The following is a 72,089-nucleotide window of genomic DNA, read 5'->3' on the forward strand; positions in this document are numbered from 1 at the left end:
AAATCCTCTCTCACAGACCCCCCCCCCCTCCTAAAAAAAGCAAAGAATATGAGAATGAGTATTTATGAAGAGTTTGTTCGCAAAACCGATAAGTCCGTTTTTGAAGATTTTGAAGTACAGTCTCTCTCATAAAGTACAATATGATATCTTTTAAATTATATACTGGTCAGTCCATAAAATCGAACATTTTTGAAGTTGTGGTCAAAAGAAGCAAACAATTTCGTATTATTCTCTTTATTTTTCTTGACCCTTAATCGCAAATATCTCCATTTAGCAAATATGGACTTATCGTATTTTGCAAACAAACTCTTCAAATAATGAAATACACTCACAGTATCTATTATTCAACATCATACAAATACCCCTTGAGGATGCACACGGCTGTGTGTTTGTTTTGAGACAGAATATGGTTACCATTTCATCAGTTTTCATTTAATATTATTATTTTTTATCGCTAAGGAATGAACTGTGAAATGTGGTATTCTCAAATTATCAGAAAGTCATCATCATGGATTCTGCCTTCTTTTCTTTTTTTTAAATAATTTTTTCCAAATGCCGGCTTGTGTCGCTAGTGATAATGACAAAGGTGGGATTAATTTCTGCCCCCTTCTCCTAATACTTTTTTGTATGAATTAATAGGTGATTATTCAACGTGTACCTTTCATTGTACTTGATACACTGCATTCCTTTTCTGTGCTGGTCTAGGCTGGCGGTTGGTGTGGACACTGAAAAGAGAGACAAGCAAAAAGTTCAACACGAATGTTAATATCACCTAAAGTAGACGATTGGGTCTGAATATTTGAACTTGGGTCTGAGTATTTAAAACCATCTAACTTGATGATAAATATTTGAATTCCATAAGCTTTTGCCCTCAACATTTTTATGTGGGAGGGGTGGAACGTATTAGCATGTATAGGATCTACCATGGCAACAATGCATTATATCGTATCGAAATGAAAAAAAAAAAATGTTTTAAAGAATATGTACAGCTGACTAAAATTGCACAAAGAATTAAAAAGAAAATAAATCAGGCCTCCATAGTTAGCAGGTAAAGAGTACCATTAAATATTACCTTATTTTTTAGGTTAATTTTAAGTGAGTAAATTCCTGTATGTATGAAAACACCACAATCACATTCTTCATCCTTTCAAGAAATAACAAACAAGATCTAAGACTACTTATGTTTAACCAAAGATGTAGACCAAACATTCCATTTTATCCCTACTTTTCTTGCCAAAGTAATGCTGTTAATGTCATTATTAGAACATATTGTGTGCCATCAGTTCATGTAGCCACTAAAGACTAAATGGAATTCATCAGTATCAAGCTTTATTGTCATTTGCTTGAAGTCGAGTCTACTGTTTACTATAAAGCTGTTACTTTACAAAACTGAATTTGAGGTAGAAGACCTCAAGTCGAATGTCGATGATCATAACAGTATATTGGGGTCCACTTCCTTTGCGCATAGGTAAATTTCTTTTGACAGTCACTACTTGATCTACTAGACCACTAGTAGTAGTACAAGTATCCTACATTTACATAGTCCTTTAATAGTAGAACCACAACCACACCAATGAGCCACGTTTTGCCAAGCCCACCGACAGGAAAGGCTGTCATACTCATAGATCTATGTTTGCTCTTTATTTTCGTAGCTTGCTGTGTTTTTTGTTTATTTGTTTTTTACTCATCGTTTTCTTAAATCTTAGTGAAAACTATAATTGAAAGTACTGGACCCTACTACTAGCATAGCGTACTGTCGTCCACTATGTACAGCCCAATCGCCGTACTTCGCACGGCGTCTGGTCGGGCTGGATCAAACTTAGACCTGACAAAAACAAAATAAAACTTACCGGTGTTACCGCTGATTTTCTTTGTGGTAGCATTAACTGGTCAGGAGAATATCCATTCCATGACTACAAAACAGAACAACTGGCATGACTTCATAGTTCACACTGCAGCAAAGCTTGCCTGCCAGTCAACCAGTACTCTGCTACAGCACTGCTGCAGCTGTTGTCGCAAGCGGCCCGGCATCAGCGGCGGCACTACACTCACTGCCGCGGCTGAAATGGATCTGCAGCACGTAGCCGTATGTCTTGCAAATAGAGTTAATATGCAGTGTAGCGTGTGTTGTGATGGCCACGATGTTGATACGTTGTTTTGCCGTGCTGACTGTAGCGCGCATGGCCCTGATTTTATACAGCAAAGCGCAGTATGATGACATACGTTCTTTTGCCGTGCTGACTGTAGCGCGCATGGCCCTGATTTTATACAGCAAAGCGCTGTATGATGACATACGTTCTTTTGGCGTCGCAATTTCCTTCTTTTTTCTTGAGAAACCACCATGAAAAAACAGTGTATGTAAAGATACGTTCATTTGCCGTAACAGCGAAAATGCTTTCTTTGTCATTTCTATACGTATCTCAGCTTACGTTGTTTTGCCTAGCTGGAAACGGCAACGTTGTGAAAAAGGTGTGTGAGATACGCTTTTTATCTCTGAAATGGTAAACATTTGAGAATTGAGACATTCACCATTAAAAAGAGCACATTTTATTTAGGAGCCATATGCTCATAACTCAAAATGCCCAAATTTTGAGTTACGTTCCTTTGCCTTATCACGGCCGGACTGTGATCATAACTTATGAAAACTATTCATTTTATACCATAGGTACGGGCAGAGGGAGCAAGCCACTTTCAACGTACCATTCGTCTGAAATGTATTCATTAAAATCTTAAACGTGATCGCATTGTTCGAGCAATACAATTTGTTCTTATGTTTCATAGCATAAAAGCATAGAAGAAAAGGAAAAATGTAAGGTTTACTAAATGCATGTTTCAGGGTGCACACTCGAGAACGCGAAGCTACCATCTATACACTAAGTTTACTCATAAGGAAATATTAGTGTCTAGATATAATAATGTACATAGTGTATTATTCGCCCGGTTATGGGTGAAAATTTAGCATTTTCAGTTATGAAATTAACAACTTTTAGACGAGAAAAGTGTCTTTATACAGGGCTCGACACTAACGGTGGCCCGGTGGCCCAGGGCCACCAAAAACGCACGTCGGGCCACCAAAATTTCAGAAATGAAGAATTTGATGGCCTGATCGGGCCACCAAAAAGGGTCGGATGTTTGCCTTTGGGCCACCAAAAATAAAAGTTAGCGTGGAGCCCTGCTTTATAGTTTATTGTTCATGTCGGTTTTTCAATAATTGATCAATTATTTGTTACAGGGGAATTGGGGTGGGGGCAAAAAATTCGTTTTGACCCCTGATACACACTTCTATGAAATACTCCGAAAATTGTCAGTACCCAAATGTGTCGAGTCTTAATCTGTGGGTAGGAACCGAGCGGGGGAACATAAATCAAAGAGGATGAGGTAACTTTTGAATATATTTGATTTCAAGTAACATATATCAAACATTGCTTTTTGATGAATTCTTCTGAAATTTGTCAATCCCCCAAGTTTGCTAAGTGTATGGTTGGAGACCTTACGGGGAGGGTGTGGGAGGGGTATCAACCTCCCACGCGCGGGGATTTTTCATTTTCAGAATTGAAATTCAACAATCCATTGCATAATGAATGAAATATTTGGACAGTTTTCTGTTACAAAAAGAAGAAAATTTCCCTCATTTCGAGAATTGTAGGGTGACGTTTGCCCCCTTGTCCTCCGGGATTGATGCTCCTGCATACGAGGAAGCTGTAGCATTTTTAGAATTCAAATGAAAATAGATCATAAAGACATGTGGAATTTGGGGAAGCTATCAATCCCCCTAGACTTTTAATGTGCTAATAACAGGGCTGCCAACATTGGAAACTAGTTGAGAGTGAGACTCCCATAGGCCAATGCTATAATTTAGGAGTCAAAATGAGTGAGACAGCATGCAAATGAAATAAAGTTTTAGACTCAGTAATTTAGAGTGAGAAAGGACCAAAATGAGTGAGTCTCACTCTCAATGAGTGAGAGTTGGCAGCCCTGTAATAATATGAAGGGAAACCAAGCGGGCTAAGGGTTAATTGAAAGGAGATTTATTATCCCCTCCCACACGACGGGACTTTTGCCTTTTTTTTAAAGTAAAGTGACAGGTCTGGTGCACACTTGCAATAAACCTTTTATAAATCTATCAATTTAAAGGTGCATTAAGTCCATGGAAAATAGACCAAACGGAAGAGGGTGTGGAAAGGGGTATCCCATTTCCACGCGAGAGAGAATTTTCATGTTTACAATTGAAATTCAGCAACCTGGTGCACCCTTTGGGTGAAATATTTGGACAGATCTATATCAATAAAGCAAGAAAATCTTCTCATCTCGGGAACTATTAATGGGGGGGGGGGTGCACAATTATAATATGCTTGTCCCTCCAAAAATTTTATGAAACTTTATAAGGCTCGCACTTGGGCTCGCATTTTCAATTTGGATTGGTCAGAAATAAAGTGCAGTACATAGACCTTACATCCTTGCAGCACACGTACACATACACGCAAACGTATGCGTGCTCCGTACATCCGTACGATATGTACTGTACGGTTGATAAATAGTAAACACTGTAAAATAGATATGCTGCCAGAGCCCGGGGTGCGATTTTTTCCCCTTCGAATTTCTTGTCCCTGGTGCTAAATAAAAACTAAAATAATAAACAGATTAAAAAAAAAAAAACCCGAATGATTATTTAGCGTCCGGCGTCTAGGTCGCTCGCAGGCTGATTTTTTTTTCAAGGGCCTGAAGGGGGGTGCGTTCGCACCCAACGCACCCCCCCCCCCCCCCCCCCCCCCGTGACGCCCATGCAAGAACGAGGAGTAATTATTTAAAGGTAAATAGTACCATAGGCATATGATAGGGACAGTGTGTGTGTATGTGTGTGTGTGTGTGTGTTTAATTCACTTCCTCTGATTGTCAAAAAAGGAATCCAACTCTAAACTTGGTGTATTTCATTATTCTTAAAGATAATAAAAAGTTGTGGTACCTCAAAAGTGTCCTTGAATTTCCTTGTCTTAGTTTGTGTTTCAGGTTAAAGTACCTTTCATATAACTAACACTGTGAGACTTACTCGCCCCAAAGTGCTCTCATGTCTTAGTAATCATGCAATTAACTGCGATCAGCAGCCCCATACGCATAGCGACCAGTAGTCTGGGCTCCGTCCCCTTTTCCTTGGTGCCAAGAGAGGGCGCAAACTTTCTGATTGCGATATTCGAGAGACTGCGCGCCCAACCAGTTCTCGGGTATCGCAGTTCTCGGCGTATCGCAATCCTCGGGTGTCACGCCCTCATACGGCTTGACGTGTACACGATCACTGCTACGAGTAAAAAGCGTCCAGAAGCTAGACTAAGCGACCAGCAGTCCCATACGCATAGCGTGATCGGGCTTCGCATTGTAGCATTCAGGATCATGACAGATTTAGTATCGCAGGGTAAATGTCAACTTAAAATCCCATAAATTCTTCAATTTGAAGACTTACCAATTAACTTGAAGTATTGAAAACAGGCTTCGGGCAACGTTTCAAGGTTCTGCCTATAGTCCCTTTCTGTTCAAATTGATGACTGAATGTGACTAGGTCGACAGGACCTTAGGAGAGCTACATACAGTACACTGAATACTACAGCCAGTGCATGCGAACACATCACATGCACACAAATTTCAAATCCATGAACGGATAAGATGTTTGTGTGCGCATGCGCTGGCCATGGTATCCAGTGTATGTAGCTCTCCCAAGGTCCTCTCGACCGAGTCACATTCAGTCATCAATTCGAACAGAAAGGGACTATTGGCAGAACCAAACGTTGTTCGAAGCCTGTTTTCAATACTTCAACTTAATTGGTAAGTCTTCAAATCGAAGAAATGTTTGGATTTTAAGTTGACATTTACCCGCAATACTAATTCTGTCATGATCCTGAATGCTACAATGCGAAGCCCCATTACGCTATGCGTATGGGGCTGCTGGTCGCAGTTAGCTATGCGTACAATGGGCTGCACGCTGCTGGTCGCAGTCAGTGGTTTCGTACAATATTTATCGACGCTGTACAGCGTCGGCTCTGGTACGAAACCATTATTGCATGATTACTAAGACATGAGAGCACTTTGGGGCGAGTAATTCTCACAGACAACGTACTTTAACCTGAAACACAAACCAAGACAAGGAAATTCAGGGAAGCTTTTGAGGTACCAAAACTTTTTATTATCTTTAATATAAACAATATAAACAGTTCAACGCAAACTGAATCCTAGCACGGCCATACCTTTTTTAGATGCGTTAAACTCAAAGAGAAGAAAATGTAATAATTCTCAGTTTGTTTAGAGGAACTTGCAAGTGAAAATCTAAGAAAGCCTACGTCAGACCGAATCAAAGTGCTCTAGAAAAAACAACAACAACAAGAAACAAAAACAGATCTGCAAGAAAATAATTTCTTGTTTCTTTTTTTATCCAACATTTAATAAATGTATTGAAGTAGTGGTCTTCATAAATATTAAAACCAGAAAATGACTAGGTTTTCCCTTTTCATCTGTTTTGAGTCCTCATTTTTGATAATCAGGACGTGCGATTTTTTTTTGTTTTGTTTTGTGATGCGTGATGCACGGTCATATGATGTGACTATAGCAATATTTTGAGTAAATTTTATACAACAGGTAACCTATAAATCCAGTTGCACTATTTCAAACCCCCAATAAGCAATGTCCGCATACGATGGTAAAGGACGGGAAGGAAGCAGGGAGATTTGTTAAATTACAGTCCCATCCTTGTTCTGCTTTAATAGGGTTCCATTGGTAAATGTTCTTCCCCCATATCATTTTGAATAGGTAGATTGTTGCCATTGGAGGATCCAGGCGGGGGTGCACCGGGCTCCCCCCCCCCCCAAATATTATATATATATATATATATATATATATATATATATATATATATATATGTTTATCCACACCTGGTTGCCACAGCATTGTTTCTCTTTGAAATTCCTACTGGATATCATGAAATGATGAACTATGGTGAGTTTATTTTATAGTTTCTCAGTATAACCAGTGTTCTTCATTATCAATCATCTGCTATAAGCAGAAAATCAAGTCCTATTTATGTATAGAGAAATTAATTGAATCGTCACATATCATGTTGCAGCCTTTACGCAAAACAACTTTAACACAGAGCGAATATATAAGTCTTACTAAACTAGGTTTTATAAGCATAATGGGAATTTCCTTGGTAATTCCCTCATATAAAGTCATGGCCAGAAAAAACAAGGAACAGAAAAAAACAATGCGATATGGAAATCAATATAACGAAATCATGTTTGTTTGCTTTTCGCGGGAGTGCTGCATAAATATGCGCATATAGCTCTATAGGAAGAAAAAGCGCACCCACTTGTTCACATAAACACGCTTGATTACACACATGAACTTAAAACTATTGTGATTGTCATATATTAAGTGTGTGCAATATGAATTGCAGTACAGACTGACTGTATAGATCAGTAGAACATGAGTGTCTGACGCGATGCAAAACCACGGATAGTAATGCGGAAATTGTGATATCTGCAGCTGCAAAGTGGCTTAATCGGAGTAAGCCACTTTCATCACATCCATCGGTTCGGAGTAAAGCGTTCGTCCTCGGAAAATTTCTACCAAGAATGATTCGACTACTAACATTCGTATTCTTAAGATGGCAATTCTCATACGTCACTGTTAATGCTGCGAATGATATCACCGGTGAGTTGCTTTATGACCTTAAATCAAGATTGCTCCTTGCCTCTTTCTTTCTCGCTCCCTCTCTCCTTTCCATCGGAATCTCGAAAATCAATATAGAAAACAGTGTAAAGACTGCAATAACAATTGTACAATTGTATAATAAACAATGTTCATCTCTCGAAAAGTCAGCCGGATGATCCAATAGAAGGACGACGATATGTAGAGAAAAAGCACCAGATATTATCAATGAAATCCTTTTTTGACTTGAATTACTCCTGGTAGCAATGCAACAACCAAACGCACATAGTCCTGAACTTCGAGAGTAAAAAAGAAATTGTCACAGTTTCTCATCTTGTCATTGTTGTAATCATTATTCAGCTCTCATGATTGTCCTGAATACGTTTTATTGCCTTTTTTTTTTTTTGATGGTGTTGTTATTTCCAATCACAAGCAGTATATAGGCCCTACTGGAAAAGGTCATACACTACTAAATTACATGTAATGAGATAGAATCTAATTTATCAAATTGTATCACGATGATATTTGAACATTTAACCAAATTCCTTGAAACACTTTCATGATATCTTGGTCTAATCCATAACGATCCTCTCTGGTAGAGATAAGGGCAGTTATATACAGTCAGCAAAAAAAGAAAGTAAACACTTTTTGCAGTTAATATTTTTCATAGAAGATTTTGATAAAAATCAATGTGTTGTATACTACATACATCAAAGATTATTGAATTGGCTATCAACCTGGCAGGCTTATACAAAGGGAGATTTTATGCATGAGTGAACACATTTGTTTTTGTCCTCCAAGGCGGAGAAGTAAAAATTGCAGAATTGAACATATAGAAATCCATTTGCAAATGCCCTCCAAGATAGCAAATGATAACAAAAGACCAATTTAACGCAATAAGAGACATGAATGAAACAGCAGAAATGAGTTTCCGTTCCCATGTTTCCCTTTATATTTAAAACAAAAACACAGTAGGGAGACTGAAGGTGGAACATAAGTATTTTCCATCAATTCAAATTTTAAATGACATAGGGAGTAAGCCGTAAAGGTGCTAAAATCGACAGGATTTCTGCATTTTACCTTTCAATTGAGGAATTTAAGAAACAAATTCAAGAACCAAATATCTCAAATTTTCTTAATCTGGAATAACATTTCAAATTTAACGTTCTTCATTATCATAATTTTTCTCTTATATCTTGACTTCGGATTTGACAGAAGATTATTCATTTTCCTCCATTATTTTTTTGACTTTCTTTATCTTTGGAGGGTCACAGAGATATTATGGAGATCATAGGTTGATTTTTGCAAATTAATTTGCATTTCTATTGTGTTGAATCTGTCATTTGTTGTTTGTTATTATATGGAAGAGCGTATACGCTTGAATAACAACTTGTCCATCTTGCAATGTTTACTTTTGTGCCTTGGAAGAAAAAAAAAGAATGTATTCACTCTAGGTAGACTAGGTTGATATCTAGTTAAATTACTTTTAACATGGTATGTAAAACACCATTTTTAGCCAGATAGTCTACGAGAAAGATAAACTTGAAAAATTGTTTACTTTCTTTCTTTTTTTGCTGAGTGCGTAAAGAATGAAGGGATTCCTTTTTCTTCGTATAGGGAGTGCAGCTACAGTTTTTTTTTTCTCATTCGCGGAGTGGTGATTAAAAAAAATCAAGAAAACAAACCAGTAAACCTCTATAGATTACACTTTCTCCTAAAACACATCACATTTTACTCTTATATCTTGATTAAGTTGGCTGTGTTAATGTAAATACAGAAAGTACCTATTGCCTATATGAATACCATCTTTCTACCAACCGTAGTAGCAGTAGTATACGTTCGGTTTATAATGCTTATAGTGGTGATGGCTGTTGATGTACGGAACGTATTATCAGAGGTTCGTGATAGTAATCTATGCGATCGGAGTAGATAAAGTACTGATAATACCACGAATAGTAGTAAGTGTGACAACGCTGAAAAGAAAAAAGAAGATCAAACAAAAATCGTATTTAACAAGTGTTTCCTTCAATCACAGGGTCACTATGGCCACTATACACACCCACTAACCTTAAATCCTGCTAGGTTGGACTGGGCAGAGCTGGGTGTTGATCAATAATTCAAGACACCTTTCAGAATACTTTCCAACTTACTTCCACGATTTGCTAAATGATAGGAGAAAATGTTACTGCGTAGATGTATTTGACAACTATGTTGACAAGGCAGCAATCGGGAAACTGATTAGCTGTGGCTGCTATTGTTAGGGGGAAAAAAACATGAATAGTAGAAACATCACTGTAGGGCCAGCCGACTGTTCTATAATGATTCAATCCCTTGTAGATTTGAGGCTCACAGGTGACATCGAGGGCACGGTGGAGTACAGACGAGGCGAAGGAGGGTGGGAAACCGTGTGTGGAGGCAGCTTGTCGATCTTTGATGTCATCGTCATTTGTAGAGAGTTGGGCTTCACCGGAGCAAACAGAGCCATCAAAGATTCTCCTTTTCCAATCAATGGCACATTTCCACCCGTTTCGGGCCTAGGATGTACTGGAGGTAGGATGCAGTCTTTAAGATACATCGAGATGATGTGTTTGTTCAACCATTATTTGCATTTCCAGGTAAAGGGTGTTTTTGTTTTTTAATAACAACGATCAAGTATATATATATTTTTGTCTTAATGTTCTGTACATGGGCAATTTAGGAACGTCATATTAATGTAGATACAGGACCTATAACCACCTATACTATAATACCTATCATCAAATCTTGGTGTGCAGATTAATCTTAATATCGAAGGATATTAGAATGTACATGGGATTTTTCTTCACCCTGCCATTACCCTTGCTATTAAGCCCAATTATTTGACTCTTTGCAGGACTTGTCGGGAGGGGGGGGGGGATTACATGCCCCCAAGTATGTTTTTTTTAATTAATTGATGTATCATCGTATTGGCAAATAGGTAGACTAACTCATACTCTACATGACCGTACATTTAATTTTCTGAAGGTTACCCATGGATGGCGCTATTTACCAAAATATATAGAAATAGACAGGAAATAGGCTAAAAACATGATTTTTCTATATTGTATCTTAATCCCCATTATATTTGTTATGGTTGAAATTTTTCAAGGTCACCATTTTTGTAACAACGTAAAGAAACACAATATGAGACCTGTGATGAAATGTTTGGGATGGGTACATGTATAGTTATCACATTTTATCATTAGCACATTAGTGGAATTTTAAGTTTGCAGATTGACGATATGATGAAATAAAGATATGACAGGTATAACTTTGATGAAGGAATCAAAATGACACAAAATGTATTTGAAGGGCAATATTATTAGAAAACGCTATTGTTTTCAATTTTTCTATTATATCTATTGTTTTGTGCCTTTGTCCAAAAAACACCAAAGTATATAATAAGAAAAAAATAATTTCCAGTAAGCATAATAACTTCACAATTTGCTTCTTCAACAAATTTCAGCCAAGAAACACCCAATTCATACACTGTTATACTGTTAAATGAAATTGGAACAGAAAAAAAGATGCAAAGTCTAACATGGTTGTCAGTTTATGGTTACCATGACAACCAGCAATATTCATTCATTCATTCATTCATTCTAAATTGAATAAAGCTAAATTAAATAAAGCTAAATAAAGCTAAATTAAATAAAGCTAAATTCTATATTACAATATTCGCAATAAGATTTTCGGAATAGTCACGAAATGTGGTTGAAATTAGATTAAGGGCGAAAGAGTGGCAAATGGAAATCATTTTTTGTTTCATTTGCCACTTGGGGGGGGGGGGGGGTGGGCACAATATGCACCCCCCCCCCCCGTTTGTTTGTTTGTTTGTTTTTAGGCTTAAAGGGATTGTATAGTTTCGGTTGAGATGAGGCTTCAGGTTTCGATTTTTTGTTTGTTAGATAATGAGAAACCTTATGTAAACATGAAAGAGCATTTTATTCTGAGAGGGATTCAAAGTTAATTAGATGATTTTTTTTAATGGCTGAGGTATCCAAAACAAAGGGACCCTCAGAAAAGGTGGAACCCACCCTTTATTAGGATAGTTTTGTTTTAATTTATTTTTGGACGTGGCAGCCATCTGAAAACCGATTTTCTCTTTAATAGAATCGTATGCTCTGTAACATTTCATAAGTGGTTTCTTAAACATTAAAAGCTCAGTCACAGTACAGTACACATCTCGACGAATACTTGACCACCCCTTCAGACTACTATTCACAGTGACAGAAACAAAAAAAAAGTCTAATCATCTAAGTCTACATGTTTTAAACTGATTCACTGCAAGGAAATGAAATAGACATTCAAACTTTTGCTGTGTTTTGGTACAAAAGTGCGAAACAGTTTGAATATTTTACCTTACTTTGCTTCTGTAATCGTTATCTCTTTTGCTGTGCTAGAACTGGCACTGGCTCACACCAAAATATTGCTTGTCTTATTTTCTCCATTTATTTCTTGTTCGTTTATTTTCTGCATTAAAGACGAGACTGATATAAACAAATGCAGCATCACCACATCATGCTCAACTGGGAAAGCTGGAGCGGCAGTTTGCTATGGTAACGACAGTAATGAATACTAATTGTTATTATGGTAATTTATAGTGAGCATCTCTTTTTTTTATGTTTCACCGAGTGACGTGCCTTTTTTGTGTGTGTTTAGTATTGGGTCGTTACTGCTGCTTGGATGTTTGCATGATTTCGTATGATTTGTTTTTCTTTCGGAACTTGCACACGTCAATATGTTTCATCAAATAATAGTTAAGTTATATTTTTTCTTGTCTATGGTTATTTATCTTGTCAAATTTTATTTTACATATGGCTGATTATGATTTTAATGTTATCTCCCCGCCAGTTTTCATTTGTTTGAAATTATATGCTATAGTTGAATGCTTTTAGTTATCCCATATTTAGCTTTGCAATCCATTTAGCAATAGAGGACCTGGTCTAGCAATTTGCCAAAAGGCGTACTGAGGAGTTAATGTTCGGCATGGATATAATAATAGGCATGGTGATCTGACCAATGGGCGCAATTGAACTTTCTGTAATTACTTAACACTCCTTTAGAACGCGTATTGTCATAATAATTTTCACGTAGAAATCTTGCCATGAGGAATTGCAGGAATAGCTTTCAGTGGTATTCTACCTCAAATCTTTCTTATCAATTTCTCTCAACGTCCGAACTGACACTGCACTAAAACCAAGGGAGTAACTACAAGGGATGTTATGCTGGTAGTAACACTGGAAACCGCGTGCTCCCTGGCAACCCCTGTCCAGATGGGACCTCCACTAATCCGTGTAGCATTTCCGACATGACCATCGAGATCTGCATTGCGATGTGTCGGGCTGTCAGCGACACTGAATACGCTTATGCTGGAGTTGAATTCGGCAGGGAGTGTTACTGTGGACAGGCAGGTGTTAACTACAGTGGAGTCGATGGGAGGAAGTCGGATTCAGAATGTCAATTTAAATGCTCAGGTGATGAGTACCAGAGCTGTGTAGGACAAGGAAACATTGCTGTGTTTGACAGTGAGTTTGTGTCCCCTCTGATGCTTTGTCACAGATTAAAAAAATAACTGGATAAATAAAGTGTCACTGACGAATGAAAACCGCTAAATTATCGTCTTAGTGATCCATTACGTCTGAAAGTTGTTAATATGTATACCAAAATTATAATATTGTTTACTTCTGTATCGTTATAATACTTTGATTAATGTTTGTGTGTCTTTGGTCATGCTTTTCTGAAAGGTTGGTTTGTTGATTTTGTTTTGCCATGTTCTCATTTTGTTCTCTTCAATCTTTAAAAGCAGATGTCACTGTCTTAACTGTTTCCTTTAAAAAAATGAAAGATAAGCTTACTTCTTTGTGTTAAAACCATGACAGTTTCCTTTCCAAGCAACACAACGGCCGTGCAAAGTGACACAACCACCGTGCCAAGCGACATGACTACCGTGCCAAGCGACACGACCACCAGCAAGGGTCCAATTACGTCTACTTTGATGACATCTTCTTCATCTTCAATAACTAAATTGATCTCCTCTCCTTCTGATTCATCTTCCATTGGTAAGACCATGGCTGGCATTTTAATATTCCTTTTAGCTTGCCTTTATCTACTGAACGCGCTGCATATAGTATGTTTTGAAGGAGTATACAGTATACTGAAAATCACGATTTCTGAAATTCCATTTTTTTTTTGTGCTTAATCCGTTTACTGCCGATTTTACCAGATGTCATGTGTATAAAGTGTCTTGGGTTATCAGAATTTAGTATGGAAGAGGTTAAAGTGACAACAGCCGTTTAGATAAGTGTTATTATTTATTTTGTTATTACATTTCTATAACCTGGAACCAAAGTAATAATGTCTATGATTGTTTGTTTTAAAAGAATCCAATTTTTAATTCTAATCCTAAAAGCTGGAAGTGTTCTATCGATATGTTTGTTTGTTTTTTTCGCAATTCTGAACATGGCCACAAATTGATTACATTTATTTTGAATAATGAATACTAATGATATCTTGACGCTATTACAATATCTTTTGGAACAGTTCTGTACGCAGGAGCAGGAGGAGGGGCCGGAGCAGCACTAGTCCTTGTCCTTATCATTGTCATCATTGTGGTAAAGTTCAGGTAATTAATGTTCATTACATGAATGTTGTTGTCTCATTGTTCTTGTACATGACCCATTGTCGTCTTCTAGTATTTTAGCGTAGCATGTATTTCACAGAGGGAAAAACAAAGTTAGATATCGGTGTTAATGTTGGTGCCAAAGTTGAAAGATGCATTACGTTGCTTTTAATTTGCATTTGGATTTGGGAAAAGGGATCATGATCATGACACTCACAGGTGTTCATTTTCAAAACCTCACGTGGAAAATTAAGATTTTTTTTAAACAAAATGGAAAGGATTTCTCTACAAGAAAATAGTTTAAGGTCTTATGACGCTTTAGGATTATTTTGTTTTGTTTCGTTTCGGGGTTTTTTTCCCCTTACAACCTCCAAATTCAGCTAAAGAAAGAGTAACTGTCAGGAAACACCGACATTAATGTACCCTAGCTGAACCAAAACGCGTTTTTCAGCCAGTGGAAATCGATCCTTTTGGTTGTTTGTAGGGCTAGATGGTTATAACTGTGTACATATTTTGGTAAGGATGCGATATCGTTTAATAGGAATTGTCAACGCTTTCAATTAAACAGATTGGCAAGAAGATACAATATCATTTGGCATAAGTTAATGCGAGTATAACATCTATTATGATTATAAAGAAAGAAATATGATGTTCATTTGTTGGAGTTTATTTGTGAATATTTTCAGTCACATTTTATTCCATACACATTTTGTAGGAAACCAAAGCCACCTCAGCGAAACCAGCCACATTCATCACCCGCAGATTGTGATGGAGACACCATGTACGAAGATATGAGCGCAAATCCAAAATCTACACATAGCTACGCTACACGAATCGACATTACGGACAAAAGTTTAACTGCTGCTTATGATAACACCTTGCCCGAGTCAAATATGCATGGAGAAAACCAGAAATGCAAAGCCCTTCCCTTATACGCTATGCCAGACAAAACTAACAGGAAGAATACATCAGGTCACGTGATTGAGGTGGAGCATGATTTCGGTGGGATGTACGCAGTCGTGAACAAACAGCGACCCGAGCCTGAAGGTAGTGAATCCATTGACGCCGATGACATACGTGCCATGTACTCAATGCCGAACAAATCGCAGAAAAATCGCAACACGTCTCACGGATGGAAAGAGCCTGCAGCGCCGCAAGACGATGTGCATGCCATTCACGAACTGTATGCAATGCCGAACAAGCGACGCGACGACGATGGCACGGTTATGCTTGAAAATGAACTGTACCGGGAAATGTAGATAACACAGTAAAGGTTGACGTGCACGTCATACAAAAATTTTATGAGAATAACTGTAAGAATATGGTACTTTTGACCACAACTATACAGTTCATGAAATATATTATTATTATATTAAAATAATTATACTGTATAATTTATGACCAACATAGCATAGCAGAAGGATGACCAATAGCTTAAAGGACAAGTTCACCTTCATAGACATGTGGGTTGAGTGAATGCAGCAACATTAGTAGAACACATCAGTGAGAGTTTGAGCAAAATTGGACAATCCGTTATAAAGTTATGAATTTTTGAAGTTTTTGCTCAGTCCCGGCTGGATGAAAAGACTACTATAGCTTGTGATGTCACATGAGTACAACGATATAAAGAAAGAATAAAGAAAATTCAACATATTTCCATTTTTCTCGCATAACAAAAGAACACTCGACTTCTCTCTTTCAGAAGGCAGGGAGAATGATATTACCCTTAACATACGTCAGTAGCAAGTCGAAGAAATGTGCACTTTATTCAAAAAGTAAAGTTTTGTGAAATTCTCTTTTTATTTTCCTTATATAGTTGTACGCATGTGCCATCATACATTGTAGTAGTCTTCTCTTCCAGCAGTGACTGCGCAGATACTTAGAATATTCGTAACTTTTGAACGGATTGTCCAATTTTCCTCAAACTTTCACTGATGTGTTCCACTAATATTGCTGTATTCTCTCAGTCCTTATGTATACGAAGGTGGACTTGTCCTTTAAAGTGTTCTGTGATATACTCTATGCCCCCCCCCCCCCCCCAAAAAAGACATCGGAATCCTCCGATATGATAACTGAAAGAATATTTAAATCAATCCGAATACAATTCCAGGGTCTGAAACTATAACTTATTGACCACGTCTTAGAAAACCCCATCCGATTTGCTTCAGTGGTCAAAGAGGTGTTTTGCAGAGCATGTCAGGAATCCCTACCTCCAAGTTCTGATCATTGTATTCACACATTATAATATGCACTTCCCAGAACATCCAAGTACTAAACTTCGAAGAATCAGGCCCATGATCGGCCTTGAAGAAGTTCACATTTCTCTGATCCCTTAAAAGGACTGTACATGACTGTTTGAGGTGGGGATTCATGTTTTGCACATTTGTAAGTGAGATAATGAGAAAGCTCTCATGAAACATGAAAGAACATGTAATTTTAAGAAGGATTTAACGTTTATTTGATGAAAATTGTTTTTTAAATGGCTGAGATAAAAAAAGTGATAATGATAAAACTGAGGCGACAGTCCACGCCTTCTATAAGGATCTCCATGTTTCACCTTTCTTTGGGATGTCTCAGCCATTTCAAAACCGATTTTCATCAAATAAACTTTTGATACCCTTTAGAATTGCATGCTCTTTGACATTTCATTCAAAGCTAAATCCTCACCTCAACCAGAACTGTACTCACCCTCTAACCAAATTAAATGATTTTGTTTTCTTCTGAAAAGTAGAGTAAAGATGTTATATCTTAAGACCCTAAAGTACATTCAGACAGTCTAATCATATTTGAAGATATCAATACGATAATAAGATTGTATTTTTTTTTAGGGGGCGCACCGTACAGGACGCTATATTAACCCGAGTCTCGCAACAATTAAGACACACATGCACACACACACACACACACATACTCACACACACACACACACACACACACACACACACACACACTCACACACACAAACACACACACACACACACTTGTGTATACATAACACTTTTAGTGACCAAAATACGTCCTTGCGTGTTTATAATCTATTATCAGACTTATAAATCTCTGAGCAATTGAAAATGGCACCATCTTTTCTGACAGATGTTAAACGTTTCACTCTTAAAGAATATGTGATTCTGTTCTATTATAATCTAAACATCCCAAGAACGGAAAGTAATAATTTACAGTTAAATAGTGCCATGTAGGGGCAGTGTGTGTGTGTGTGTGTGTGTGTGTTTAATTTACTTCCACTGATTGTCAAAAAAGGAATCCACTTCTAAACGTGATGTATTTCATTATTCTTAATACATGTATAAACAATTATTTGTAGACGTAAGGTATACAGTGTGTATTTTGACTTGTATGTGTGCATATGTGTGAATTTGTCATCAATTCGTTTGTTTATTTGATTCAACGTAAACTGAACCCTAGCACGGCCATGCCGCTTAGATGGGTTCTACTCAAGGAGAAGAAAGTATAATAATTCTCAGTTTGTTTAGAGGAACTTGCAAGTGAGAATCTGAGAAAGCCTACGTCAGACCGAATCAAAGTGCTCTAGAAAAAAAAAAAACTGCAAGAAAATAATTTCCCCTTCCTTTCATTATCCCACATTTAAGTATGGAAGAGTTTAGTGCTCTTCAAAATATAAAAACCGGAAAATGACTAGGTTTTCCCTTTTCATTTGTTTTGAGTCCTGATTTTTGATTATCAGGTCGTGCGATTCTTTTTTTGTATGTTTTGTAATGCGTGATGCACGGTCACATGATTGCAATATTTTGAGAATGAAAAAAAAGTGTATACAACTGGTAACCTCTAAATCCACAGTTGCACTAATTTCAGACCCCCAATAAGCAATGTCCGCATACGATGGTAACAGACGGGAAGGAAGCAGGGAGATTTGTTAAGAGACAGTCCCGTCCCTGTTCTTCTTTGATAGGGGCCCTGTGGTATACATGTTCTTTCCCCATATCATTTTGAATAGGTAGATTGTTGCCAATGGAGGATCCAGGCGGGGGCGCACCGGGATATATATATATATATATATATATATATATATATATATATATATACACAAAGGTGTTTGTTTGTTAAAAGAAAAGAAAAAATTGTGGTTGGGGTGCGCCCCCCCCCCCCCCCGTATTTTTTAAAGGCGCCCCCTCTTTACGGAATTTCTGGATCTGCCCCTGGTTTATCACCTCTTTTGAATTCATACTGGACGTCATGAAATTATGAACTATGGTGCGTTTCTTTCATAGCCTCTTCAGTATAGACACTGTTCTTCATTATCAATCATCTGCTATTAGCAGATAATCAAGTCCTAATCATGTGTAGGGAAATGACTTGAATCGTCACATATCAAGTTGCAGCCTTTACACAAAACAACTTTAACACAAAGCGAATGCACAAGTCTTACTAAATTAGGCTTTATAAGCATAATTGGGATGTCCTAGGCAATTCCCTCATATTTATAAAGTCAGGCCAAAAAAAAAAAAAATGACAGTGCGATACGGAAATCAATATAAAGGAATCATGTTTGTTTGCTTTTGCGGGAGTGCTGCAGAATTACGCACCCACTTGTTCACCTAAGCACGCTTGATGACACACGACAATGAACTAAGAATGTGATCGTCATTTATTGTGTGCAATATGAATTGCAGTACAGTCTGTACAGAACAGTGAAACATGAGTGGCTGACGTGATGCAAATCCACAGATATCAATACAGAAGTTTTGATATTCGTAGCTGCAAAGTGTCTTAATTGGAGTATAGACGCAATCTGTTGGAGTCACATCTATCTGTTCAGAGTAGAGCTTTCGTCCTCGGAAAAGGCAACCAAGAATGATTCGACTACTGACATTTGCACTCTTAAATTGGCACTTCTCACACGTCACTATTAGCGCTGTGAATGATATTACAGGTGAGTTACTTTCATGACCTTTAATTAAGATCAAAGGCACTGTACAGTACTAGTTGAGGTGGGGATTCATGTTTTGAACATTCCTAAGTGAGATAATGAGAAACCTCTTATGAAAAATGAAAGAGCATGTAATTTTAAGAAGGATCCAATGTTTATTTGATTGAAATTTGTTTTCAAAGGGCTGAGATATCCCCCAAAAAAGTGAAATAATAAAAGGCGACAGGCCACGCTTTTCATTAGTATCTCTTTGTTTTACCTTATTTTTGGATAGCTCAGCTATTTCAAAACCGATTTTCATCAAATAAACTTTCGATACCCTTTAGAATTGCATGGTCTTTGACATCTCATAATCAGTGGTTTCTGAATATCTCCCAAAACGTTACAAGCTAAATCCTCACCTCATCCAGAACTGTACACACACTTTAATTGCTCCTAGCCTCTTTCTTTCTCGCTTCCTCTCTCCCTTCTATCTACTTCAGCGCTTATGTTCGTTGTTGTGTTGATGGTTGTGTTGTCTTGCTTTAGTGTTTGCACACCCAATGAGGCATTATCTGCTATATTTCATATCCTACTATGTCGAAAATCAATATAATAAACATTGTACAGACTGTAGTAACAATTGTAATAAACGATGTTCCTCTCTTAAAATGTCAGTCAGTTGATCCAATAGAAGGACGACGATTTGTAGAGAAAAAGCACCAGGTTTTATCAATGGAATCCTATGTTGACTTGAAATAACTCAAATAATTCGATGGCAGTGCCTTTTTCCCTGGCAGCAGTGCAACAAGCGAAATTCGATATACAAGTCAAATTCAAACGCACAGATTCCTGACCTTGGAGAGTCAAAATGGTCACAGTTTCTCATCTTGTCCTTGCTGTTATCATTATTCAGCTCTCATGTCCTCATGAACACGTTTTATTGCGTTTCCTCGGGTGATGTTGTTTCCAATCTCACTGCATTATATAGGCCCTACTGGAATATGTCATAAATTACTAGATTACATCTAATGAGATGAAATCTAATTAATCCGATTTGTATCATAATGGCATTTTCCAAATTACAAGTTTATTTGAAGCTCTTTCGTGATTTTTTTTGGTCATATTCATATTCATAATTCACTTTTGTCTTATATATCTAAAATATTAGAAAAGAAAATATATTCTCGAGTTATAGATTTTTTAAATAGAAATGACATTTTGTCAATATAACAATTTGGATTTCGCAAGAAACATAGCACAGCACATGCAATATTATCTTTCACTGAAAAAGTATCTCGAGCAATTGATAAGTTTCAACATACTGCAGGAATCTTCCTGGACCTCTCCAAGGCCTTCGACACGATTAACCACGACATTCTTCTTTATAAACCTAATCATTATGGTATACGTGGGAAGGTCTTGGAGTGGTTCAGAAGCTATTTGAAAGACAGAAAACAATTTGTATAAACAATGAAAAATCTTCTTTGCGCTCAGTTGATTGTGGAGTTCCACAGGGAAGTATACTAGGGCCGTTACTCTTTATTATCTACATCAATGATTTTCCAAAATCTTCAAATGTTCTTTCTTTTATATTATTTGCAGATGATTCTAATCTTTTCTTTTCTCATTTTAATCCTCATACATTAGTTGATGTCATGAATATAGAATTGAACAAGATAATGCAATGGCTAAGAGCAAATAGATTATCGCTTAATTTGCAGAAAACAAATGTGATGTTGTTTAGTAATACCCCTAATAAATTGCCACATGATATAATTTTTGAAAATGAAGTGATAAAACAGGTCTATTCTGTTAGATTTCTTGGTGTAACTGTAGACAGTAAGCTTTCTTGGAAACAGCATATAGATTGTATATGCCGCACTATTTCCAGTAACATAGGTGTAATTAATAAAGTAAAGTTTTGTTTTTCTGTTAAAAAGTTGCTAATGTTATATTCAACGTTAATTTTACCTTATCTAACGTATGGAATTATGTTATGGGGAAATACACATTCAACTTATTTGGATATATTATCTTTGTTACAAAAAAAAAAAAGCACTTCGAGTGATATGTAATACCTCCAAATATTCCCATACTGACGGATTATTGGTGGAGAATAAGGTTTTGAAAGTAAGGGATTTGTATTATCATTACCTTGGTCAATTTATGTACAGTTTGTATAATAATTCACTTCCTTCAGTTTTTGAAAATATGTTTAATACGAATACACATATTCATAAATACCCCACTCGTCAAACAGATGAATATCATTTGCCCCTTACCCGAACTCTATTTACAAAATCCACGTTTATCTACAGTGGCCCAAAATTTTGGAATTCCCTTGAGAAAAATATAAAAGATTCCATTAGTTTGAAATCATTCTCTAGTAATTTAAAAAAAAAAAATATTTGATTAGCTTATATGTACCCCATGACTAGTTTGACTGTTTGGAATTGTTGTTCTTTTTTCTTCACCCTGTATCGAGAATGTTGACCTGCCCTTCGCTCTCTCTACTCCCCCTCTCCCCCTCCCGCCCTCTCTTTCCCTACTCTCTTCTGTGTGTGCACAATGTATGTGGATGCATACAAGTGTACATGTGTGTGTACGTGCGTGTGTACGTGCGTGTGTGCGCGTATGTGTATGTGGGTACGTGTGTGTGCTTGTGGGTACGTGTATGTGTATGTGTATGCGTATGTGTATGTGTAAGTCTATGTCTATGTCTATGTCTATGTGTATTCATGTGAAAGCGTATACTTCATGTAACCATCCAATTCGATTGAATGAAAACTGTATACTTTCAATGATTAGCTTGTACGGTACATGTATCGTTGTATTGTGTTATAAAGGCATATATAATTAATGTATTGTAGTAATGTAACGTAAGTGAGGGGACTGTAATCTACAAGTTCGCTTTTTAGCAGCCCCTCAATTTCCATTTCCATGAAGTTCTTTTAAGAACCAATATGTATTATTATGTTCCAATATATGTAATCATGTCAAAGTGTATTACCTGTGTTTGATTGGAAATGAAAATAAAAAAAAAACATGCATGTGAACATGCATGTGTGTGAAAATGAAAATGAAAAATGAGGCTCTCTGGTAGAGATAAGGCGAGTTATATACGAATGAAGAGGGGGTTTTCTAATATTTTTTTTTTTTTCGTGTAGGGAGTGCAGATACAATTTTTTTTTCGATTTTGATTGTACTCTTTCTCTATCTCCATTCAATTCAATTCAATTCAATTCATTTATTTTTCATTCTTCTTTTGTCAACAAAACATAACGCATAATACATTTGGAATTACATCATAAGCATAAACATTCGACTTTGTAAAAGATAAATGATACAAATAAACAAAAGAATGCATACTGGCAAAAAAGTACAAAGTTATGCTTCAGTTGAGGAAAAAGAAAGAACTGAGAGGTCCACTAAAAAGCAAGCTTGTATGTTGTGAACCACTCAAAAAATGAACAAACTTATGAATTACTTATTTACAAATACTTATCACAGTTACAATTTACGACAGAACGGAACAAGAGAGGAGAAATACAAAAGACATGACACGACTTGACAAAAAAGACGGAAAGAATGGGGAGAGAGAAAGGAAAAGAAAAAAAAGAGAAAGAGAATAAGAGAATGAGAGAATGCCTACACGCTGAACTAGGGAAATGGAACAGGGGGTGATTGAGAATGTGCTTCAGAGGGCTGGTAATGCACGCAGCTGTGCAGGGGAGTGGTGTTAAAAAAGGAAGAAAACAAACCAGTAAACCTTTATGATTACACTCTCCCCTATCAAAAAACAAAACAAAACAAAAACAAACAAACAAACAAACAAAACTAGCAAATCTCCCTTTCCCTTATATCTTAAGTATGTTGGTTATGTTCATGTAAATATAAAGTATCTATTTATTATAAATAGCATCTTTAAACCAACCGTGGCAGTACGTTTTTTTGTCCCCGCCGAACGAGTTCGAGCAGGGGACTATGAAACGGGCTCCGTACGTGTGTGTGTCCGTGTGTCCGTGTGTCCGTCCGTCCGTCCGTCCGTGTGTCCGTCCGTGTGTGCGTCCGTGTGTGATCAAAATCTTCAATTTGCTACTTCTCTGTCATTTATGAGGCAATTTTGATTCTGTTTGCTTTATATGATAGCACTACATGGGAGCTTTGAAACTTCTACACAGAATTTCAGTCGTGACCTTTGACCTTGACCTTTGACCTATATTGTACATTTTGCTACAAAATGCTACTCCTTCGCCATTTCTAACCCGATTTCGATTCCGTTTGCTTTATGTGATGGCACTAGGTGAGGGCTTCAAAACTTCTACACAGAATTTTGACCTTTGACTTCTTTGACCTTTGACCTTGATTTTTGACCTATATTGTACATTTTGCTACAAAATGCTACTCCTTCGCCATTTCTTACCCGATTTCAATTCCGTTTGCTTTATGTGATGGCACTAGGAGAAGGCTTCAAAACTTCTACACAGAATTTTGACTTTTGACTTCTTTGACCTTTGACCTTGATTTTTCACCCATATTGTACATTGGCTACAAAATGCTACTTCTTAGCCATTTCTAACCCGATTTCGATACTGTTTGCTTTATGTGATGGCACTAGGAGAGGGCTTCAAAACTTCTTCACAGAATTTTGACCTTTGACTTCTTTGACCTGTGACCTTGATTTTTGACCTCTATTGTACATTTTGCTACAAAATGCTACTCCTTCGCCATTTCTTACTCGATTTCGATTCTGTTTGCTTTATGTGATGGCACTAGGTGAGGGCTTCAAAACTTCTACACAGAATTTTGACCTTTGACCTTAATTTTTGACCTACATTTTCTTGTACATTTTGCTACAAAATGCTACCTTTGCCATTTCTAACCCAATTCGATTCCGTTTGCTTTATGTGATGGCACTAGGTGAGCGCTTCAAAACTTCTACACAGAATTTTGACCTTTGACTTCTTTGACCTTGATTTTTGACCTATATTGTACATTTTGCTACAAAATGCTACTTCCGGCGGGGACATATATTACGCACTGCGTAATTTCTACTTTTCCTTGTTTTAATGCTGATGGTATAAGTGATTGCTGATATACGCCACGTATTGCTAGGGACAGTAATCTATGCGATCGGGATAGATAAAGTACTGATAATACCACGAATAGTAGTAACTGTGACAATGCTGGAAAGAAAAAAAAAGATTAAAAAAATCTTATTTAATAAGTGTTTCCTCCAATCGTAGGGTCACTTTGGCCACTATACACACCCACTAACCTTAAATCCCGTTAGGTTGGACTGGGAAGAGCTGGGTGTTGATCAATAATTCAAGACACCTTTGAGAATACTTTCCAACTTACTTCCACGACTTGCTAAATGATAGGAGAGTACGTTATTGCGTATGTATCTGACAACTATGTTGACAGGGCAGTATTCGGGAAACTGTTTAGCTATGCCTGTTAGTGTTAGGAAAACTTCCATAAATAGCAAAAACATCACGGTAGAGCCAGCCGACTGTTCTATAACGATTCAATCCCTTGTAGATTTGAGGCTCACAGGTGACATCGAGGGCACGGTGGAGTACAGACGAGGCGAAGGAGGGTGGGAAACTGTGTGTGGAGGCAGCATATCCATCCACGACGTCATCGTCATTTGTAGAGAGTTGGGCTTCACTGGAGCAAACAGAGCCATCAAAGATTCTCCTTTTCCAATCAATGGCACATTTCCACCCGTTTCGGGCCTAGGATGTACTGGAGGTAGGATGCAGTCTTTAAGATACATCGAGATGATGTGTTTGTTCAACCATTATTTGCATTTCCAGGTAAAGGGTGTTTTTGTTTTTTAATAACAACGATCAAATATTTTTTTTGTCTCAATGTTCTGTACATGGGCAATTTAGGAACGTCATATTAATGTAGATACAGGACCTATAACCACCTATACTATAATACCTATCATCAAATCTTGGTGTGCAGATTAATCTTAATATCGAAGGATATTAGAATGTACATGGGATTTTTCTTCACCCTGCCATTACCCTTGCTATTAAGCCCAATTATTTGACTCTTTGCAGGACTTGTCGGGAGGGGGGGGGGGATTACATGCCCCCAAGTATGTTTTTTTAATTAATTGATGTATCATCGTATTGGCAAATAGGTAGACTAACTCATACTCTACATGACCGTACATTTAATTTTCTGAAGGTTACCCATGGATGGCGCTATTTAGCAAAATACATAATAGACAGGAAATAGGCTAAAAACATGATTTTTCTATATTGTATCTTAATCCCCATTATATTTGTTATGGTTGAAATTTTTCAAGGTCACCATTTTTGTAACAACGTAAAGAAACACAATATGAGACCTGTGATGAAATGTTTGGGATGGGTACATGTATAGTTATCACATTTTATCATTAGCACATTAGTGGAATTTTAAGTTTGCAGATTGACGATATGATGAAATAAAGATAAGACAGGTATAACTTTGATGAAGGAATCAAAATGACACAAAATGTATTTGAAGGGCAATATTATTAGAAAACGCTATTGTTTTCAATTTTTCTATTATATCTATTGTTTTGTGCCTTTGTCACAAAAAACACGAAAGTATATAATAAGAAAAAAATAATTTCCAGTAAGCATAATTACTTCACAATTTGCTTCTTCAACAAATTTCAGCCAAGAAACACCCAATTCATACACTGTTATACTGTTAAATGAAATTGGAACAGAAAAAAAGATGCAAAGTCTAACATGGTTGTCAGTTTATGGTTACCATGACAACCAGCAATATTAAATAAAGCTAAATTCTATATTACAATATTCGCAATAAGATTTTCGGAATAGTCACGAAATGTGGTTGAAATTAGATTAAGGGCGAAAGAGTGGCAAATGGAAATAATTTTTTGTTTCATTTGGCACTTGGGGGGGGGGGGGGTGGGCACAATATGCCCCCCCCCCCCGTTTGTTTGTTTGTTTGTTTTTAGGCTTAAAGGGATTGTATAGTTTCGGTTGAGATGAGGCTTCAGGTTTCGATTTTTTGTTTGTTAGATAATGAGAAACCTTATGTAAACATGAAAGAGCATTTTATTCTGAGAGGGATTCAAAGTTCATTAGATGATTTTTTTTTTTTAATGGCTGAGGTATCCAAAACAAAGGGACCCTCAGAAAAGGTGGAACCCACCCTTTATTAGGATAGTTTTGTTTTAATTTATTTTTGGACGTGGCAGCCATCTGAAAACCGATTTTCTCTTTAATAGAATCGTATGCTCTGTAACATTTCATAAGTGGTTTCTTAAACATTAAAAGCTCAGTCACAGTACAGTACACATCTCGACGAATACTTGACCACCCCTTCAGACTACTATTCACAGTGACAGAAAAAAAAAAAGTCTAATCTTCTAAGTCTACATGTTTTAAACTGATTCACTGCAAGGAAATGAAATAGACATTCAAACTTTTGCTGTGTTTTGGTACAAAAGTGCGAAACAGTTTGAATATTTACCCTTACTTTGCTTCTGTAATCGTTATCTCTTTTGCTGTGCTAGAACTGGCACTGGCTCACACCAAAATATTGCTTGTCTTATTTTCTCCATTTATTTCTTGTTCGTTTATTTTCTGCATTAAAGACGAGACTGATATAAACAAATGCAGCATCACCACATCATGCTCAACTGGGAAAGCTGGAGCGGCAGTTTGCTATGGTAACGACAGTAATGAATACTAATTGTTATTATGGTAATTTATAGTGAGCATCTCTTTTTTTATGTTTCACCGAGTGACGTGCCTTTTTTGTGTGTGTTTAGTATTGGGTCGTTACTGCTGCTTGGATGTTTGCATGATTTCGTATGATTTGTTTTTCTTTCGGAACTTGCACACGTCAATATGTTTCATCAAATAATAGTTAAGTTATATTTTTTCTTGTCTATGGTTATTTATCTTGTCAAATTTTATTTTACATATGGCTAATTATGATTTTAATCTTATCTCCCCGCCAGTTTTCATTTGTTTGAAATTATATGCTATAGTTGAATGCTTTTAGTTATCCCATATTTAGCTTTGCAATCCATTTAGCAATAGAGGACCTGGTCTAGCAATTTGCCAATAGGCGTATACTGAGGAGTTAATGTTCGGCATGGATATAATAATAGGCATGGTGATCTCACCAATGGGCGCAATTGAACTTTCTGTAATTACTTAACACTCCTTTAGAACGCGTATTGTCATAATAATTTTCACGTAGAAATCTTGCCATGAGGAATTGCAGGAATAGCTTTCAGTGGAATTCTACCTCAAATCTTTCTTATCAATTTCTCTCAACGTCCGAACTGACACTGCACTAAAACCAAGGGAGTAACTACAAGGGATGTTATGCTGGTAGTAACACTGGAAACCGCGTGCTCCCTGGCAACCCCTGTCCAGATGGGACCTCCACTAATCCGTGTAGCATTTCCAACATGACCATCGAGATCTGCATTGCGATGTGTCGGGCTGTCAGCGACACTGAATACGCTTATGCTGGAGTTGAATTCGGCAGCGAGTGTTACTGTGGACAGGCAGGTGTTAACTACAGTGGAGTCGATGGGAGGAAGTCGGATTCAGAATGTCAATTTAAATGCTCAGGTGATGAGTACCAGAGCTGTGGAGGACAAGGAAACATTGCTGTGTTTGACAGTGAGTTTGTGTCCCCTCTGATGCTTTGTCACAGATTAAAAAAATAACTGGATAAATAAAGTGTCACTGACGAATGAAAACCGCTAAATTATCGTCTTAGTGATCCATTACGTCTGAAAGTTGTTAATATGTATGCCAAAATTATAATATTGTTTACTTCTGTATCGTTATAATACTTTGATTAATGTTTGTGTGTCTTTGGTCATGCTTTTCTGAAAGGTTGGTTTGTTGATTTTGTTTTGCCATGTTCTCATTTTGTTCTCTTCAATCTTTAAAAGCAGATGTCACTGTCTTAACTGTTTCCTTAAAAAAATGAAAGATAAGCTTACTTCTTTGTGTTAAAACCATGACAGTTTCCTTTCCAAGCAACACAACGGCCGTGCAAAGTGACACAACCACCGTGCCAAGCGACATGACTACCGTGCCAAGCGACACGACCACCAGCAAGGGTCCAATTACGTCTACTTTGATGACATCTTCTTCATCTTCAATAACTAAATTGATCTCCTCTCCTTCTGATTCATCTTCCATTGGTAAGACCATGGCTGGCATTTTAATATTCCTTTTAGCTTGCCTTTATTTACTGAACGCGCTGCATATAGTATGTTTTGAAGGAGTATACAGTATACTGAAAATCACGATTTCCGAAATTCCATTTTTTGTTGTGCTTAATCCGTTTACTGCCGATTTTACCAGATGTCATGTGTATAAAGTGTCTAGGGTTATCAGAATTTAGTATGGAAGAGATTAAAGTGACAACAGCCGTTTAGATAAGTGTTATTATTTATTTTGTTATTACATTTCTATAACCTGGAACCAAAGTAATAATGTCTATGATTGTTTGTTTTAAAAGAATCCAATGGTTAATTCTAATCCTTAAAGCTGGAAGTGTTCCATCGCAATTCTGAACATGGCCACAAATTGATTACATTTATTTTGAATAATGAATACTAATATCTTGACGCTATTACAATATCTTTTGGAACAGTTCTGTACGCAGGAGCAGGAGGAGGGGCCGGAGCAGCACTAGTCCTTGTCCTTATCATTGTCATCATTGTGGCAAAGTTCAGGTAATTAATGTTCATTACATGAATGTTGTTGTCTCATTGTTCTTGTACATGGCCCATTGTCGTCTTCTAGTATTTTAGCGTAGCATGTATTTCACAGAGGGAAAAACAAAGTTAGATATCGGTGTTAATGTTGGTGCCTAAGTTGGTAGATGCATTACGTTGCTTTTAATTTGCATTTGGATTTGGGAAAAGGGATCATGATCATGACACTCACAGGTGTTCATTTTCAAAACCTCACGTGGAAAATTAAGTTTTTTTTTTTTTAAATGGAAAGAATTTCTCTACAAGAAAATAGTTTAAGGTCTTATGACGCTTTAGGATTATTTTGTTTTGTTTCGTTTCAGGGGTTTTTTCCCCTTACAACCTCCAAATTCAGCTAAAGAAAGAGTAACTGTCAGGAAACACCGACATTAATGTACCCTAGCTGAACCAAAACGCGTTTTTCAGCTAGTGGAAATCGATCCTTTTGGTTGTTTGTAGGGCTAGATGGTTATAACTGTGTACATATTTTGGTAAGGATGCGATATCGTTTAATAGGAATTGTCAACGCTTTCAAGTAAACAGATTGGCAAGAAGATACAATATCATTTGGCATAAGTTAATGCGAGTATAACATCTATTATGATTACAAAGAAAAAAAATATGATGTTCATTTGTTGGAGTTTATTTGTGAATATTTTCAGTCACATTTTATTCCATACACATTTTGTAGGAAACCAAAGCCACCTCAGCGAAACCAGCCACATTCATCACCCGCAGATTGTGATGGAGACACCATGTACGAAGATATGAGCGCAAATCCTAAATCTACACATAGCTACGCTACACGAATCGACATTACGGACAAAAGTTTAACTGCTGCTTATGATAACACCTTGCACGAGTCCAAAATACATGGATTCAATCAGAAATGCAACGCCCTCCCCTTGTACGCTATGCCAGACAAAACTAACAGAAAGAATACAGCAGGTCGCGTGAGTGAGGTGGAGCATGTTTCGCTGGGATGTACGCCGTGGTAAACAAACAGCACCCCGAGCCTGTAGGCAGTGAATCCATTGAAGCCGATGACATACATGCCTTGTACTCAATGCCGAACAAATCGCAGAAAAATCGCAACACGTCTCACGGATGGAAAAAGCCTGTGGCGCCGCAAGACACTGTACAAGCCATACACGAACTGTATGCCATGCCGAACGAGCGACGCGACAACAATGGCACGGTTATGTGCGACAATGAACTGTACCGGGAAATGTAGATGCAACGGTGGACATGATAGAGTTTGACATGCACGTCATACAGATTTTTGATAGGAACAAAATGCATGAATATGGTACTTTTGACCTCTATTATACAGTTCATGTAATAGATTTCAATTATCAAAATATACAGTATATTAATTTATGTCCAACATAGCATAACAAAAGGATGACCAATAGCTTTGAGTGTTTTCTACTATACTCTATGCCCCCCCCCCAAAAAAAAAAACAAAACAAAAACAAAAACAAAAACAAAAACAAACACCGGGAACCTCCCATACGATAACCGAAAGAATACATAAATCAATCCGAATACAATATCAGGGTCTGAAGCTATAACTTATTGACCACGTCTTATTGAAAACCTCATCCGATTGGCTTCGGTGGTCAAATAGGCGTTTTGTAGAGCATACTAGGAATCCCTTCCATCAAAGTTCTGTCCATTGTGTTCACATAATTTCTGTAGTTCCCAAAGCATCCAAATGCTATCAATTGGAAAAATCACCGGCCTTGGAGTGGTTCACATTTCTCTGTGACCCCTTTACCAAAATTGAATGATATTTTCTGCAAAATGGAGCTAAGGTATCATATCTTAAGATCCTAAAGTACATTCAGATAGTCTAATCATATTTGAAGATATCAATGCGAAAATAAGATTGTATTTTTTATTAAACACACTGTACATTACGCCATATTTACCCAAGTCTCGCAGCAATTAGGACACACATGAACACACACGCACACTTGCCTAAAACATAACACTTTTAGTGATCAAAATACGTCGTAGCGTGTTTTCTACTGTTAGACTTCTGATTGTCAAAAAAAGGAATCCATTTCTTAACTTGATGTATTTCATTATTCTTAATATAAACAATGATTTGTAGACGTAAGGTATACAGTGTGTATTTTGACTTGTACAGTGTATGTGTGTATGTGTGTGTGAATTTGTCATCAATTCGTTTATTTATTTGATTCAACGTAAAGTGAACCCTAGCACGGCCATGCCTCTTTTAGATGCGTTCTACTCAAAGAGAAGAACATGTAATAATTCTCAGCTTATTAGAGGAACTTGCAAGTGAGCATCTAAGAAAGTCTACGTCTGACCGAATCAAAGTACTCTAGAAAAAAGAATACAACAAGGATCAAAAACAAAACTTCAGGAAAATGATTTCCCGTTCATTGTATTATCCCACATTTAATAAATGTATTGAAGGAGGGGTCTTCAAAAATATCAAAATCAGAAAATGACTAGGTTTTTCCTTTCCATCTGTTTTGAGTCCTGCTTTTTGATTTTAAGGTCGTGCGATTTTTTTTTTTTTTTTGTGATGCGTGATGCACGGTCTGATGTAATTATAGCAATATTTTGAGTAAATCGTATACAACAGGTGACGGACGGGAAGGAAGTAGGGAGATTTGTTAAGAGACAGTCCCATCCCTGTTCTGCTTTGATAGGGTTCCTATATATGGTAAATGCTCTTCCCCCCATATCATTTTGAATAGGTATATTGTTGCCATTGGAGGATCCAGGCGGGGGCGCACCCCCCTCTCCATATATATATATATAATATATATATATATATATATATATATATATATATATATATATATATGGAGAGTAGGGGGAGGGGGAGCCGGGTGCGCCCCCGCCTGGATATATTTATATATATATGTCTATGTATATATATATATATATATATATATATATATATATATTCTTTTTTTTTGTAAAAAGAAAAGAAAAAAAAATGTTGGTGGGGTGCGTCCCCTCCCTGTATTTTTTAAAGGCCCCCCTCTTTACGGAATTCCTGGATCCGCCCCTGGTTTATCACCACTTTCTACTTGACATCATGAAATTATGAACTATTGTGGGTTTCTTTTATAGTTTCTCAGTATAACTTGTGTTCTTCATTATCAACCATCTGCTAAAAGCAGATAATCAAGTCCTATTCGTTATAATATAGGGACATGATTTGAATCGTCACATATTATGCTGCAGCCTTAACGCAAAACAACTTCAACACAAAGCGAATATATAAGTCTTACTAAATTAGGCTTTGTAAGCATAATGGGAATATTCTAAGCGATTCCCTAATATAAAGTCAGGACCAAAAAGAAAATATGACAGTGCCATGCCGAAATCAATATCAAGGAATCATGTTTGTTTATTTTTGCGGGAGTGCTGCATATGTGACCCTGCATGAAACAAAAAGTCGCCAGACATGGATTTTGAGTTAAGAGTAGATTCTAAAAGATTCTGAGCTTTAAAATGATGTATAACTCAAATCAAACGGACTCTCCTAACCTATCTAAATATTGGAAAGAAAGGACACACTCTGGAAAGTGTAAACTGAGAAAACAGGCTCTGAAGTGCAGAATGTATTCAAGCGCTATTCTTTACCAAGCTACGCTATCTGTGGGACGAATTGAACAAAAAACAGGATGTTGACCGCCGGAGCAATTACAATGAAGAGATTATTAAATTAAGCTGAAATTACCCATGCTCCATTACCACATTGTGTACATGACTAATATCAACTTTCAATGCAGTAGCATTATTCTCTCTAAAGTTATTGGAGTTGAAAGTGAAGTGTATGGACAGGGTTTTTCAGAAATGGGAAGAGGGTTCTATGAGAAACAACGAATCACACTATTATATTCTACCAAAAAGTGTTCGAGAAAAACTGCTGAAAACACAAGTTCCTGTTTGTTTTATGATCCTGTTTGTTCTATGATCCCAAACTGTAATATGATATAGAAAAGGACTTGCTCTTTCAGAAAATATGAAAAACTCAAGATTGGTAAGGTTGATCCATTCCACATATTTTCAGTCCACACACAAAATCACTGTATGGGACTTTTTGTTCGTTTTGTGGTGCACGGTCACATTTATTATGCGCACAGCTCTGGGAGGAAAAAGCGCACCCACTTGTCACATGAGCACGCTTGATTACCCACGTGAACATCGTCATATTATATTAATTGTGTGCAATGTGAATTGCAGTACAGACTGTACAGAACAGTAGAACATGAGTGGCTGACGCGATGCAAATCCACATATATCAATGCGGAAGTTTTGATATTTGCACCTGCAAAGTGTCTTAATCGGAGTATGGACGCAATCTGTTTGAGTCACATCTATCGGTTCAGAGTAGAGCTTTCGTCCTTGGAAAAAAGGCTACCAATAATGATTCGACTTCTGACATTTGCACTCTTCAGTCTGCAATTCTCACACGTCACTGTTAACGCTGTGAATGATATCACCGGTGAGTTGCTCTCATGCTATTTTGTCATGCCTTACTGATCAGTAATTCAGGTGAACTAACTTTGTGTAAGCGTTTTAAGTGAAAGCAGACATACCTCTCCTTCCCCTTTCTCCTTTCAACTATCCTATTTCTACTCATGTCATCCCTTCCTCCTTTTGTATGTGTATTATGTACGAGGGCTGCACGCAGATCAAGCCACGCTTATGCTGTAGCCCTACTGTATTTTTCGTTGTACGCTTGTATTACTGATACTTTTCTGCTGTACATTGTGTAAAGGCAGTGAAGAAAATAAATATTTTGTTAACAACTGATGATTTTGTTTATGCAAGGCTCCAAGAATGTATACGTGTACATGTATGTTCATGTACAATGATTATACAGGAATCAATAAATCAAATCAAATCACATAGCTGGCACCGACAAACCTTGTCATGAATAATAGAAGAGAGAAAATGGATAATGGGCTAGCCATTCTGGGGGTGACCGATTTATCAACAACTGTGGCCATGTTGAAGGTTATGGACTAAAAACGTTTAGAAGAAACCCCAACAACAATCCTGCAGTCTTGCAGACATGACTTGAAAAAATGCAGAAATAAAATCGAACTGAACTGAACTGAAATGAACTGAACTAAACTTTCCAACTTACTCACGCGACTTGCGAAATGATACTGGACTATATAGGTTATAATTACAATTATTGCTAATGCATAGGTGTATGTGATGAATACGTTGGCAGGGCAGTATTCAGGAAACTGTTCAGCTAGCCTAAGGCCTTTTACTGTCAGGAAAATTCCATGAATAGTGAAATAATCCAGGTAGAGCATGACAACTGTTCTATGATTCAATCCCTTGTAGACTTAAGGCTCACAAGTGACATGGAGGGCACGGTGGAGTACAGACGAGGCGAAGGAGGATGGGAAACCGTGTGTGGAGGCAGCCTATCGATCTTTGATGTCATCGTCATTTGTGGAGAATTGGGCTTCGCTGGAGCAAACAGAGCCATCCAAGAATCTCCTTTTCCATTCAATGGCACATTTCCACCCGTTTCGGGCCTGGGATGTAATGGCGGTAAGATGTAGTTTTCACGATAATCGAAACGATGACTATGTTCGCCAGTTATTTTCTTGCGCTGTGGGCATGGTTTTGATATTTTGCGTGTTTGCTTGATTTTGTTTTTGTTTTTTTGTTTTTGTTTGTTTGTTTGTTGTTGTTGTTTGTTCGTTTGTTTGTTGGGGGGAGGCACACCTTACATTTCTGTTACCACTTCCGGGTTTCAAATCCTATATACAATTAAGCACAACAAACATAAAAAAGCCTTCAGCAAAAATGTTCAATATCAGGTTAAAAAGAAGGGGGGGGGGCAAGTTCTTAGACCCTAGATATTCCTATTTATTATGCAAACAGTGAGGGGGGGGGGGGGGGAGGGCAGCCCTGCAGGTTTCGCCGACCCTACTTTTGTTGCAATTATTGGACTCAAGTGCATTACTAAATGTCTTTCATAACAAAGATCAAGTTTCTTGATTTTCCTTGACTGTCCTTGATTTTCGTACCTGGAGCAATTTATAGGGACTTCATATCATTGTAGATAATACACTGTAGAACCTCTAACTATAACTATAGTATACTCTGACGTTTTGGCTACCAGAATTTGTTAACAAACCCTGAAGTGCAGTTTAATATATCCCTATCAGAGTGTCCTGAGATGTTCCATCTCAAAAGAATTCACAGTGATAGAAACATATAAAAGTCTAAACGTCTACATGTTTCGAACTGATTCACTGCAGAGATATGATAGACGATCGAACTCTTGCTGTGTTTTGGTACACAAATTTGCAACAAAATTTGAAAATCCTTTCGTTTTCTTCTGAAATAATTCGCTCTGTTGCCGTGCTCGAACTTACACTAGCTCACACACAAATTTAATGATTTTCTCCTCTCGATATTTATGTTTTTTTCATTAAAGACGAGACTGATATAAACCAATGCAGCATCGAGACATCTACATGTTCAACTGGGAATGCTGGAGCAGCAGTTTGCCTTGGTAACGACAGTAATGAATACTTATTGTTATTATGGTACTTCATATTGAGTGTCCTAGTTTTTTATTTCACTGTTTCATGTGCGAGTTTTATGTTTAGTATTGGGTCGCTTACTGCTGCTTTTCTGTTTGCATGAATTCGGTTTTTTTTTTCTTCTTCAGGTAATTCAATATTCAATATTTCAATATTTTCCGATATTGTTACATAGTATAACTTCTTGTTCATGGTTACTGATCTTGTCGAATTTAATGTCATGTATGGCTGATTCCATTCTTAGTATTTTAAGCTACTTCAGTTTATTTTATTTTAATTTCTTTCATTTTCCGTCCGACATCCAATGTAAAGTAAACAAAACGCAAAGTATGCATTACAGCATAACATTATTTGATCAGTTTAAAAAAAAATCAAAAAGCTATGTAATTAGCTATGTAATCCATTTGGCAATAGCGGACTTGTTCTAGCACTTTGTCATTACCTGAAAAAACTCAATTGGCGTATTGATAATATGTATTGAGGGGCTAATGTTTGGTATTATGCCTGATCTGACAAATGAATGCCAATGAACTTTCTATAAACAATAACCATAAAAACTCCTTTGGAATGTATACTTACATATTTTTCTGCGTAGCAATCTTGTCATTAGTGTGTGGGGGATAACTTTCAGTGGAATTCTTCCTTAAGATTTTCTTTCTTGTCAATTTCTCTCGATGTCCGGACTGACACTGCCCTAAAAACAATTAGGGAGTAACTACAAAGGATGTTATGCTGGTAGGAACCTTGGAATTCGCGTTCTCCCTGGCAACCCCTGTCCAGGTGCGACCTCCACTAATCCGTGTGCCACTTCCGACATGACCATCGAGATCTGCATGGCGATGTGTCGGGCTGTCACCGACGCTGAATACGCTTATGCTGGAGTTGCATTCGGCAGGGAGTGTTACTGTGGACAGGCAGGTGTTGACTACAGTGGAGTCGATGGGAGGAAGTCGGATTCAGAATGTCAATTTCAATGCTCAGGTGATGAGTACCAGAGCTGTGGAGGAGACGGAAACATTGCTGTGTTTGACAGTGAGTATGTGTCCCCTCTGAAGTAAAGGATCAGAAGTAAAGGATGTTGTACCCTAAACAATGTAGTCTAATTGTAATATACTTTCACCTTCGAAGTACGGTATTAGTGATCAAAGATGTATACTCTCGTTTTAGGTATAATCTTACACTCTTTTTCTCTTTACATGATAATGTACAAAAGCGTATAAATAGGTCTCTCTCTCTTGCTCTCTCTCTCATCCTGTCTCTCTGTATATATATATATATATATATATATATATATATATTATATATATATATATGTGTGTGTGTGTGTCTTTGTCTGTGTCTGTGTCGGTGTCCGTGTCTGTGTCTGTGTATATAGTACTACCATCGTATTACCTCATGTATCTTGCGGAATGCATGCGGTGGGAGGGAGATCAAAGGCAAAATGACCGTGATCAAATAATTTTTGAATATCAGAGAACAAAAAATAAGAAGTAGGCATACTCATTTTCAAACCACGTGTCCCTCCTTTTCGCAACAAAAACACTTTCAATCGAACATCTGTATCCTTTTAATATCAGCTGTTAAAGTGCGATATAACTAAAAAAGAATATGTCTAATGGTAGAAGAAACCCCCCATCCCCCTCCCCCCCCCCAAAAAAAAAAAAAAAAAATCTCATTTCACATTAAGAAGGACTCTGTGAGAACCTGCTATATGGAGCGAGGCATCGAGAAGTCTCATATGTCTAATGTCCGGAAAATTGAGAATTGTCTCAGTTGTAATATAAAGTAATTACATTCAAACGTAAAACTAAAATTGTATGTGATATTTTGAACAACAAGGTATACAACTCATTCAATGAAGATGCCATCTTCTGATTCCCTGCTAGTTCTATGCTCCATAATCTTTGACAACACTCACTAAATTCCCTGCTCATATTGAATAGTCCACGGAACGATTTTTTCAATAATTGGTCAAAGAGGTTTCATCTGCTGTCCTGTTCATTTGTTTTGCTCTGTGCAAATTAAACAATGAATAAGAATGTTTTGCACTTCGTGATTATTCAATAAAAAATGCGATGTCTCGAGGAAAGTACAGTTATCTCAACACACCATTGCTTAAATGTCGTTTGTTTGGTTAAGTCAGGGTCCAGTTTCTTTTCCATTCTTTCCATCCCAGTAAATGTGCGCACAAGTTAAGTTAGCAAATTAATAATCATTAACTGCGATGGTACAATCCAACATCGCCAAGGTGATCCGCGAGGGGTTTATCAGGCCTAGACAAAGGGGAGACATCTCAAAAATCATGAAAATTTGGAGTTTATATATAGATTGATAATAATAAACAAACGATACTACAGTCAAAACAGGTGGCAAAAGGACAAAAAATAAAAGGTAGTCTTTGGAAAATGTTGTATTTTAATATCTTTATTATCATGTATTTATTATTTATCTATTGTTTTACGCTTATCATATAGAAAATAAAGGAATTGATAAGAAGACCATTTCAGGGTGATTCATAATAATAACAATGATTATAGACGTAATTTATAAAGCACTTTTTACAAAGATTCGAAGCGCTAAGCGTCTTGCAGTGGAGAGAAATTAGGAAGGAGAAAGTCCGTCATGAAGTACAATGTAGACAGTGGCCATTCAGCGAGTTGCAGCCAAGAAAATCCCCCTTTCCCCCATTATAATTATCGTTAACTGAAAGTTGAACAGAAAAACCTGCAAATTCTGACGGACATGGTTCTCAGTTTACGGTTGCCATGGCAACCACATCGGACATAGTGCATTGGACATAGTGCAACTTTATATGAAAATTAATATTTGCTAAAAAATTGTAGGAAAAGTCAGCAGTAATTTTGTTGAAATTTGGGTAACGGGCGTAGGAGTGGCAGATGAAAATATGGTGGGGGCGCAATGTATTCCCCCCCCCCCCCCCATCCCACCCGCTCCCCCTGGGCTTATAAGCTTGAAACGGCTTACAACTGAATTCTAAAGGACTTTGCTAAACTATCCAAATATTGGAACGAAAACATACACTCTGTAGTAGAAACATGTGTATTGAGAAAATATGTTCTGAAATATAGGGTCTATACAAGTGCTTAATCTTTCTACCATGGTGTGCCCTGTGCTATGTATGGGGGGAAAAGAAACAGGGTGCAAAACTTCGTAGCAACAATAATAACGAGGGATTATTCGACTAAACTGAAATAGATCATGCTCTACTAGCAAATTCTATCCATGACTCTAGGCCCTTCTATAGGCCCATCTTTAAAAATCAGTATAGCCTAAGCATAAGAAATGAAAAGGGGACACTAAGACACACCTACTCATAATTATATTCTACAAAATGACCAAAAAATGGTTTGATTTGATATCGCAACCTTTAAACTATTACATGTAAAACAAGAACTGCTCTTTCAAAAAACATGAAAAAAAAACTCAAGATTGACTTTAGGTTGACCGGTTTCACCTATTTTGTGTCCTCTCTCAAACTCAGTGCATGCGACATTTTTCTGGTTTTGGGATGGAAGGTCGAATTATATTTCATTCTAAAAGTGTGTGTGTATATCAATGTGCTATTTACGCAACAAATATATGAGGAGTTTGTTTGCAAAAACCGATAAGTCCATTTTTTAAGATTTTTAAGTACGGTTTCTGTCATAAAGTGCAAAATAATACCTTTTAAATGATATATTGGTTACTACATAAGGCACATTTTTGAAGTTATGGTCAAAAGAAGCAAAAATTGTCTTATTATTCTCTTTATTTTTCTTGACCTTTAATCGCAAATATCCCCATTTGGCAAATATGGACTTATCGGTTTTTGCAAACAAACGCTTCATATTATATATATAGTGCATGAGGCTGAATGCACTATAACAATATAAGCACCGACAAATTCAGAATTTGGAGGTGCTTGGTACTTGTTATAGTGCAATAAGATGTCATGCACTATGTGTTATATAAAATAGCATACATACCCAGGCGAGATAAATTGAACAAATACGAAAGCCTAGATCATTTAAGACTCTACACGTGTCTAGACAAGCAATAATACCAGTTTCTTTGAACCTGTGTAGACAAAATCCTGAAGATCCAAATTCAACTATAGTCAGAGTCTAGGGTCTACGTGGTTATCTAACGTTTTCTAGGCCCTACGATAGGTTAGGTCAAGGGGCCCTGGCCTAACGTTTTCTACTAGAGCTAGATTTCTACGTCACTTACGAGCGACAGAGCTAACAAATACAGTGTAGGTCTACCATGGATCTAATGTCAGTAACATGTTAGACGCCCTTACTTACTGCACTGTGGGTCCAGGACCAGGACGTACTAGATGATGCTTTGTAGGATTAGGGATCTACTGGATTTAAACACAAGGCTCGTGCCAGGCATCATTGCAGTCACCATTACTGCACATGTAGATTCCGAGAGTGTGTTGTAAATGTCGTAGTAAAAGTTCATAGCGTAGCGTGATCAAAGAGCGCTCAATAGCGTATACCGTACACACGCTGCCCATTTCCACGGCGCACTTCCGCGTAGAATGTACGGAGAAAGCGGCACAAATCTTGGGTTGACTTGCTCAATATCCGTCGGATTGATTCCTTTTTCAGAACAGTAGGAGTCCAAAATTCGTAGGGCGTATTTGATGGCGTCCTTTGTGTCCTTATTATCTAAGATACTGTGTACATAGATCAGTCTCTGTAAAAGTAGCGAACCTGTTCATTTCAGCCTCCATGTTTAAATCTACCGCTGAAAGTCTAGTCCCACACAGATAAGTTGCCGGCATAGCCTAGCCAGCGAGAATTGAGAATAACGATAATATCGAGCAAAGCATATCGCGGTTGTGGCGCAATCGCGTCGATAAGGTGCGGGATTCAGTACTCGATGATTAAAATGAGGGAGCAAAAACCGATATCAAATCGATAGTGGGTTATCGTTGGCAATCGTTATATTTTGCGTGCACTATAACTTTTGTCGTGCACTGCCGGCCTGTATCATAAGTATGTATGCTATTATATATATATATATATATATATATATATATATATATATATATATGGGTCAGAATTTTGAACGATGTACAATTGAGCCAAAACAAGGCAAAATTTAAAAAGTAGGAAATTCTCCAAATTATTCATCTTACCTGAAAGAGTATAACTCAAGCTTTAATATGAACCCAATTATACTAGGATTTTCCCAGAGGAATAAGTTTTTATTCACCGCTGAAGTTTACCATGTCCAGAGCAGCGAACGTCCGTGAGGAATAATACAGCACATACACTTGAATACCATTTAACATAGTTTGCAAAGATCTGATTCAGTTCAAAATCCTAACAAAATATCTTAAGGGACATGTGTACGTGCTTGCAGAATATTAAGCTTGTACTCTTAACCTGTACGTAATGGTAGACAACTGATGATTTAACTAAATTCGTCGTTTCTGTTGAAATATTGCTTTTCTGCTAAACACTTTCTCCACTTTACGCGCATTTTACAGAAACTCAATATTTTGACCTCTTATTTCACTATCTCATACTTCAATCCCCACTCCCAAATAATAACATACCTTTTTAAGATGTATCTGATCTAGGCAGTCTCTATAACCCAACGAACATAGCATAGTTTTCATCACGGAAGTTCGCATGTAGCTCACGGACGTTCGGAACAAACAAGATGCAGCTCTCTTGAGTTGGAAACGCATTCTACTCACAACAAACAGCAATTTCATGTCGAGAACAAACTCCTCTGCAAAATCTTGAACAGATATTACCAATTCTCAATTATATAAGCTTGTTTATCTTCTCATACTGAGGAATCAAAGAAAACAATTTAACGAATTTTCCATCTCTCGTAAATGAACGTACAACCGTACGTGTAATCTCAGTGACGTAGTCCATTCTTGAGAACGAATATATTTTTATTAAAATTTATTTATCATGAAGTAAAGATTCAGGTCCTAAATTTGTTATCTAAGGTCTACAATGCAAAATTTGCTTATAACGAACATGGTCACAGCTAAAATTATGACAAAGAATTAACATAGAAAGACAACAGAAATGTGCTCCGTTATAGAAATACGAAGTTTAGCTGGGGAGGGCAAACGAATACGTTGGGAAGAAATCCCTCTATGTTTGCTCCTTGTGTTACACACAGTTACCGAGGAGAATTTGTATTATTATATTAGTCAGAAATGATAATAGGTTCGATACGGCGAAGTTTCGTCATAACAAGACACAATAAGTCCATATTACTTGGATGGATGTTTGGGACTTCGATATTATACAATATGGTTTGTTACAACAAACATGTTGTAGCGCGTCATTTCGGAGGCTCGTTATTCATACAGTTTGTCAATACGAAAATTGATAGAGTTCGTGTAATTATGAAGCTTTTTTATTCGGTAAATGATAGGAATCTCCGAAGGTTAATCGAAAGGTTTTATTGGAACATGAAAAATCATGTTCGCTTATCCAAATGTGGAGAAACAAGTTAACAACTAAAATCCTCCAAATTTCAAAACCTTATAATAACCATTTTCACCTAAACGAATATCAGGCCCTTTCCAATTTTAGAAGAACGGACCTAAAAATAATGATCCTTAATATTTATTTTTCGGACTAACAAACTTTCGGAATAAGAAAATTTTTAATAACAAACCTCCTTAATTAACTACACATTTTTTTTTTCCATTTTCGGAATAACAAACCTTTGGACATCAGAGTAACGAATCTTAGGAAGAGCGAACGTATCAAAGTGCAACCTTAAACCTGTTCTTAATCATTACTTTTTTTAACATGTGTTTTCAAAGTGAGCACAAAAGCACAAACAAATTGACGATCTCTCTGTCTCTTAAATGTAAAATGAAAAAAAATCTTGGAAAGAATTACAAATGAACATTGCTTTTCATTGATGAGTATAAAACAACACCATGTGATGATAAGCGGAGGATTTGTCTGTTTTCATCAGACAGTAATTGTATACTGCATTATTTTTGTTCGCTTGTGACGGCATTTCGATGAATAAAAAACATAAACAAACAAACAAAAACTTCTCCAGAGGAATTTGGTACAACGGGAGTGCACTGGCAATTCTTTTCTCTGTGTGTTGGAGCTCGATCCCTTCTCTGTTTCTCAGTCACTTGTATTAAACTGCTTCCATGTTCTTTTGAAACTTTTCCATTTTTTATTCAACACATGCCCATTACAGACTTCTTCCGTCATTATCCTGCATGTGATTACGTAGCACTTTTCGGATTTGTTTTGGTTTGTTTTGTTTTGTTTCTGTTTTCTGTTTGGTCGCAGCATGTCCAGGCTATTGAGGGAATGAGAGAAAAATCGTCATGAAGAGAAAAATAAGAATGAATTAAGGCATTTAATATCATGACAATTACAGCGAACGTCCGTTATGGGGGCCAAAATTGGATGTGTTCTGTTTGAGACGGCAGCTACCATACTCAAAAGATAAACACTTGGCGCACCTGTCACTAAAAAGTGGCATTGATCCTCTTTCTCCTACTATGTAATCCATTGACTTATTCTACCAACGAACATCCGTGACCAAAACGTTTTCCTTTTGTCAATTTGTAAATTGAGTGCTGAACATTATTCACTTTTGGGTATGAGCGGCTCGGTGATTTGGTAATATTTTCAACTAACATTAACTTTATATGCAGTGATATATTTGTAATTATCAGCAATTTCCTTTCTCGGACAGAACGTCCGTGAGCGAAACTTTCAGAACCTGTAACAGTACAAATTGTCTCCAGATCCTCATTAGAAAGAAATTTAAATGCACAGAAATGGCAGATTACGCCAAATTCCATTTTCCTACAACTTTTTTTTCAATGTTTAGCTGTTTTTTGTAGGATTAGAGGGAAAACAAGCGTAAAATTGTGAGTAAATTTTCAACTGTTTCTTCATCATGATCACATAACGCCTTAAAAATTCTGAAACTACTACCCTAAACTCATTGTTTACTTTGTGAAACTTTATTTGTGACTATTGGAGCTAAAAGTTTTAAAGAATACAGGACACTTTCGGGACAAGTTATCCCTATCGAAGGGATTGCATACGTCACGGACGTTCGCTGGAATTGTCACGGACGTTCGTTCTACAGATAGGGTCATGTTCCCGGACGGATAACTAATCGGCAGAGAGTACCTAGCTTTCCTAACTCTTTCAAAAATTTGAAAAGGTAATGTCAATGCAAATTATAAGAAATTTGACATCCTTACAACATATGTATTGCTCAGAGGGGGATCAGGAGGTGAATTTTCAGAGAAAATATTAATTATTTGCTTGGTTTTCGGTGAATTGCATGGTCCAAAAACTGCGGACAAGCCTCAGTCCGCTCCAAAAATAACATACAGCTCCTCGGCTAGAGAGCCAAAGGTAAAATGCACCTTCGTCATCAAAGCAAGATGGTGTCCCACTCGAAAACGTTTTAATCATCACGGACGTTCTTTTTTTCGCGGAGGTTCGTCTAAAAATATAATTTCGGTTCCTATTTGACAAAGGATGGACAGAAACTCAAAACAAACATATTATCGTGTGGCTAGATCTTAGTTGATTACGACTCAGAACAATATCACCAATAGCGTTTAATGGGATACGATCTTTATTAGAAATTAGCGGAAGCACGTCCGTGACGAAAACTGAGTATAATTTTGCATAAAAGAATATTACGTCCCGTGTACAGCCAGCAGACGTACAATTTTTGCAGGATATGTTCATTAGGTGGAACACCAAATTTTCGTACACAGTACAGTTGGGACAACAAAGTAGAATTTGCAGCAGCGATAGAAATAAAAGCACCACGGACGTTCGTCTGTTTAGGACTTTGATATTTCAATTGTTCTCTGTGATTTTATACGTGCTCATAAAGTTCTTATAATTTTGTGGTTCATACCCATGATATGTCAGATCCAGAACATGGTCAGATATAAGATGCCACGTACGCTTAAGAATGCACATCATTAGTTTGAAAAACAAGAATTATTGTGAAAATAGCGTTTTTACCGTATTTTTACGCTTTAAGTCCTTGTCAAATGAAAAATATCGGGCAAAAGTCAACCAAACCATATATTTCCTGAAAGGAAATTTACCAATTTTTGGGATGACATGAAAAAATCTGGTTTCTTAGATCATCGTGGCGTGTTCTAGGGGAAAGAATGTCATAAGGTGCAAAAATTGGCAATTGTACATCGTTCAAAATTCTCACCCATTTATATATATATATGTATAGACCCACTACAACAAAAATATCCGAAAGTCGGGGGAGAAAAATCTTCTGAAAATGACATGGCATTATCTCCTTACTCTTCCGCTTTACTTTCGTATATAACATGAGTAATAAAAGTACCCGGCTGCGGATACATTGGTGATTTTATGAAACCATGTCGAGTGGTCTTAGACTAGGAAATCAGCGTTTCGAGAAAACAGTACCGCCTTCAAAGTTTTCTTTACGATGCAATCGTGACCAAGGGGAGGTTAGACAGTTTCCTTCTCTTGACAATAGAAGGTCTGCTTATAGCAGCCTCCCCGATATTTGATTTGATTTGATTTATTTATTCTCTGTATGCCATTTTTTTTCAAATACATCAATTTTCTGCAATTTCATTAACAAAGTACAAAATACCGGTAGTATACTTTATACAATTTTCATCATTTTCATCAATTATGCAATACATCTGTAGTATAATTACATGAGTAACATGTTAATAATTGACATACAGAACGATTGCCAATAATAAGCACAACGCTTGACTGTTTGGCAACCGATAACAAATAACATTATAGTGAAGAAAAACAAGAGGGTCCAACATGATGCTCGTGGAATACGGGTTAGGGAGAGGGAGAGAGAGAGAGAGAGAGAGAGAGAGAGAGAGAAGAAGAAGAAAGGAAGGGGAGGAGATGATAAAAACCTCCGGATACTAGTCTATCGCCAGATCAACTCGACATACCTCTATACCTAGACACATACATACATGCACATACTGTATTTATACTAATAAATTACAGTGATGTATTCACATAATAAGTGTTGCTTTTGTCTTGTAAAAGTTACATTGAATGAGAAAGAGAGAAAAAGAGAAGAAGACAAAAAGCAATCATCTACATACACAGCATAAATTTCTACGTGCCCTTTCAGGGCATGACGTTATAGTGAACCATGATTCGCCCGACATAACATGAATTATGAACAACAGAGAAGGAATGAATCCCAGTGGATCAGAGGAGGACAGTATACTGCAGGTGCATCCGCACGTGCAGAGACTCGGAGAGAAAGAAACATAATAGATACAACAATGAACAAAGAATGAGTCATCAAGTGTTTCTACAGAAGGTATCACCGGTACTGTGAAATCAACATTTTCTTTACTGCTTTTTTAAATGAATGAATAGACTTAATGTTACGTAATTCAAGTGGAAGTCTATTCCAGATATCTGGGCCAGTATGTCTTACTGATTTGTGTGCTAGGAGTGTTTTAGGGTTACTCAAGTGTACATCCATTGCTTGCCTTGTAGGATAAGAATGGATTTCTGAGTTCAGCTGGAACATATCAATAAATGAAGAGGGTAATAAGTCAGTATTAAAGCGGAACATCAAAAGTGCATTTTGTAGAGTGTGGATGTCGTTCACCTTTAAGATCTTAAAGCAGAAGAAAAGGGGATCCGTGTGATCATTATAACCAGCATTTGCACATATACGAATAACTTTCTTTTGCAATTTTAATATAGTATTGTTAGCAGACACCGAGTTTGCCCATATCATATGTGACCCTGCACCTCAAAACAAACAAAAAGTCGCCAGACATGAATTTTTAGTTAAGGCCATATTCTGAAAGAGCAGACTTTAAGCTTTAAAATGATGTATAACTCAAATCAAATGAACTCTCCTAACCTATCTAAATATTGGAAAGAAAGCACAAACTCAGGAAAAGTGTGAACTGAGAAAAGAGGCTCTGAAGTACAGTGTGTATTCGAGCGCTTAATCTTTACCAAGCCGTGCTGGCTGTGCAATGAATGGGACAAAAAACAGGAAGTAAACCACCAGAGTAACAACAATGAAGGGATTATTAGATTAAGCTGAAATTAAATATGCCTCACTAACACATTCTGTCCATAATTGATGCTAACTTTCAAAGCAGTAGCACTATCCTTTCAAAAGTTATTAGAGTTGAAAGTGAAGAGTGTGGACAAGGTTTTTCAGAAATGAAAAAGGGATTCTAAAGACACACCTAATCACACTATTCTACCAAAAATGTTCGAGATAAACTGCTAAAAAAAAAACCACACTTTCCTGCCCGTTTTATGATACCAAATTTTAGTATAATGTAAAAGAAGACCCACTCTTTCAGAAAATATGGAAAAGTCAAGTTCGGCTTGGTTGACCAATTTCACTTATTTTCAGTCCTCACGCCAAATCAGTGTGTGCGACTTTATGTTCGTTTTGAGGTGCACGGTCACATATTACAATAAGAAATGTATGGTAGGATGAGTGCATTATAAAGCATAATCAAGATATCAAAAGATAAACAATGTCTGAGTTTACATAATATTCCAACATTACGAGCAATAGGAGGTGAAATATATTTCACATGATCATTCCAAGTAAGAGTTTCATTAATTACAATTCCAAGAAATTTAGTGGATGTTGTCCTCTCAAGAGGAATGCCATCTATTTTTAGAATACATTCAGTGTCACTACAAATCACTTTCCTTGGATGTTTGAAGTGCATATAATTTGTTTTCTTTAGATTCAAAGATAAGATATTACTTTTGAACCACTGAGACAATTTTGGTAATTCATTATTTAAAGATCTAATAAGACATTGAAAATCTGAATTTGAGAGAAATACATTGGTATCATCAGCAAAAATAACGTACTGTAATAAACTTGATGCATTAGGTAAATCATTAACATATAACAAAAACAATAATGGCCCAAGAATGGACCCTTGTGGTACACCGCATTTGATCAACAATGTATCCGAATTACAGAAATCAAAACATGTGAATTGCTTTCGATCATTTAAATAACTAGCGATCAGTTTCAGAGCAGTTCCTCTTATACCATAAAAATGTAGCTTTGATAGCAAAATAGAATGGTCAAGAGTATCAAATGCCTTGCTTAAGTCCATAAAGACACCAATAACATGCTTTCGGTCAGCTAAGGCATTTGATACTCGATCATACAATTGTGCAAGCGCCAGGTCAGTTGAATGTGATTTTCTGAACCCATACTGATCAGGATTCAAAATATTGTATTTGGTTAGAAAACTGTCCAATCTATTATATATAATTCTTTCAAGTATTTTAGAAAAGGTAGGTCATAAAGAAATGGGTCGGTAATTACTAATATTCGAAGAATCATCTTTTTTATACACAGGAATAACTTTGGCTATCTTGAAAGGAGTAGGAAATACTCCAGATAATAAAGAAAGATTGAAGATATGAGAGAGGGGGATAATAATCGATCCGATGATCTGTTTCAGCAAAACACTGCTGATTTCATCACAACCAGTAGAATGTGTTGATTTCAAAGATGACGTTATATGCATAATTTCTATATAATCAGTAGGCTTTAAAAAAAGTGAATGATTACACGCATTATGAAGATATTGATGAAAATTGGTTCCATGGCTATCAACTTTCTTGGCCTGATTGGGACCAATTTTTACAAAAATATCATTAAAAGCATTAACTATATTTTGTGGAGATTTAACACAATGATCATTAAGATTGAATATTTTGGGAATAATTTTCTGCTTATTATTCCCTAATATTTCTTTCACAATTTTCCATGTGGTAGACATTTTTCCTTGTGCATTCACAAATTGATTTTTATAATACAATCTACGCGACGTTCGTATTATTGTTGTCAGTTTGTTTCTATACCGTTTATATTCATATACATTTTCATCAGAGTGATCATTTAATTGCAACTTATATAATTCATTTCTCTTTGATATCGATTGCAAAATACCTCTTGTAATCCATGGATTTCTTATTTTTTTACTTCCTGTTTGTTTATTTCGCAATGGGATATTCTTATCAAAATGATAATAAAATTTATTCCAAAATAATTCATATACTTTATCCACATCATCACAAGCAAGTACGTCATCCCAGTTTTCTGAAGATAAAGCATCATTCAGGCGGTTAATATTTTGGGTTGTAAACCTACGTAATTTTCCCTTATTTCTTTTCTTGGAATATCTTTGTACATCAAATAAGATACAAAAAATGGGGAGATGATCCGAAATCTCACTATAAAGAATACCGGATTGACTCTGCGCTACATTTGTATTTATGAATATATTATCAATTAAAGATAATGATTGCGCACTAATCCTTGTCGGTTTATCGATAGCACAATGAAAAAAATTAGACTGAAGTATTGTGCAAAGTCTTTGTGAGTTATTGTTTTCAGATAATAAATCAATATTAAAATCACCCATTACACATGCTTTCTTATTACTGGTATTGATTTTAGATAATATAATTTCAAAATCATCAAGAAATAAGTCAACACTTGCATCTGGCGGTCGGTAAATAACTACAACAATTATATTCTTTCCATTTGGTATTTCAATTTCAACAGATAAAATCTCAGCATTAGAGTTTACAAAGGATAAATTATGCCTTACAGTACATGAGTATTTATTTGCAACGTACAGTGCTACGCCGCCTCCACGACGGTTTGCTCTATCAGAGCGAATCAAAGAGTAACCATCAATATCAAATATCGGTGGAGATTTGTCATTCAACCAAGTTTCACTTACACCAATAAATGAGAAATCAAAGTTGAGAGATGACAACAAATTGGTTACATTATCATAATTTTTGGGCAAGCTGCGAGCGTTGATATGTAGAAAACTTAAAACGGAGTTAGATTGGGCATGTTGGCACTGTGAAGCAGTGTACATACGGGTGTTTAATTCTTCGGGCAAAAAATATTTACAGTTTATTACATATGATATATCAGTTTCTTCTTCAAAATTCATTCAAAGTTATTGGTACAATATCCAAACATGATGCAGTGTGAGATACACAAGGCTGAGCGATTGGCATGATTGGCGAGAGAAATGGCATAGAAGCAGAGGAAAGAGAGGGGACGAGCATCATGGGGAAACTTACGGACTACGATTACTACGAATACAAAAACAGTGAACATAAACAGAGAGTACAATAAGCCGATCCTCTCCGATCAGCATTACATTAGTTCATATTTACAGGGAGAGACAGATAGAGAGAGGGGGGGGGGAAGAATAATAGTGAGATGGGGAGAAGGAAGAACATGTGAGAGAAGAATGGCACAATTCAGAGTATGTCAATCTGTCACTTACGAATACTGTGCACTTGCAACTCTCCAAAATCATTGTTAAGAGAACGTGTTATGTAACGGACAGCTCCCTCCATGGATGCACAAACAAAAGAATAAGAACGTGGTCAATGTAGACATTGTAGACTGCACTGCCAAATGAAGCAAAATGGCGTCCTTAAAGGTGCAATAAACAAATCAGAATACATGCGGAAGACCACCAGAATTACGCCACTTTCCTGCGAAGAAACGGAGTTTCGTCCCCTGGGCGTAGAGATGCTGGACTTGTTTCGACCACCTTCTTTTCTCATCTAGGTCAGCCCTGGTGAGGTCGTCCGTGATGTAGAAGTTCTCCTTGTCAAGCTTTTTTCGCGCATTTTTCATGATGTCCACCTTCTCTCTGTAGGACAACACTTTCACCAAAATGTGCCTTGGCTTCTCTCCTCTCTTTCCGTCTCGATGAGCTCGCTCTACCTTGATATCCATCTTGAAATGCTGGTTGATGACTTTCTCGACAATGTCGACGCAGTCTTCGCGCTCATCTCTTGCAGCCTCCTCCATCCCGACGATTCTAAAGTTGTTCCGACGTGAAAATCGCTCGGCCTTGTTTGCTTCAGCGTTGTGGCGTGCAATTTCTCCTCTCATTTTTTCCATGTCACACTCCATTTTTCCTAATTTCTTTTCCAGAGCAACGTTTTTCTTTTCCAGTTCGTCCACACGCTGGCCTTCAAATTCAATGGCTCGCTCTACCCTCTTGATGCTTTCGAGAAGCGAGTCCACTGCCTTTTGAATCATATGTTCAAATTTGAGTGATGCCTCCTTAAAGTACGCAGCAAGCGTTGCCGTGGTGAGCACGGCGTCAGGGGCAGTGGGTTCCGTCCCGGCAGCTGGGGGTGCAGAGGTGGCACGAATGGGTAGGCCCAAGTTGGAGTCTTCCATGTCGCTGTCAGTCTCGTCTTTTTTACTCCTTTTACCAAGTTGCCTCTTGGGTCTGCAGCTCATATTCCTCGTAGGTTGTATGCTGCAGATTCAGATGTAGAAGTTGTCTAGGAGCTCGTCAAGACCCAGCGTCGGGGTCACCAATAAACAGTTGGGGGGGGGGGGGGGGGGGGGGTGCGCCACGGCGTTACGGCCGTCGGGTACTCGTACTGTGCACATTCATTGTATCACTGCGCGCTGCATAGAAAACCGTTACTGACGCGACATACGCGTGTGTAGAAGAAATTAAATAGTTCCTAGAAAAATCATCGTTTTGACAGATATTGCTTCTCTGAATTACTGAATGAAACAGCAGTTTTATTTTGCACTTTTTCTCATCTTGTACTTCTCATACTGCTCTTAGATACGCATGCATTGTGACCGTTTTCATTAATACCCGACCACATTTTGCGGGGTCGCATTGACCCCGCCTTTTTGTGGTCTTTGAGAATTGATCGAAAATTCATCAAACGAAATAACCCCAAACGGGATCAAATTATTTTGAACACGGAAAATCCGACCCCGCTTGATCACGCATTCTTAAGAGTGTATGTGCAGTGTTAAGTCCAAATCTTCGGACAAGTTTCTGTTCTATTGAAAGTTACAACAGGAGGTGGCTCCCTGGTCAGAATCATAGTCTAGAAAACGGCGAATTTCTACATTTCATTCAATCATTTTTGAAATTTCAGCGGATGATACATGATACATAAGGGTACAAGGTTATGCCAAAAACAAAAATCCTATCGTTTTGACCGATTTTGATGATCTGATTTCAAACCCAATATTCTCGGCTCAGTCGTCATCAACTTTAGGATCCTTTTGTCGTGGCGGGTCACATCATGTATGTGTGTGTTTGTGTGTGTGTATGTGTGTGTGTTCTTTTAAGAAAGACATAATCATTCATGCAAGCTTGAAAATGGCAATAGGTTTGTCGAACTGAAATTAGTATTTGTTTTTAATTGTATTTAAAGTTGTATCGTGTAGAAAAGAATGTATTGTAGTAAAAAAATTAGAAAGAATATAGAGTGCTTTAAAATAGTTCTAAGATGTGAGTTAGGAATAGAAACAACCACTGTAAAAATTTGAATCCGTATAATCAATGTTAAGTATTGTTAAATGCACAAAATGTAAAACAGGTGTAGACTAAACCGTCTACAGTTATGGTTAATTGAGAAAAATACCGATTTTCTTTATATTTTAGGCTTTATTGCACACAAACAAAACAAAACAAAACAAACCAATATGGTAGGATGTTTTGTGATATAACAGACCTACACATATGCATAAAATGTGATATCTTGAAAAAAATACAAATCACTGCTCCCAAAGGTAAACAGGACAATTAATAGAAGTAATCTTTGCTTCCTTAATGTCTTATTTAAAACTTGATTGTGTGTAAATCATTTCCAGTTATTTTCCACATAAACCTGGTATTTATGTTGTAAAGACAGTGAAAATGAATACATGTATAGCCTTCAAAGCAACATACACATTAGAGAGAGAGAAAAAAACCCGTCAAACTGCCGCCAGCAAATAAAGGCTGATTGTATGCTTTTCTTTAATTATTTTTTTTTTAAGTTTTAGTGCCAAGTCGAACAACAGATATTGTCTTACCAACGTCTACAGTAAGAAAGAGCGCTACTACGCATTTCTCGTGGACATCTCATCTGACTACCAGGATTACAGGAACTTCCAGGAAGTCAGCTGAGATGTGGACATCTCAATTGACTTCCAGAATTACATCGACATCCTCACCTGAAATCTTACCGATAGGTACCCAGTAACATTTTTCGTTATTGATATGTGTGTATTTTTTTTTTCATATTTGTTAGCATTATTTCATTATCATTGATTATATAACTATGAGTCAGATGGGCATTCCTGCTTAACACCCCCTCCCCTCCACTCTTGGGTAGGGTTGAATAGACATCTAAGGTAGATCTCAGGAAGCCTTCTTCAGAAGTTGACAACCCTTTCCAACATTTACCTTTGCAACAGTACATCCACAATTCTATTTTGTTTTACTAAGTATAAAATGCTGTATTTTGCAATTACATTAAACTACACGGACTTCCAGAAGAACAGCCATTGGGTATAGTGAGTGACCTGCGGTGAAATAAAATGAACTCAAACCCGACTCTCAAACTCAATTTTCTGCAAAAGTAACAGGATAGAGTGTATAGGTATAACTGTAGTCTTGCAAAGAAGCATCTCCTGGACACGTTGGCAGAGCATTATTTGTAAGTTTATCGTTTGGTTCTTCTTTATGTGGTAAAAATCCATGTACAGGAGAATCACCCAAGTAGAGCCAGCCGATTGTGCTTTCATAAATTATCTTGTGACGCTTAAATGTACACAGATAAGCAATCAAGTGCAGAACGAGGCCAGGAAGAACAACCAGTGCTATTTGTTATCAACATCACTAGAACAAGGAAATATACTACAACTAGAGATTATGGGAATACAGAATGAAAACTTGAAGTTTCTCATGCCTGAGATGCCTTGATAATATTATAGCAGAGATGCAATGTCTAACATTTATTTTGATAGGTTCTTGAATAAATATCTTGTTAACAGGTGTGTGCGCTGGAATTGGAGGTGGGATCGGAGCACTGGCTCTTAGCACTGTCCTGACCAGTATCATCATTTTCATCATGAAAAAGTAATAATCGTTTACCAATGATTATGTTCTTTTCTAACAGCATTTCTGGTATGTAAAGTAGTCCGTTCCAACAAAGTCGGGAGAAAACGACCATGTATACTATATATGTGACCCTGCACCACAAAACCAACAAAAAGTCGCCAGACATGGATTTGTAGTGTAGGACAAATTCTTAAAGAGCAGACCCTAAGCTATAAAATGATGTATAACTCAATTTAAATGGACTCCCCAAACTACCTAAATACTGAAAGAAAGCACACACTCTATAAAGGTGTGAATTGAAAAAAGAGGCTCTGAAATATACGGTCTATTCAAGCCCTTAATATTTACCAAACATTGCTAGTTGTGCCATGAAAGAGACAAAGCAAAGCGTGTAAACCATCGGAGCAACAACTATGAAGGGATTATTAGTTTAATCTGAAAGTAAGCATGTAGCACATTCTGCCCATGCTTATTGCGAACATTCAAAGCAGTAGCGTCATTCTTTCAAAAATTATTAGACTTGAAAGTGAAGAGTGTGCAACGGATTTGAAGACATGAAAAGCGGCCTCTAAGTCATGTCTGATCATTCTACTCTTCCCCGAAAAAGGGTTGTAGAAAAACTGCTTAAAACACACTTTCCCATTCGTGTTAAGATACCAAACTGAAAAATGATGTAGAAGAAGGATAGCTCTTTCAGAAAATATTATGAACAACTGAAGATTGACTTGGTTGTACCATTTCACCTTTTTTGACTCCTCACTTAAAATCAAGGGGTGCGACTCTTTGTTTGCTTTGTGGTGCACGGTCACATATATTAGGTTCGTTATACTACCACAAGGGCACCCTCAGTCAGAATATTTTTTTTTTTTATTTCAAGGATGCAAAAGGAATTTCTTACTCATAAACTTTGCCTTCTTTCTTTTCTTTGGGAAAGTTACTAAATGCCAATTTGCCTGATTTTAATTCAAAATGCAAATTTTCGGGGATCCCCTTCATCAGGGATGACAGTGCGAATAAATGAATGAATTGAGGAGCAATATATATATATATATATATATATATATATATATATATATATATAATATATATATGTGTGTGTGTGTGTGTAAAGACTTTGCTTCCAACTTGTTTAAAAGGCGCTGAATCAATTGAAAAATGATGGATTTAGCTCGTATTGGAAGAAAGCTCTTCAAAATATATATATATATATATATATATATATATATATATGTATATATATGTATATATATATATTAAATATAGAAAAAGATATATATAAATGCATATACGTAGGACCCCTAATATAATAGCATAAATGGATATCCACGAAATATTTATTTCGAAACAAAAACAAATTGATTTGTCCGACCACCAAATTTCTCAATTCAAATATTTTAAAGAGGTACACTTTACTTTATAGGAATTTAAAAATATGTGTGTATGAGTGTATGTGTGTGTGTGTGCGCGCGCGCGTTTGTAAGTGATATTTTATGCTAAATAATCGACTTTCTGTCTCTTCTCATACACGCTGTTAGGAAACGACACCCGGGTCTGAAAAACCAGAATGATACATCGTCTACGAATAAACCTGGCGAAGACACTTGGTACGAAAACAACATGAATGAGGAAGAAGTTAATCCGAAGCACAGCTACGCCACACGAATTGACATTGCGGAAAGTAGTTTTACTGCTGACTCTGAAGGCGCCATGACTGCAAACGAAGAGATTCCGTGAGTCCAAGGCCCATAATGTACCGAATTTACAAAAAGGAAGCGATGGCTTCATCATTTTCCTCAGGAAGAAGTGATTATCGTTTACCAATGATTATGTTCTCTTCTAACAGCATTTCTGGTGTGTAAACTAGTCAGTTCCAACAAAGGCGGGAGAAAACGTCAATATATATACCATGTACATGTATACTATAATATGAGAATCATTAGGTTCGTTATATACGACCATAAGGGCACCCTGAGTCATACCCCGTTTACAGTCCCACTTTGTCTAGCACAACCTCTAGAGGTTGCAGCTGTGTTCACGCCAGACGATGGGGACTGTGAACGGTCACGGCGTAAGCGTCTAGCACAAGTCTGGAGTGAGTCTGGCACGAATCTAGCGTGAATGTCGTGCTAGACAGCCTAGCACGAGTCTAGCACAACCTCTAGAGGTTGAATGTGCTGTGTTCACGCCAGACGAGGGGACTGTGAACGGTCTCGGCACAAACACGGCGTGAACATAGTCTGGTTTTCAGACCCTTTGCCATCTGAACTCCTTTTACAAAATGCACCCTCTGCAGATTTTGTTGCCGCCCTTGATGAAGTCACAGTTTTTGTCAAAGGATAAGGCCCACCAGCTTAACCTGCTACTTCTTTTGCTGTTAGAAGCAGTATTCTGAAAAGGAAATTAGTGTGAGAAAACGGTCTGAAAACCAGACTAGCGTAAACACAGCACACACTTCCAGTGACCAGCACTGTTTGTGGTGGAAAAATACCCTTCCACTGATTTCCATAGAAATGTATGCGGACCTCACTCTAGACAACAAGGGGACTCTGAACGGGGGTCTCTCTCTCTCCACCCACTGAGTTTGTATGAAAAATAGCTAGTTTTCATCTAGCATGTCCTCCAGAGGTCCTCCTAGACAGAGGGACTGTGAACGGGGTATAAGATTATACATTTTTGTTTTTTCATTTGAAGGATGCAGAAGGAATTTCTGACTTAAAAACTTTGCCTTCTTTCTTTCCTTTCCAACATGTTTAAAAGGCGCTAAATCCATTGAAAAATGATGGATTAAGCGATTTTTGGAAGGAAGATCTTCAGATATACTGTACGTTGGACCCCTAATATATCATAAATAGATTTCCACGAAATATTTATTTCGAAAAAACAAATTGATTTGTCCGATCACCAAATTTCTAAATTCAAATACCTTAAAGATGTACACTTTCTTATATAGGTCTATAAAAATGTGTGTGTGTGTGTGTGTGTGTGTGTGTGTGTGTGTGTGTGTGTGCGTGCGTTTATAAATGATGTATGCGAAACAATCGACTCTTTGGCTCTTCTTATACACGCTGTTAGGAAACCACACCCGGGTCTGGAAAACCAGAATAATGCATCGTCTACGAATAAACCTGGCGAAGACACTTGGTACGAAAACAACATGAATGAGGAAGAAGCTAATCCGAAGCACAGCTACGCCACACGAATTGACATTGCGGAAAGTAGTTTTACTGCTGACTCTGAAGTCGCCATGACTGTATACGAAGAGATTCCGTGAGTCCACGCCCCAAAATGTATCGAATACAAGGAAGCGATGGCTTTCAAAGACCGAGACAGCCTGAAAATATTCTTTACCGTTCAAAGATAATTATGGAGGCAGAGACCAGACGTCGTGTCTTCGAAGTGTTGGGTTTCAGTGAGAGTACTTTTAAAACTTTACACTGTGTGGTCCTTTAAAGGGACGATACAGTTTCGGTTGAGATGGGGCTTTAAGTTTTCAACGTTTCTTTTTTTTTCCGCCATGACTTTTTTAGATAATGAGAAACCTCTTATGAAATTCGAAAGAGCATATAATTCTAAGATTGATTCAGACATTTTTGATGAAATTTGTTTTAAAATGGCTGAGATATTTAAAACGAAGTAATTCTAATAAAAATATGGGTCCCACCTTTTATTAGGAACGCTTAGTTTCTCTCTGTTTTTGTATATCTCACCCATTTCAAAACCGATTTTCATCAAAATGAAATTTAAATTCCTGTTTGCATCAATGCTCTTTAACGTTTCATTCATAAAGTGGTTTCTAATTATCTCTCAAAAAGTTAAAAGCTGAATCCTAACCTCAACCAATACTACATTATCCCTTTAAAGTTTCAGACTTTGACCAAATTAAGATTAGCCCTACCTTTTCCACTAAAAGCAACAACACCAAAATCAAACAGTGCGCTTGAAGATACTCGAAAGTACTGTTAAGTGTTACATTAATAACTGGTGATAGATAATTAACAAAACTTAATGTATATCTGGAAGTATTTTTAACACGCATGGAAGAAACGTTTTCATAATATGCCTTATTCCTTAACCTAACGCATTGTCTATAAAAGTCATTATTACTCTTGGTAGTAAAGGGTAACATTTGAAATAAACTAAAGAACACTGCAATAACGGTGGAGGATGTACACGTAAACATTGTCATGCAAGCAGTAATTCTTATGAAAGTAGCTTGATAATTGTATGTAACCTTAGTGAACATGACTGCATAGTACTATTATTATAATAAAAAACAATTTAGCAACGAACATGCGCAACCTTACCCTTATTTCATTATCGTATGGTTGCTGCCTTCAGCTTTAACTATTGGAACGGCAATGATGTTCGGTACTCCTTAGAACCGCATTATTCTCTTGGTTTGGTTTCGTTTCATTTTGTGTTTCTGTGCCGGTGCCATGAGCATGTATGATCCGCATTGCAGGAACTCATTTATTATTATCAGTACTATCACACTGACATACAACTACAAAACATTAGTTCATACTGTTAGCATATTTTCATTGAAAAAGAAAAATGATTTATGTACAGATTCGTAGTTTTTGTGTTTAAAGGGTGTGCGCAGTTCTGGTCGAGGTGAGGATTTATAGCTTTTAATGTTTTGCGAGATATTCAGAGACCATTCTGTGAGATGTCAAAGAGTATGCAATTCTAAGGGGTATTAAAAATTTATTTGATGAAAATTGGTTTTGAAATGGCTGAGATATCCAAAAACAAGGTGAAACAAAGAGATCCTAATAAAAGGCGTGGCCTGTCGCCTTTTATTGTTATCACCTTTTTTTTTTTGGATTTCTCAGCCATTTGAAAACGAATCTTCATCAAATAAACGTTGAATCCTTCTTAAAATTACATGCTCTTTCATATTTCATAAGAGGTTTCTCATTATCTCACTTAGGAATCTTCAAAACATAAATCCCCACTTCAACCAGTACTGTACAGTCCCTTTAAGATTTTTTTTTTTCCAGTTTCAGTGAAGTTTTATTTCTCCACTTGCATTAAAACAAATAAGTATGAGAGTAAACTCTACAGTGTTATGTGTATTATCCTATTGTTGGGCGTGGATTGCGTTAAGAGTTTATTAGATGGCGAATATTTTGGAAAGAAATAGAAACGACAGCGCATTGGTTATCAAAGTCGGAGAGGGTTCATAAAACTGATCACATTTTATGCAGGGTAATTTTTGTAACTCGAGTACATACATTGTACCCTTGCTATAATAATCTCCTCAACATTGCCAAGGAATTGTGTGTCTGGTTGTGTGTGAGTTCAGTGTGTGAGCAAGATGTATTGTAAGACAAACCCTTTTTTGTTTCTCCAGCAAAGTATTGATTTGAAGTTTTTCCTTTCCATTACAGTTGGTTTTTTCAACATATTAGATCATACGTGAGATTGTATTTTGTATCGCACCACGATAATACCATGGAATTAACTTTGTCGACGCATTGTTTGGGTAGTGCATTATGACTTCATAATGACGTCTTAAAAACTGCTTACAAAATACCTATCAATCACTTTAATATGATGATATGAAGAGTTTGTTCGCAAAAACCGATAAGTCCATATTTGCCAAATGGAGATATTTGCGATTAAAGATCAAGAAAAATAAAGAGAATAATAAGAAAATTTTTGCTTCTTTTGACCATAACTTCAAAAATATACCTTCACATGTAGTGACCAATATATCATTTATAAAAGGTATTATTTTGCACTTCATGACAGTGACCGTACTTCAAAATCTTCAAAAATGGATTTATCGGTTTTTGCGAACAAACTCTTCAAATATAATTTGAAGAAATTATAAGTAATTTGAAAGGGCTAAACTAAAGCCTTTTTCCTATCTATATGGCTGTATAAGATAGACTTAGACTAGCCTAGCTAGGACTAATAAGTGTCGTTTGTGGGTAATCATAACCTCCCATCATAGTGTTATATAATTAGATTGTTTTTATGATATAGCAATTGCTGTATCAAACCATTATTAAAAATGTGATGTATCTTTTGTTGAGACTGTCTGTTTTAACCGGGTGATCAATTTGATGATTCCCTGAGAGAGACAGAACTATGAATATTTTCTTTAAGATATGATTGTTGACGATCCTAAGAAAAAAATTTTCTACAAACACGTTAAACTCCTGTTATAAAAATCTCAGATGTACGCTGCGCTGTATCTTTTAAGCAATATCGCTTATCTTTTAAATTTGCCATTCTCGGTTTTCAGGGCCATAAATAAAGCAAAAAAAAAATAGCCTTTTAAGCCCTTCTTGCTCATAGATTACTAGGTTTCAATAATTTATCTTTAGATTTAAAAAAAAATGAAACTCCACTTGTATTCTTTTATTTGTTTCTGCAGATTCTTGGGGCAACTATTTAAATCCAATCTTTTTTTTTTTTTTACTAAATGTTACAATGCAAGATAGGCAGGAGAAATCAAGATGTGATTATTAAGGCTAAATGACGATAATTTTAGGGTATGATTTTCTTTTTTCTGCAAAAAAAAAATGCTCTCACGACTTGATGGACTACTACGCGCGCTTGTATATAATTTCGTTATGATTATATTTGATGGAAATGAAAATAAATTTGAATCTTGAATCTTGAATCTTGAGTCCTGAAGAGTATAGACCCTCATATCATATACATAACAAGCAATTTTTCATATGACGCATGAATCACCCCCAATTAGGATTTCCATTTTACTGTTAACTAACCCTTCCCCTGTCATTTTCTAACCCTTGTCAAAAGAGAGAGAGAGAGAGAGAGAGAGAGAGAGAGATAGGAAGGGGGGACAGCAGTCCAATTTTTCCTTCCTCATAATAATCATCTCCGTTGTGGAAACATCTTGTTGAATCTAATATGGTTAGTAGAAGATCAAATCAATAGCAAGGTCTGATCTTGTCACAAGAATAAACATTGACAGTATAACAAAGAGAGAAGTGTTGAACCCACAAACGTAGAAATACATCAACCATCGCGTATAAATGTAGAATGCCCTAAGATTACCTAATTATAATATTTAATATAAACTTGGTTTCTAAACCCATGCATCTAGATTTCATTATGTGTTAACTCTGGAAAATCGTGTACTGCTAAAGAGGCTTTACAAGAGTCTGCACATCACTAAGTGCATTATATCAATAACCGATACTAACCTGAAACTATGAGTATTAGTCCAGGCTAGGCTTCATAGAAAGTGCACCTAACCTTGGTTTTTTTTTAATATATGCAATGCTTTTTTATGGTTTCTTGTCAATTCGAGAGTGCTGATTCCAAATGCGATTGATGCCACTCGCGCAACCTTGAGCATTTTCGGCAAAATGCAAAAATCAAAAATGGCCGCCAGATATGCTAATTTGGCCGTGATAATCACAATAATGTGCATTCTGTGACCAAATATTCCACGAAACTTTGTACATTTCTGTTCCTAGAGCTACTCCATGTTCATTTGCAAGAGAATTTTCATTTCATATAGGTTCATTTGGTATTCAAAGCTCATTTTCAATTCAAAATGGCCGCCATTCCTAAGCTCATGTACAATATGAATGACAAAAAGTATGCATGGAAATATATAACAAATTTACTGTATTTCCAGTTCCGTACCTATGCTGTTATGAGGTGTTGGATGTGCAATGCAAATCTGATGAGTGCCACTAGCAAAACAAGCAAGCAAGCAAACAAACAAAAAGAAAATATATTGTTTGTAGGCTTATACATTCTTCTTGAAACAAAACTTCAAAATGGATGCCACTCATATTCCTCTGTACAATATGAATGGCAAAATGCACATGGCAATAAACAAATTTTCTTTTTTGTTTTCTGTCACGCAGCTACACTGGTTATCAATTTGGGTGCTGATTATAAATCAGAAGGTTGTCACTAACATAACAAATAGCTGTTTTAGTTGTGATGCAAACATCCAAATTTGTATCTCAATCTGGATTTTCCCCTAGGAATTGGGGAAAAACCCACCAAAACTTGAATTGACGCCAACATCAACTTTGATATCTCCCTATCTTAATTATGGGATTCTGGCGTGGGGAAATGCTTCTAAAAATCTTATCGATTTGTTATTTATTGTGCAAAAACGCGCTATTAGAATTGTAAACCACGCTGGATATTTATCGCATACGAATGAACTTTTTATGAGCAATAAAATTTTGAAAATTCCTGAGTTATTTTCTTACAACGTTTGCCTGTTTATGTTTCAATTCTCAACTGGCCAATTACCAGATGCATTTTCCAAAATACAGTTCATGATTATCCAACCCGCCAACGTTATGCGTATCACCTTCCACGTACCCGAACAATTTTTGCGAAAAAAAAAAAAAAAAAACTATCATGTTCACTGGACCTAAGTACTGGAATGAACTCCCTACGGAACTTACAAGCTGCACCACTTTAACCTCATTCAAACGAAAATTAAAACAATATCTTTTGAGCAGCTACGGCATGCATATTGTATAGTACTTGTTGCTCAGTATTTCCTCCCTTGTCTATCTTATTTATCTTCTAGTAGTAGTCCGAAGGGATCCTAACCATGTACATTATTATTCTTCGATCAGTAACTGCCTGTTGCGCTCTCTAAGTTTTTATTGTTACACTCGATTGTTGGAATTCTTGCGCGTGGCAGCTGTCTGTTACCATGGTCACACGGCCTGCATGGTTTAGGACCCCGCTGGAATTTGACACCTGAGCTCCATTGTCCTTGTGTGTATATTTTATATTCATGACAAAATTCTTTTAGCCCACCTTCCATTTATGTATTTATGCCAAACGGTTACGTCATCATCTATACCTCCACACCCACTTAAATCCTTACAATCTTAGTCGTTGTTCTCTCAATGTCCTTACTTGTAGTAGGTTATAGTTGCAACATGTGACCTTTCAGTGTTTTGTTCTGTATTTTATATAGCAACATTTGATTTGATCTTGTTCGTTTTAATCGGATCCCCCAATTATAATATGGTCTAAAAATAGTCCATGGGCCAGGCCAGATATTGGTACCATCTGAGGTGGCAAAACCATTTTGGTGTCATTTTGTTTGTCGGGCATAGATATGCTTATCAAGCTATGATAGCATTTCCAAATGAGTAGCTTAGTCATAGTAAATGAATTTTTAACCAATTTGGTCTCGTTGTTATATCCCTATACTTCTGAATCGAAACTAACCGCTATACAAAGAAGAGCACTGTCTTCTGTATGTTCCATAGAGCTGTAAAATGCAGCTCTATGGTATGTTCACAGGTGTTCTATTGTAAACGCGGTGCGCTTAGTCTTTATTCAAGGCAGCGAAGGGAATATCCAAAGGTTATGATGTCCACAGCGCTTAGTCTTTATTCTAGACGGTGAAGGGAATATCCAAAGCTTATGATACAGTGTATATCCTTTTATCTAAAAACAACAACAACAACAAAAGCAATTCCTCGTGAATTTTACCGTATCTTTTAATTATTTATCATTTTCCGGCGAAAACGCTACGGTGAAAACGCTGATAACACGCCAATGTCGCTTTATTTCCCTCCAACAATATAAGATAATGCAAAAACAATGTACCGGTACACTACGATACATTATAATGAATGATATTGTAAATGAACAGAGTGATTTTTGTTAAAAACTGATGTATTTGTTGATAGGGTAGTATCAAAACAGTATAGATAATCCCTTTTATGAGGAACTTTAGAAATGATAACGGTACATTGGTCTAGATAAAGACTAAGCGCACCGCGTGACAGCTGTGGACATCATAACCCTTTGGATATTCCCTTCGCTGCCTTGAATAAAGACTAAGCGCACCGCGTTTACAACAGAACACCTATGGACATACGGAAGGCAGTGCTCTTCTTTGTATAGCGGTTTAGTTTCGATTCAGAAGTATAGGGATATAAAAACGATACCAAATTGGTTAAAAATTCATTTATTATGACTAAGCTACTCATTTGGAAATGCTATCATAGCTTGATAAGCATATCTATGCCCGACTAACAAACTGACACCAAAAAGGTTGTGCCACCTCAGATGGTACCAACAACCCATTTTTCGGGTCTTGGCCCATGGACTAAAATATCTGTACTTATGCTTCCCCTAATCTGATTTTACCACGGGACCTGCGGCTCTATACAAGCTTGCTTTTACGCAGGCCCCATCATATTTTTCGCATTATGATCTCAGTTTAACTCGCATGTATACAGACCTTGTGCATACCAAGACAAACTTTTGAACATTCCGGTGAAGTTCTATTTTGAATTATGTTCTGCATAGATTTCGTATCAATTTACTTTATATTGTGATATATGTGAGAAATATGAAAATAAATTGAAGTGAAATGAAAATGAAATCAAGATCTTTTATCGGAAATGATTAGATATGAATATTTGATACTTATTTGCCTTTAGATGTTCAACATCATAATATTCACTGTGTTTATTGAATTAAAAGACTAAATCTTAGATGATGACACAAATGGAATTTCGAAATAACTGTTCTGTTCTACATTATCTAAAAGTGATATTCACACATTTTTTAACCCCCTCATCCGAGAAAGAACAAGAGGCAGGGGAAAGTGAAACAAAGGGACCACCTCACTTCCTTTGGTCAAATCTCTGAAATAAAAACAAACCCCTCACAATTTGCCATGTTAACCCAGAATATGATTTGCTTGAAAACACGAATGACCTTCTGTCTTATCTGTATATCGTAGATAAGATTTACCACTAGCTCTGTGATTGCATGATTTTTCCTACTTGCTCAAGGCAAAAGGTAACAGCATGGACAAGTGTGTTTGAAGGATTACAAAGAGTTTGGTAAAGTATTGCTAGTAGTACCACTATATATTTTTTTTTTTATTATAGTAAACAGAAAGTCAGGAAACAGAAAGTCCATCACACCACAGTAGTCCTATTTTGAAATATCCAAGAACGATTTTGTATTTTGTCTAGGAATGCAATCACTTTTTTAATTTTGGAATTGACGCATATGATGCTGCCACTGTAAAAGTGACTCATTTTCTGTCTGGACATGAGTACTTGCTCAAACCATTCCTTTAATGATGAGTTGTGGAATCATGGAATATTTTCCAATGTTAATATAACGCAGAAGATTCATGATGAATATACATGTAATGGGTCCATTTCAGTCAAGGGGATTGTTTTACACGTTTGCCCAAACCTCTGTTGCTGCCCAACCCTCGGTTCCGCGACCACTGCAATCCTGCAATTGCCTTACAAGGGGAAGCGTTTTGTTTGACAAGTTTGTCTGACAAATTTGCTCTCAGCCAATCAGATACAAGGATTTTAGCAGCTTATAACAGCTTGCAAAAAAAAAAAAAATCTAACAAAACGCTTCATGATGAAATGCCCCCCCCCCCCCCCACAACCTGCCATCAATGCGTTTGAAATCCTACAAGCCAACCTACAGATTTCCCTCCTTCGCTTCAAAGCTTTGACCCCAAAACAGGGTGGTGCAGATGCTGGTCTGATGTCATCTCTGATACCTCCCAAGTTACCTACACCACTTATCTTGCCTGGCAACAAAGCCAAAGGGCTTCAAAGGATGGTGAAGCAAGTCTATGATGTCTTCATCCTGTTTCTATGGCCAAAAAAAAAAAAAAAAAAAATCACCCTCTGACCGCTGAGGAAGCACTGAACATAATCAGATGTGTTTGCAATCAAGGCAATTGCAGGACTGATATGCATCTTTAGCCTGAGAATCTTGCAAATTTGGGGCTGATGTCACCTGCTGCCAAATATCCAATTAAAGAGATATTTAAAGAAAATAAAAATGAAGAAAATGTTTGCTCGATAATATCAAGGCGTTACTCCTAAATTATATCATAAAGTAATGGAGGTTATTATCCATTTAAAACTTGCCTAGGTAATTCCCTCATATAAAGTCAGGGTCAAAAAAGAAACAAACAAAACAGTGCGATATTGAAATCAATACAACGAAATTATGTTTGTTTGCATTTTGCGGGAGTGTCGCAAAAATATGCACACACCTCTAGGGGAAAAAAGCGCACCCACTTGTTCACCTATCAAGCACGCTTGACGACACACACTATAAAGCTAAACTATCATATCAATTGTGTTCAATACAAATTGCGTTACAGACTGTACAGAACAGTAGAACATGAGTGACAGACGCGATGCAAATCCACAGGTATTAATGCGGAAGTTATGATATGATATCTGCAGCTGCAAAGTGACTTTATCGTAGCATCGACGCAATCTATTTGACTCACATCCATCGGTTCGGAGTAGAGTTCTCGTCCTTGAAAAGAGGCACCAAGAATGATTCGACTACTGACATTTGCACTCTTAAGTTGGCAATTCTCATACGTCACTGTTAATACTGTGAATATCACCGGTGAGTTGGATTCATGACGTTTAATCAAGATCAATCGTTCCTTGCCTTTTTTCTCCCTCTTTTTTGTTGTTGTTTTATTCATGCTATTTGCTCTTTCATTGAGGGATTACCTGCTTTATTGTGCTATATCATTTCGAAATTATAACGCCATAATAAATACACAAGCACCGTTCATCTCTCTCTGTCGAAAAAAAATCAAGCCTGTTGATGTGAGGGAAAACACAAATTTCTGTAGAACAAAATGTGTTACATTTTATTAATGAAATGCTATGTTGAATTGAAAGAACATGAAGCATGTAATAGCAGTGCAGTTTTCCCTGGCAGCAGTGCCACACACGACCAACGTTCGGTAACATTTCAAATTCAAACCAACAAAGTCCTGAATTTGGAGGGTTGAGACTAATGACCGCTGCTTCTCATCTCGTCATTATTGTAATAACGCTCCTCTGAACGCATTTTATTGCGTTCCTTTCGGTGATGTTGTCGTTTCCCTGGCCACCACAAGCAGTACACTGTAATATATCATGAACTACGAGATTGCATCTAATAACAATTTCAGATAAGATGAAATCTAATATTACTCAAATCTGATTTATGATGATGTTTGTACTCCCCAAATTCCTTACCACCCTTTCTTCATCTACAAAGATAAGGCGAGTTATAAGATTGAAATGATTTTTTTTTTTTTCGCGGAGGGAGTGCAGTTAAAGACGGTTTCGTTTTTGCAGGTAATCTCTTCATCTTATTCGAGAATAATAATGTAAAAAAAGAAGAAAACAAACCAGTAACCTTTATGACAAAACTCTCTCCAAAGCAATTCCCCTTTATTCTTACAGACTGTATATCTTGGTTACGTTGATTATGATAGTGTACTGTAAGTGCGGGAAGTATGGATGACATTGTCATACCGAACGCGGTAGCAGTATAGTAGGTTCGGTTTATATCATGATGGTGATGGAGGTGGCTCTTGATATACGAGGCATATTTATTTATCAGGGATTAGTGATAGTAATGATGCTAGAGATTCTGCAGTACAACATAACTGATGACACTGAAAACAGTGATAATTGGGGTGCACGTCAGTAGACCAACACCCAAGAATCACACAGCCCACGAGTTGTACAGCTTACGAGTCATACAGGCCATGAGTTCGGCATTTAGCAAACAAGGCCCACGAGTCCAAGACATTAAGCCCCGTGTTGAACTAGTATCTGTCTGGCCATGCTGTGAGGGAAAAAAAAGATCGAATAAAAAGTTATTTTTATTTAAGAAGTATTTCCTCCGCACTTTCAAAGGTCACTATGACCACTATAATTGGACTGGGCAATGCTGGGAGTTGATCAGTTCAAGAAGCCGTTGAGAACATTTTACAGCTTACTTCCACGATTTGCTAAATGATAGGAGAATAATAATTGACTCCAAAATTGTATATACTATTATTGTGTAGATGTATATTTGACGACTATGTTAACAGGGCAGTATTCTGGAATCTGTTTAGGTAGGCCTTTTACTGTTAGGAGGAATTCCATGAATAGTAGAAACACCCAGGTAGAGCCAGCCGACTATTATTTAATCCCTTCTAGATTTGAGGCTCACAGGTGGCATTGAGGGTACAATCGAGTACAGACGAGGCGAAGGAGGGTGGAAAACCGTGTGTGGAGAAAGCCTATCCATCCAATACGTCATCGTCATTTGTAGACATTTAGGCTTCGCTGGAGCAAACAGAGCCATCCGCGACTCTCCTTTTCGAATCAGTGGCACATATCCGCCCGTTTCGGGGCTAGAATGTACTAGAGGTAAGATGGAGTTGACAATATATCGAGATGATGTGTATGTTCGACAGTCATTTGCCTCAGAGTAAGCGACACGTTTTTGTTTTTATTTTTTTGTTTTGTTGTTTTTTTTTGGGGGGGGAGGGGGAGGGGGAGGGGGAGGCAGGCCTTGTTTTAGAAAAAAAAAATGGTCTTCAGCGCAGTTTTCTGGTGCCACTTCGGGGTTTGTGTGTGTGTGTGTGTGTGTGTGTGTGTGTGTGTGTGTAGGTGTGTGACCCTATGTATTTCTATGTATTATGCAAAAAAGAGGGGAACTTGAGTTCCCCCCCCCCTCCTGGTTGCGCGGCCGGCCCTATTCCTGTTTCATTTAACGGACTCAAGTGCATTTCTTGGTAAAGATCTTTTTTCTTTTTCTTTTTTTAACAATGATCAAGTTTAATTTTGTCCATGATTTTCGTACATGGAGCAACTTATAGGAACTTTATATCATTGTACAGTCAAACCTGTCTTAGCGGCCAACTCTCAATAGCGCTCACCTACCTATAGCAGCCACTGAAAAATCCCCCAAACGAAATTGCTGTATTATGGACCCTTTATATAGCGGCCACCTGCCTAACGCGACCAGTGGTCACTCATTTTGTATCCCGTGGTGAATATCTACCTGCGTATAGTAGCCACATTTTAGCTGAACCGTTAAATCAGCCATGAATACGATGTATTTTATGTTCATTGCGTGAATTCTACCAAGTCCTAGCTCAGTCACAATCACACAGACACGATTGGCAAAATTAATACAGCTCTTTGCCATGAAAAGCCGTCTTACCACTAACTTTACTAGATTAAATCTAGGCTTCAGTAATGCCGCCCTGAATAGATGCTACAAAGGTGAAGAAAACTCCCAATAACATCTTAGAATGTTATCATAATGCCGACTAATTAGTGTTAATTCCCCTTGAGTAAGGACAACATGGCACATGTACTTGTCAGGGTATTGTTTGTTGTTTACGTAAACTTCAAACATGAATCTCCATAGAACTCGGCACTCGAGAACCCCGTTCATGCAAACCGATACGAAACAGAGCAGTTCCTCAGGCCCGAAATGTTGTTTCTTTTTTAAATCAAAAGAACAGAAGCAGGCACCAAAAAAAAAAAGTAAATCGATAAAATGAAGTGAATTGTACCACAAAAATCCCCATGATAGCTGCACATGCAAACTTATTTGCTGGTTGTTGTTGGTTTTTTTTATAAGAATAACATGCGGAATTTTCTGCTATTATGAAATGCAAGTATTGAAATTCAAAATGGCCATTAACCTGTCTATAGCGGCCACCTGTCCATAGCGGCCACTTTTGTTGTTTTCCTTAGTTGAGCATGTCATTCCCTCACAACTTGCCATTATGTAAAATTCTAAAGTTTCAAGTTTTTCATTGAAACGCAATTACTGTATGCCGGAGGCTCAAATCCTCGTATAGCATCTAACTGATCACTATTCTGAAGTTATTCAACCAGGAATAACATCATGTTTCAAACTTCAATGACAGAAACATTGAATTTTGGTCATTTTTTGTACACGGTCAATGGACAATTGTGAGGTTATGACGTTGTTAGCTCATTCATTTGCATATCCATATCCTCTGTACAAGAACTGTTTCGCAGAAATGTCATAACTTCCTTATTTTCTATCCAATTTCAATCAAACTTTTAACGTTGAACTCGCAAGATTTTACTCTTTTTATCACACTAACTTTTATTTGGACTGGATTTCCCCTTTAAAGGGGATGGCTAGCAACTGATCAGTGGGAATCAGTGGGAATGATGGGGGATGATTGTTCCAATCCTTGTGGGATTCATTTAAGAGTACATTATATATCTATTGTTGTGTGAAAATCATTTGCTTCAAAATGGTCTCATATCCAAGTAATGTGCAGTTTAATATTTCCAGGTCAGCATGCCTGTACAATGGCGGGGTATTAAACTGTACATTACTTGAATATGAGACCGTTCTGAAGTAAATAATTTTCACACAACAATAGATATATAATGTACTCTTAAATGAATCCCAAAAGAATTGGAACAAGCATTCCCCAGCATTCCCACTGATTCCGAATGATCAGTTACTAGTCATCCCCTTTAAAGTCTACATGTTTCGAACTGATTCACTGCACAGAAATGAATCAGACAATGAAACTCTTGCTGTGCTTTGATACTTAAAACTACAACATAATTCAAATATCATTTAGTTTGCTTTCGAAATGATTTACTCTTTTGCCATGTTTGCCGTACTACTTAAACTAACCCTGCCTCACACACAAATACTGTTTATCATTTCTTCATTTATTTGTTATTCTTATCTCTCTCTCTCTCTCTCTCTCTCTCTCTCTTTGCATTAAAGACGGGACTGATATAAATAAAAAAAAATAATGCAGTATAGTGACACCATGTTCAGTTTGTCATGGTAACAACAGTAATTATAGAATACTAATTGTTATGATGGTACTTTATAGTAAGTGTCTTTTATTTATATTTCACCGCGTGATGTACCAATTTCATGTTTAGTATTGATATGAACCTGCAGCACAAAACCAACAACAAATCGCCAGACGAGGATTTTTTCTTAAGGGCAGATTCCGAAAGAGCAGACCCTAAGCTTTAAAATGATGTATAACGTAGTTCATATTGACTCCCGTAACCTACCTTAATACTGAAAAGAAAGCACACACTCTGGAAAAGTGTGAACTGAGAAAACGGGCTCTGAAGTACACGGTCTATTCAAGCTCTTAATCTTAACCAAGCCGTGCTAACTGTGCTATGAAAGGGACAAAAAAAAAAACAGAATGTAAGCCACCTAAGCAACAACAATGAAGGAATTGTCTGATTAAGCTGAAATTGAGCACGTTCTATTAAAATATTTCTGCCCATGATAAATGCTAACTTTCAAAGCAGTAGCCTCATCCTTTCAAAATTTATTAGATTTGAAAGTGAAGAGGATGCAAAGGAATTCAAGAAATGAAAAGCGGCGAATATAAAGACATACCTTGTCATTCCACACTCCCCCCAAAAAGGATTGTATTAAAAAAAAAATGCTAAAACACACTTTCCCATTCATGTTAACATCCCAAACTGCAGAGTAATGTAGATGGATAGCTTCTTTTTTTCAAAAAATATGAAAAACTCGAGATTGACTCGGTTCAACCATTTCATTTTTTGAGTCCTCACGTAAAATCAAGGGTGTGACTTTGTGTTTGTTTTGTGATGTACGGTCACATTACTGTTGCTTGAACATTGTTCAATGTTTGCATGATTCCGTTTGATTTCTTTTTTCTGTAGGAACTCTCACATGATAATGTTTTCAGATGATTGTTAAGTTATATAAGTTCTTACTTGTCTATGATTATTGATCATGTCACATTATATTTCATACGTAGCTGTTCCCATTGCTCAGTTGCTTGTGTTATCTCCCAGCTACTTTTCTCTCTACTCGACTGCTTTTATTTATCCCATATTTTGCAACGTACGTGTAATACATTTGGCAATGAAGGACTTGCACCTTTTCAATATCTGAAATCTTAATTCTCGTAATGAGGGCTCAATGTTTGGCATGAATATAGTATGTATGCGTCATCTGACCAAGGATCACCAGTGATCTTTCTGTAAACAATTACCATAAAATACTCCTTTGGCAGATGTTTGGAACGAATGCTTTATATTAATTTTTCGCCTAGAAATCTTGCCATGAGAGTGTGGAGGGATAGCTTTCAGTAGAATTCAACATTACTGATTTTCTTTCTTTTCATTTTCACTCAATGTCCGGACTGACACTGCACTAAAACCAAGGGAGTAACTACAAGGGATGTTATACTGGTAGCTACCTCGGAAACCGTGTGCTCCCTGGCAACCCCTGCCCGGTTACTACCACTAATGCTCCGTGTGCCACTTCCGACATGACCATCGAGATCTGCATTGCGCTGTGTCGGGCGGTCAACGACACTAAATACGCTTATGCTAGAGTTGAATTCGGCAGGGAGTGTTACTGTGGACAGGAAGATGTTGACTACAGTGGAGTTGATGGGAAAAAAGTCGGATTCAGAATGTCATGTTGGCTGCACAGGGAATGAGTACCAGAGCTGCGGAGGAATTGGAACCATTGCAGTATTTAATAGTTAGTCTATGCCTCTTGTTTATATCATTGCAGTGTCACATGTTAAATATTGGCAGATCAGGGTGGCATTTCATGAAGCGTTTTGGTCGGATATTTGTCTGACAAACTGTTCAAAGCTACTGAAATCTTTGCATCTGATTGGCTGAGAGCATTTTTGTCCGACAAGTTGTCGGACAAAAATGCTTCATGAAATGCCCCCCAGAAGTATGGGATTTTCTGCTTCGATGTAAATGATCAAAGTGATCCGG

The 72,089-nt window shown here is 37.0% G+C and overlaps 1 protein-coding gene across 1 annotated transcript; it reads left to right on the plus strand.

Moving 5' to 3' along the window:
* Positions 1 to 27,678: 27,678 nt before the first annotated feature.
* On the plus strand, positions 27,679 to 36,616 carry LOC139733872 (uncharacterized). The gene is made up of 4 exons (XM_071644673.1): positions 27,679 to 27,895; positions 28,249 to 28,428; positions 34,342 to 34,554; positions 36,339 to 36,616. Exons 1-4 carry the CDS (start codon positions 27,679 to 27,681, stop codon positions 36,614 to 36,616), a joined length of 888 nt encoding a protein of 295 aa, XP_071500774.1.
* The last annotated feature ends 35,473 nt before the right edge of the window (positions 36,617 to 72,089 follow it).

Source organism: Diadema antillarum, unplaced genomic scaffold (assembly GCF_040938485.1).
Source record: "Diadema antillarum isolate AM-2024a unplaced genomic scaffold, OU_Dant_1.0 seq00000501_RagTag, whole genome shotgun sequence".
Taxonomy (NCBI): domain Eukaryota; kingdom Metazoa; phylum Echinodermata; class Echinoidea; order Diadematoida; family Diadematidae; genus Diadema; species Diadema antillarum.

What these genes read in the sequence shown, in the direction of transcription:
- LOC139733872 (XM_071644673.1), top strand. Translation starts at nt 27,679, where the DNA reads ATGACCATCGAGATCTGCATTGCGATGTGTCGGGCTGTCAGCGACACT. An exon ending in AAACATTGCTGTGTTTGACA is followed by an intron (nt 27,896 to 28,248) that starts GTGAGTTTGTGT and finishes AAACCATGACAG; the next exon opens with TTTCCTTTCCAAGCAACACA. An exon ending in TTCTGATTCATCTTCCATTG is followed by an intron (nt 28,429 to 34,341) that starts GTAAGACCATGG and finishes AATCCCTTGTAG; the next exon opens with ACTTAAGGCTCACAAGTGAC.